The sequence below is a fragment of the Echiichthys vipera genome (genome assembly GCF_963691815.1).
Source record: "Echiichthys vipera genome assembly, chromosome: 16".
Taxonomy (NCBI): Eukaryota; Metazoa; Chordata; class Actinopteri; order Perciformes; family Trachinidae; genus Echiichthys; species Echiichthys vipera.
In genome coordinates, this window is record NC_139841.1 from 7984367 (window position 1) to 8056455 (window position 72089).

The following is a 72089-nucleotide window of genomic DNA, read 5'->3' on the forward strand; positions in this document are numbered from 1 at the left end:
TTCCTGTGCGAGGGAAATGAAAAGAAAGATGTTCTGTTCTTGATTCTGACTAATCGGAATCACATTTACTTTAATCATAATAAATGACAAGAGTATTCTGTTCTGATGTTGTGGACTTACAGACAGCTGACAGTACATATACTGTATGTCACTATTCAACATAGCAGTTGTGCATGTCAGTGTGAGTATTTCCTGTCAGGCTAAGAAGAAAAAATGGTTTAGCTTGAACATAATTCTATCTATTCATTTATTTCGGGGATTTTTATAGCATTTCAGTTGTCATATGACACACAGCATAACTAATGTGTTTCTATGTAACTCCCTCTTGTGAGCCTTACAGTGTACATAATCACATTTCAACAGAGGGGCCAGACTGAAAAGGAAGCCAGGAGCAACATTCCCAAAGGAGGCTCGGGATTCAGCTTTTAGTTCACAGAGACTTTGGCTATTGTTGGAATCAAACCTGAAAATTTTGGGGTATCACAGCTACACAGAGTGACAGCAGTATAAAGTCGTAGAATAAATGCGTTTTCACAACTGCATGGTTTAGTTCGGTTAAATTAAACTCTGGAGTGATTACCCCCTCCGTATGGTTGGTTTGAGCAAGTGTGAACACGGCAGTTGCACTCCAAAACACCAAAACACCCAGATTGAGAACACCTTGAGGAGGTCCGGAGCAGCTAGCAGGAGAATTGCATAGCAATGTTTCTTTCAAAGTAGTATACTGCAGCCGTCACTCCCATCTCTGGGGTCAAACCAGCTGCTGCTAAAGTTGGAGAAAGACAGGAAGAGCAGACCAAAGTCTTGTAAAGCAGATGTTGTAACGTCTCCTGCAAAGAAATGTCTGGAAACTTATTTAAATGAAATGAGATGGCTAGCTCAAACGTAGTCAGAAACGTGCCCTAGTCCAGAACACATTTACTTTCTTACTCCCGCCCCAGATGCATCTGACCAATAAGCAGAATGAATATGTGTGTGGTTTGTAATGATGCATTGTGGTTCACTTTAATTTTTCTCTATATACTTAGGGAAAAACGCTTTACAGCTTACAAACTCATCAACTGAGTCGGACCAGAGCAAAGAAGCCATAGGTAAGAAAACATCCCAAAGCTCAACTAATATATCATTAATAGTTATCTGTGATTCATCCTAACCCTCACTTATCATCAGTCTTCCAGGCTGAAAGTGACTGCTGGATTCTGTCCATCATTTCCGCAACCCCAAATCCAGAGGAGGGGGGTAGTTAATCCGCCAGGGATAACAAATTGGCTCTTATCTCTCCTCCGAGGAATCAACTTGTCAGATCTCGCAGACAGTGCTGGTGTAATGAAATGGTACAGTGCACATTGTTTAAATACATAAAGCCATTAGCGTGTCATGTTGGAACTTTGCATGTCCCTGGGTCCCATAAAAGCAGTTCCAGCCAGGCGTAGGGATCAGCAGCCTTGGAAGTATAAACCAGTACCCCGACATGGATCCTGTCAACAGCTAATGTCAGTTGTGGGTTTTTTTAATCCCACACTTAACAGGAGGGAAAACACTCAAGCCATTCAGCTCTGACAGAGTCAGAAACAGCCAGAGCTCCGGTTCAGTGTGAGGCCAGCATATCAGAGAATCCCCAGAAGCATACACATATTGTGTTACGCGGTATAACTGATAAAGGGCGCAGTCGTTATATGTTTTTAGTTTTGCCCGTACATATATCTTAATTTTGCGTAGGAGCAAAGGTGTGCGGAAACTTGGTGCACGATTCCCTCATAAACCCTCAGCTGGGTTAACACTGGGGCATTCATGCCTCTCTCAGCCAATGAAAAAGCACAACGCTGTTTCTAGGTATCCTTAAGGCCTGGTGTCACAGGGAGTATTTGGTGTCAGGTGCCACACATGCTTAGTCCTTCTCCCTTTCATAGAAAGCCCAGATTTTAAATCTTCTAATAAACGATTTATAAGCAGCTGAGCTGTGGACTGGAGCTAACGCTGTGTAGCAGACCGTAGCTTTTAGTCAGGTACTTTGTTATTGCAGGTTGCTTATTCTTTCAGGAGCGTACAGTTTGAAGAGGACATATATGGAGCTGAGAAAAGTAAGAGCACCCTTGGGGCTGATAATGTCAAAAGCAGGCTTGATCAAACCTGCACTGAGAATCTGAGAGGCTTTTTGTCATTGTTGTTTGTTCTGAAGTAGACACACAAGGTATTGAATATGCTGCTAGTTTGCCTGCCTGTTCATCTGTGTGTGAACAAGCATCCTCTTGAGTACTTTTATCTGTGTAATTTTGTCAGCAAAAGCAGCGAGGGGAGAAAGACAGATGACCTGATCGATACACAGAGAGAAAGATGATCGATTTAAACCTTCTAACACAAAATATTCAAATCTAATGTTATTTATTGATTTATACATGTCCATATGAGGGGCTCTTTTCCAAAACGCTATAAATCCATTTGAATAGTTTTCAGGAAAATTAAATTTTTTTACCTAGACCCACACATTTGGTTAATATCGAATTTATCTTGTCAACATGGTTTATGGCTCAGTCTGAACATGTTGAATGGACGGACGACACAAAAAACTCTCCCGCTTCAGAGAGCCGCCATGTTGGATCGCATAGAATGCTCACTGAATTCTGATTGGTCAAGAGGACGTATCGCATTTAGGCTAAAAATAGGTTTGGCGCTGATCGCGGTTTGGAAAGGAACTGCATCTTGAGGACCATTTTAAACAAGTAAATATAGAGATTTGGCATGAAACATTGATGAAGCAGTGAAAAGGTTCTGTATACAGCAAAGTGGCATGACAAACTAATTTTTTTTAAATTTGGCTTATATCTCGTTTTGGAAAAGAGCTTTTCATATACACCACACAGTTTGTATTGTATGAGTTGAGAAAAAAAGGGCCAGAGGGGACTTTATATGTCTGAGGGGGAAATCTGAGCATTTTAGCAGCATGAGGAACAGAACAGAGGTAGACACCATTACATTTTAAATAATATATGAAATCAAATACAAAATCAAAAGATAAAGGGTACAATGATCTAAGCCAGTACACAGCACACGATTTGACTCGTCATAGTAAGAAAAGCACAGGTGTTACTGGTAAATTTGACAGACCAGAGCTGTTGCTAATATTAAGGCCTTCCGGTTCCGGCGCTGTGTAAAGCGGCAGCCAGCAACAGTTGCTCTCTCTCCTTTCCGCACTTTTTTGCTATTTTATCTTATTTTACTGTCTTTTTATGAGTGCTTTTTCCTGTAAGTCGTCGTGCTAACCTTAGCCAACTATGTTCGTTAACTTTCTTACATGTTTTTTGTCCGTTTGTCTCATTCTTGGGACTATTTTTGTCGACCGCGTCTCCGTCTGGACGCAACAATGCCGCGGCTCCATTGTTTACTGACGTGAACAGCTGTTGTCGCTAGCACCAACGGCGCTAATGCGGGAGAGGCCTGAAATCCCCACAGAACTGAGGAGAAAGTACAGGGGATGTAAGGCTGGACGTAAACACCGGGAAAAGAAGAGGAGATACAAACCATCTCTCCCTTCCATCACCATGGGGAACGTAAGGTCGCTGGCTAATAAGATGGACAAGCTGGCGGGCCTGGTGAAGACTCAGTGGATGTATCGTGTGAGCAGTGTGCTGTGTTTCACGGAGACGTGGCTCCACGAGGACATCCCGGACTCTAACGTAACTGTGGACGGCTTTCAGACTGTTCGGGCGGACAGGTGTCACCGTGAGAGTGGCAAGAGGAAAGGTGGGGGACTTGCTATTCTTATTAACAACAAGTGGTGTCATCCTGGACACGTGACTGTAAAGGAGCGTGTGTGCAGCCCGGACATTGAGCTGCTTGCCGTGAGTCTGCGGCCATACTACCTGCCGAGGGTGTTTTCACACATGATCGTCCTGGTTGTTTACATTCCTCCGACTGCAAACGCGGCGCGTGCGATTGACGTCCACACCGTCGTCGCGGGCCTTCAGACACGGCACCCAGACGCATTCATTGCAATATCTGGGGACTTCAACCACATCACTCTGGCTGCAACACTGCCCACTTTCAAGCAGTTTGTGGACTGTCCCACCAGGGAAAACAAGACACTGGACCTGCTGTATGCTAATGTTAAGGAGGCTTACAGCTTCACTGCCCTTCCTCCTCTTGGAAGATCAGACCACAGCCTCATCCACCTGCAGCCCCTGTATAAGCCCAAAGTCCAGCGGCTTCCTGTGACCACCAGGACTGTGAGGAGATTGTCACAGGAGACTGATGAAGCTTTACAGGGCTGCTTTGAACTCACAGACTGGGATTTGCTCTGTAATTCACATGGAGAGGACCTTGATGATCTCACGGACTGCATAACAGGATACATCAATTTCTGTGTGGACAGCGTTGTTCCTACAGTGACTGTAGGCTGTTTCCCAAATAACAAGCCGTGGGTCACCAGAGACATCAAGGTCCTGCTGAATGCGAAGAAGAGGGCCTTCAGAGAAGGGGACAGAGAGCAGATGAGGCAGGTCCAGAGGGAGCTGAAGGAGACGATCCAACAGGGCAAAGACACCTACAGGAGGAAGCTGGAGCACAAACTCCAGCAGAACAATTTAAAAGATGTGTGGAGCGGCATGAGGAACATCACTGGCTACAAACCATCTGGTAGCCAGACAGTAGGAAGTGGTACTGAACGTGCCAATGAGCTCAATCTGTTCTTCAACAGATTTGACCAAAGGGCTCTGGACCACCCCCCCACGGCTCCTCCACAACCATCCACCTCCAAACCTCCAGCCCTGCTGACAACCCCCCCTCCCCCTCAATTCCTTCCTGATTTTGCCCTACCTTCTTTCCTCCTTTCTGTTCACCCTGTACACCTCAGACTTTCAGTTCCTCTCTGAGTCCTGCCACCTGCAGAAGTTTGCTGACAATTCTGCAATTGTTGGCTGTGTCAGTGAGGGAAAGGAGGAGGGATACAGGGGCGTTGTGGACTCCTTCGTCGACTGGTGTGCAGCTAATCACCTGATTCTAAACGCCACCAAGACTAAGGAGCTAGTGGTGGATTTCCACAGGAGTAAATCTGCCCCCACACCCATCTCCATCAACGGCGTGACTGTGGATGTTGTCCAGGATTACAAATACCTTGGAGTATACCCTGATAACAAACTGGACTGGTCCAAGAACACTGAGGCTGTTTACAAGAAGGGCCAGAGTTGTCTCAGATCCTGAGGAGGCTCCGGTCATTCAATGTATGTAACACCATGCTGAGGATGTTCTATCAGTCGGTGGTCGCCAGTGCCATCTTCCTTGCTGTTGTGTGCTGGGGCAGCAGACTGAGGGCAGCAGACGCCAAGAGGATCAGTAAGATCATCAGGAAGGCTAGCTCCGTCCTGGGGGTCAAACTGGACTCTTTGGTGGCGGTGTCTGAGAGGCGGATGCTGTCTAAACTGCACAGCATCCTGGACAACAACTCTCACCCTCTCCACCATCTGCTGACCTCCAGCAGAAGCACCTTCAGCCACAGACTCATTCTCCCACAGTGTCATACTGAACGCCGGAGGAAGTCTTTTCTTCCGGTGGCCATCAAACTTTATAATTCATCTTCCCCCAGTCAGGTAAGGAACAGTGGAGACACTGTATCCTGAAAAATGTCACTTTATATCATCACTGCACCACTTTATTCAGTTGTACTGTCACTTACTTCAGTAAGAAATGCTGCTACACTTTACACTGTCACTTTATATCACCACTACATCACTTTATTTTGTGGTACTGTACCTTACTGCTGCTACACTTACTGTGCTTTACTGTAACCTAGTTCTGTAGGAAATGCTGCTTCATTTCACTGTGGTTTACTGTAACATATCTCAGTAAAATGCTGCTTCACTGTACTTTACTGTAACTTACTTACTTCAGTAAGAAAGGCTGCTACACTTCACTGTACTTTACTGTCACTTAGTTCTGTTGGAAATGCTGATACATTTTTAACCCTGTTTTCACTTATCGCTCCTTATCACTTATTTAGTTTGTACTTATTTTATTTCAATCTGCTGCTAAACTGCACAGTGCGCACATTGTTGTAAATTGTATATACCTACGCTTAACCACAATGTCTGTTGCACTCTGTCACACTTAGTTAATTGTTTGATTTATTTTATGTTAGCTTACTTTTGATTTGATTATGTTAGCTTATTGTTACTCTGATCCTTTCCCACCTTTGTATTGAAACTGTTGCACAATAATTTCCCTCGGGATAAATAAAGCTTCTTGAATCTTGAATCTTCAATCTTGAAAGTGGCAGGCATTAAGATTTAGTCCTGATCCCCTTTCACAAATGAAAACATGAAATGATCTAGACATTGGAGAGACAAATTCAAAGAATAGCAAGAGACATGGTTGTTTATGACCAAATTAAGAACAGGGTCTGTTAGTTCAGTGTGTCAGAGTCATGTCCTCCCTCATGCACGTTCTACCGAGGCTTTATCGCTTGCCTATACCAAATGAGTATTTCCAGTGAGAACATGTCTGAGACGGACAATCTCCTGTTGTATGCTGCATATGTGAAAGAGAATCTCCAGACCTGATTCAATGGTTGATTTGGTGACACCAGGATGTAACAGCAAATGCAGTTTAATATTAATTATTGACGTTTTAATAAAGAAGTCGGGCAATAATTTGCCATCCTTCTGTGAGCCACCGTGATCTGATTTTCTGCTTTACACGTCGTGCACTTTCGATGAACCATAGCCCTCAGTGTCAAGCTCAATGACTACATATTGCATCTCTTGTGCCTACATGATAAAACTTGCAAGATAAATGATTTTAACGTGAAGCTGCAGTAGCAGGAAATATTTAGTTTGTATTGGCATTTTTATTTGTGAATGTTGCCAGAGAAAACCATTTTGTAAATACTGAAAATACAGTATGAATATTGCAACACTTTTATCAGTGGGCCGTGGGCTCAATCACCACATTCACATAAGAAAATCTTTGAGGTCATTATATGTTCTCACCAAAGCTCACGCAGTGACTCCTGGCAGTTGCAAGTCTTCATAGCCAAACTTCAAGTTGAGATGGAAGTTTTTGAAGTCTTTTAATGCTTTTACAATGACGTAGCATTTTATTAAAAATAAAAAAATAGCTGTAGTCCACAAGTGGCCAAAATCGTAAAAACGTATAATTGTCAGACTTTAATGAGGCTCTAAGATCTCAAATATACAGCTATGATTTTCATTTGTGACAAAAGGTCTTCAAAACCACATCTGCTCATTCATGAATTTTTCACATAAGTTCTGTGTGTTATAAATTCACATGCAAGTGTCGTCACCAAAAAAGTTAAATTTCACACTTGAGTGTATTTGAAATGTCCGAATGTGCATGCATACTGTATGTAATTTCACAAGTCATGTTAAATTATTTGCCCTGTGATAGGCTGGCGTCCTGTCTAGGGTGTACCCCGCCTCACGTCCGATGTCAGCTGGGATCGGCTCCAGTCCCCCCGCAACCCCGACAGGGACAAGCGGTTGAAGATGAATGAATGAATATTAAATTATTAAACTTATGATGAGTTCATATTTGCTTCTTTGTAAGTTATCTGCCTCTCTATGTATACTTAGTACTCAGATGAAACAAGTATCCGAAACAGATATTGTGCTTTTTACAAATATCATCCAAGAAAAATGTGTCAATGTCCATACTTGTGATGAAGCATAATCCTCATTGGGTATACAGCACGTATTCTGTACCAAAGAGAAGAAAATAAAGGACAGGGGGATAACAGATAGAGAGATAGAAGGAGAGAGCAGGAAAAGGAGAAAAAAAGCAACTGAAGGAAGACAGAAGAGTCATCCTCTTTCTGGGCATATCTGCCTAAATAATGACTAGAAGAAGAGAATCTGACTCCGATGGTTCAGCTGGACAATCAAAAGGACAAAACAGCAGCCACTTTATTCTGCTACTGCTAATATTGAATGTATTTCACCCTCCAAGTTTTTCTACCTTTGCTTCACAAAAAACACAACTTAGATAAATCTTTCAGTTAGTTGTTTGATCTTTTGTGATAGTGAAGTGAGAAACTGTTACAAGAATGTGACAGAAATACAAGACACATGCCGACAAGAGATAGACAGGTGACCTAATTGACGATGACTTTCTCTGTATTATCCCTCACTCATGTCACAGTCAAAGGAGAAAACAGGGCAGGATGAATGTGACTATTATTTTTATCCGTGATAGGATATGATCCTAATCTAATTTCCTCATAGCCAGGGGTGAAAGAACAAGCTGAGACACGTGACATAATACATCTCTTGCCTACCCCCTTCAGTTAATGCGAAGGTGTACAATGAGAGCCACAAGCACTGTCAGCCACTTGGTATTTTGATATAAATCTGTATGCATAAATTACATTTTAACATGGGGAGGGTGAGTTTATGATTTATGGGTTTAGTTGGGCAGTATCTAAGTCCTATCAGACAAAATTCCCAGTTCCATTTGCCTTTGCAAATACCGTAAAAGGCTACAAGACATATTAAGTTGTATCCCGTTTTCTTGCACATTGGGTTTTGGAAGGCCGGATTAACATCTGGTGGAGGGGTAGTGCGAGGTCCCAGGATCCTGATGTGGTAGGTGAAGTCACAGAGGAGTGCGTGGATGCAGGTGGCATGATGTGAAGTCCGCTGTAGGGGAATGGTGATGCAGTGGGAGAGCTCCGGGGAGCTGGCAGCAGGCAGGCAGGTCCACAGGCAGGCAGGGAGGGAGGAAGCAACGCTCAGGACTGCGCAGCAAAGCACAGCAATCTGAAGCAGGTAGCAAAAAGACAAGGAGATTAGCTTCACAAGTTAAGCACAGAGCACAGGGCAAAAAATGCAAAGAAGCCAGGATCGAAACCATCACGTAGACTGACGAACGATCTGGAGATGAGCAGGAGAGAAACCAGTGGCTTTATGGGAGGCTTATTGTAGAGTGAGTTCACCTACTTTACCTGTGGAGCAGAAACCACGCCCACATGCACACACACAGGGAGAGACACAGGAGGAATAATACAGAGAGGGACACAAAAACACACACTCAGAACTCAGGGCTGCCATTGTGAAATCACACACCTGACCCCTCATCCATTGTCTCAAAGAGGGTATTCTAGAAGTTAAGTGTGGGTGAGTGTGTTAAGTGTTGGTCTATAATTCAGGAGACCATGGTCTGAATTCAGCCTAGGATGTAACTTGTAATTTTGTTGACTCCTTATTTTCGCAGTTTGGTTAGCTTAAGGCAACAAGCTAAGTGGTTAGGTTAAGACAAAAAAAAATGGGTAGCAAATAGCTATAGCCGGGTACAAATAGCATACAGAGAAAATTTGGAGAAGGTTGCCTGCAGCGTTGGTTTTGAGCCAGAATCAATCCCAATCAGAATTTTCACTAGCTAATTTTTTTTTTCAGTGAAAATAAAAGAAATTATGAATGCCACAGAATTTGATTAACATTGTTGGCCTGAAAAACACATATCAAGTATACATACAACAAAATATACACAGCAAGTGCAAACATATAATTTCAAGCTTGGGATCTATCTATCTATCTATCTATCTATCTATCTATCTATCTATCTATATATATATATATATATATATATATATATATATATATATATATATATATATATATATATATATTTATCAGGGGTGGGCAACCCATGCTCCTTGAGGGCCACTGTCCTGCATGTTTTAGGTTTCTCCCTGCTCTAACACACCTGATTCTAATGATTATTAAATCCCTGAAAAGCTTCAGCTAATTGATAACGAGCAGAGCATTAGAATCAGTGTATGAAGTACCGCAACAAGGATAAATGACTCACATTTGGCGGGTGTTAATTTGGAACCCTGGTTTTGAGGCGGTTCGAAGTGTTACGCAACAAGAAGCAACTGTTCAGTGTAAACAACATGGCGGCTTCCGCAGATGAGATGAGCACAGCTATTGAGCAAGCCGCTCGCTAACGTTTTTTTCTCTTGGGTCCTTCTGTTGGAATATGGACCGGGCCCCTGAAATTGTGCCTTTTATCCATTAATTCACGTTACACAAACGGCAAATATCCTTTACTGACATGTTGTCTACTTTCTGAGCTGAGTCAAGATTACTCCTAGGTTTTTGGGCTTGTTTTTAGTGATATGGATTCCAGGTAATCGCAGACCAGCTGTCTCTGGGATTTAGCATACACAAATGAAATGAAATTAAATTAAATGAACCTTTACTTATATGCCGCTTTTCATACAGAAAAGTATCGCAAAGTGCCTTACAGAGATGTACAGAAAAAGAGAAACATCAAATAAAATCAGGAGAAGAAAGTTAAAATAACCCAACCATCCCACAGTCATGCACAGAGACATACACAAATGTATATACGTATACAGTCCAAGGTCACAGGGAGCACCGCCACAGAGACCACCCCGACCCAGGCAGACAGGAGCCTCCGCACCAAAGTGTAGAGCCCTCTAGCTGCCCGTGCCGGAACAGACCAGAGACCACTCCCAAACTGGCAGGCCCCCTGAGAAAACACTGGAGATTAAAAACTGTTGCCTAAAACAGTAAAGGGTTAAAATATGGAGGCTAAAAACAGGAGGGACTAAAACATAAAAGCATAAAACATAAAAGCATAAAAGCATAGAGGCTAAAACATGAAATAGAAAATAAAAGCATAAGAGCATACGACATGAGGCCTAAAAAATAAATAAAAGCATGAAGGCTAAAACACAGAGATTAAAACAGTAAAAAAGGATAAAACGTGCTCTGATTAGCACTGCCTAAAATAAATCAATTAACTAAAAGCCTGGTTAAAATGATGGGTCTTAAGCCCTTTTTTTAAAAACCTCAGCAGTCTCCGCGACCCTGAGGCTCTCCGGTAGGCTGTTCCACAGTCAGGGCCCATAATAACTGAAAGCCGCCTCCCCGTGCTTTTTTGAACTTTCCTGTGGTATGGTTAAAAGGCCGGTGCCGGAGGACCTCAGGGTCCGCGTCGGCCGATAAGGTAAAAGCAAATCAGATAGGTAAGAAGGCCCAAGACTGTTAAGACACTTAAAAACTAGTAGAAAAACTTTAAAATCAATCCTGAAACGCACGGGGAGCCAATGCAGCGACTTTAAAACTAGTGTTATGTGCTCCCGCCCTCTGGTCCTTGTCAGCACTCGTGCAGCTGAGTTTTGTAATAATTGTAGATTCGAAATGCTCTTTTTGGGAAGGCCAGAGAGCAGGGCATTACAGTAGTCTATACGACAAGAGATAAAAGCATGCATCAGCACCTTCGTGCTGGCCTGAGAGAGAAACGGGCGGACTCTGGCTATGTTCTTAAGATGGTAAAAACCTATTTTTGTTATATTTTTGATGTGTGGAATAAAACTGAGCTCAGAGTCAAAAATCACACCTAGAATTTTTACAGATTTTGATAGTTTAAATTTCTGTAACTTTGGTAAAAGTTTCTCTTTCTGGCCCTCAGGACCAATGAGTAAAGTCTCTGTTTTGTCCTGTTTGAGCTGTAGGAAATTTCCTGCCATCCATGTCTTGATATCTAAAATGCAGTTAAAAAGGACACCATTAGGTCCTGTGTCATCAGGAGACGGCCATATACAGTTGTGTATCGTCAGCATAACTATGAAAGCTGATGCCGTGCTTCCTGATGATGTCCCCCAGGTGAAGCATGTAAAGATTAAAAAGAGTTGGACCTAAAATTTACCCTTGGGGAACACCACACTTTATTTTGTGGGTTTCTGAGGAACATGTATCCATACTTACAAAGAAGTGTCGATCTGTGAGGTAAGAAATAAACCAGTTAAGAACAGTACCAGAGAGGCCGACCAGGTTCTTCAGTCTATCTAATAAAATGTGATGGTCTACTGTATCGAAGGCGGCGGTTAGATCCAGTAGTACCAAGACTGTGAGTTCATTGTTATCCAAGTTGCACCTGATGTCGTTTAAAATCTTTAAAAAGGGCTGTCTCTGTACTGTGGTTCGCCCTGAAACCAGACTGACACTTCTCAAAAATGTTGTTTGCAATTAATAAGTAATTTACTTGATTGAAAACAAGTTTTTCCAAAATTTTACTTAAAAACGGTAAGTTGGATTTGGGCCGATAATTATTAAAGATGTTGGGATCTAAATTGCTTTTCTTCAGAAGGGGCTTCACCACCATCGATTTAAAGGAGGTGGGGAAGACCCCCGTCTGAAGAAGAGCAATTCACCATGTATAAAAGCTGATCCTCAAAGAATCCACAAAGTGTTTTGAAAGCGGTGTGGGAATTGGATCTAATAGGCAGGTTGTGGACTTTACTTGGGAGAGGACTCGACCAAGTGTCCCTGCATCAACCATGGCAAAACTCTCCAGTGTTTCCTCGGGTAAAATCAATGATCCAAATCTCAATCTCTGTTCAGCTAAAGGAAGGTTGCTGCCATCCAGATGTGAGTAATCTGCTAAAACAAAAAGCTGAAAGCTAAATAACACTGAAGACAGTGGAGTACTAACAACCCTTTCACATTACATGGAGACATTTAATTAAATGTCTATATCAAAATATTCCACGGTGGAGGCTTAATCATCTAGTTCGATAAACGATAAAACAGAGCTATCTAAGGGCCTGTTTAGTAAAGGACCTTCAAAGGTTCAGGTTTCTCCAGTCTGTACTTTTCTCGTCACCAACTGAGAGCGCTTTTTACAGCTTTATTTTTTGTCTGACTGATTCACACCCTGGCTTTTTGCCCTGCCTTTCAGTCTTCTCGTTTCATATTCCACTTTTAGCTTCTCCACTCCCTCTCCAAAGTTCAGTCCCCCTATCACATTATCACAACCATTTTACCATTCAGAACCAGCTTGCTGCTTCCTCCCTGATACACAGAGCCTTTCATAGAAAAGCCATCTCGGCCATGAATATGTAGTATTAATAGCATCTACGTGGCATGCAGTTTTACTGCAGTCTCACAAATGGAAATGTTTTGTAGGAAGGTTTCTCACAAAAGGAGTCAAAAGGAGCCGCATGCAACTGGCACAGTTATGATTTTATTTTTAGACTATGGCTGAATTATTGATTACATTAGTCTAAAAGAGTGGCAGCTCACCAATCAATAGCAGCGCCTTAAGTTTCCATTACCTCTATTGTTCAATAATGACTGGTTCGTTTGCAGTGCATCTAACTGTCAGTAATGCCTCATCAAAAGCTAAAGTATATTCACCATTAACTCCTTTCAGTCCAACCTATATCAGCCCTTGTGTAACATAAAGTGATGACATACGACACAATGGCTTCTGACAGTCAATTTCATTTCAGCTTTATTGAATAGAAATGGTATATGTAGGTTGTTTAAAGTGGTGAAAAGGAAAGAGACAGAAGCCCTGACATATCATCAGAATATGAAATTGTTACTGTTAGCATGTTAGCAAAAAAAAAAAAAATGGATCTACACATCCAGGCAGACGCACAGTGAATCCAAATTTTATTAAGGGAGCATGGTTTAAAAATTATAAATGAACAATTTGACCTCATTATTAAGATTCTTATTAATTTACTGTAGACAACAAAACACTTACTTGCTTTCTGTGACAGTTATCCTCAAAGCAATTTCAGTCAAAAGCAACTGGACTGGTTATTTGTCTAGGAAGACGTTTCCAAGAGGCTTCATCAGTTCATGTACACATCTGACCAGGCTGGGACTGGTGAGCCTCTTGGATGAGAGGTGAAACGTCTTCCTAGACAAATAACCAGTCCAGTTGCTTTTGACTGAAATTGCTTTGAGGATAACGATGACCTGGACGAATGAGAACATTCACAGGCTTTCTGTGACAGTGGTTCAAATTAATGGGGGGGTAGGGGGGGTTTAATTCAATTCAATTCAATTCAATTTTATTTATAGTGTCAAATCATAACAAAAGTTATCTCAGGACACTTTACAGAGTAGGTAAAGACCACACTCAATGACTTGTTTATGATTTACATAGACCCAACAATTCCTCTGTAGAGTACAGTGGCAACGAAAACCTTCCCTATAACAGGCAGGAACGTCAGACAGACCCAGCTCTGTGGAGGACGGCCATCTGTCTGCACCGGTTGGGGAGGAAGAAAAGGAGAGAGAAAGAGAGAAAAGACACACAGATGGACAGAGAGAGACAGACAGACACACTTCCAGAGATGCAAGCAAAGCCTAACAGTAACTATAATATTTATAGTAATGTGAATATGACGTATATGTTAAGGCAGTTAATACAACATAATAGAAGAAACAAGCACAGCTAAGGTGACAGAATATGAAAATGATAATAATTATGGTGGCAAACATGATCAATGATGAGTAGTGGCAATAGCAGCTACGATACAGCTACAAATTTTATAGTTTATTAAACTAGTGATAGTATATATGAGTAACAGTGACAATAGCAGCAGGAAGCGTCATGTAGGACCACGGCAGCAAGCACCACCACGATCAGCAGAGACCTGCGAGACGACAAAGCACAAACAGCTCCGGGGAAGAAGCTGAATCAGTAACATGCATTGATGGGACATGAATGATTCAGACAGAGAGGAGAGAAGCTCAGAGTATCAGGAAAAGTATTATCCCCCGGCAGACTAGGCCTATAGCAGCATCATTAAGCAGAATAAAGTCTTATCGTAATTCCTAGCTGTAAGCTTTATCAAAAAGGAAAGTTTTAAGTTTACTTTTAAATAAGGGGACAGTGTCTGCCTCCCGAATAACATTTGGGAGTTTGTTCCACAGGAGAGGAGCTTGGTAGCTGAAGGCTCTGCCTCCCATTCTACTTTTGGAGACTCTAGGAACGACGAGTAGCCCTGCATTCTCAGAGCGCAGAGATCTAGTTGGGTGATACGGTACTATGAGCTCTTTAAGATACGACGGAGCCTGACCAATAAGAGCTTTGTACGTAAGGAGAAGGATTTTAAATTCTATTCTAGATTTTACAGGTAGCCAGTGCAGAGAAGCTAATACAGGAGAAATATGTTCTCTTCTATTTGTTTTAGTTAGTACACGAGCTGCAGCATTTTGGACCAACTGGAGACTCTTAACAGGCTTATTGGAGCAGCCTGATAATAAGGAATTGCAATAGTCCAGCCTAGAAGTAACAAATGCATGAACAAGTTTCTCTGCATCTTTCTGAGACACAATGTTCCTAATTTTTGCAATATTACGCAGGTGAAAATATGCAGTCCTTGTTGTTAGTTTTATGTGAGAATCGAAGGACATATCCTGATCAAAAATAACACCCAGATTCCACCATTGAACACCATTGAACACCATTGAACGTGAACGATGCTCGATACAAGTTGAGACCCGCATGTCAGGTGCAGCAATTAGAAAATAGTGGTGTTGAAAATGGTGACTCGCCTGGAGAAGGGGGGGGGGGGGGGGGCTGGGGCATTACCACTGACAACTTTATTTCTCTCAAACTGGCCAAGGAGCACAGGCCAAGAAAATGTCTTTGTTACTTAAATGCGTTAAGTAACAAAGGGCACTGTTCACCACGGAGGTGCTGAAAAGTGACAATGCAACGCTAACACTCTTATCAATTCAATGCAAGAAAAAACGACTGAATTTGCAATATTTTTTAACCAGCTTGTGCAATCACAGGTGTCTAAAAGGCTAAACCAGACAGAATCACATAGTACAACGGAATCATGTACAGATTTTTGTAACGCTCGTTGGGATCCTGCATTTGTGACAGATGGCGCTTTCTCAGGGGCATGTCTTATGGGAGATTTGCTGCTTTGGCATAGAAAGCCTGGAAAGCCCCCTCTGACCTCTTCTCTTTGACATAAGCAAGAAGAGACTCACTTCTTTTCTTGCAGTACAGAACATCCATAGATCTCTGCTGGACAATGTCAAACACGACATCAGTCTAGGAGAAGATTTGTTCATACGTGTACAAGATGAACACAAACTCAAAATCCTCTAGTTTCATCAGAAAGCCTTTGGCACAATCTAATGTGTCATCATCCATGGTCTTATCTGCAGTGATCATCTCAAAAGTCTCCTTTTGAAGACTTCAAAAACAGACTGAGCATCTCTTCCCCCAGAAACATAAAAAAAATATCCAATAAAGCGCTTCATAATTTTACCTGCACTATTCACATAGCGACCAATGACAGAGAGTTGGGCACAACAAGCTCTATCAGTTGTCTCATGCACCTGCCATGCGATAAAGGGAGCAGCCTGAATTTCATCTTTGATCTCATCAGAAACAGTGGCTGAAAGAGCAGTGATCAAGTCATTTTGGATTGAATAAGACATCCCAGAAAACACAGCTGATGGCTGTAATTGTATTTTGCTAATGTTTCTGTAAATTCCCTGTAATTTCCCTTGTTGGATGATTCACTACTCTCATCATGCCCCCTAAATGACAGCTCCTGACGGCCAACCAAGGAAGTCACATCAACAAGGCACTTTAGGAAAGCCCTGTTTTGTTTGACTGTTTCATTATGTTTTGCTAGTTGAATGCAAGCACCTTCATTTATTGCATGTTCAACCCTGACTCTGCCCAGGCAACATAACCTTGCACATGCACTCACATGTTTATTGCTTTTGTCATGCCTTTTGTATGCCACAGAGTGACAGAACAGAGTCAAAAAAAGGATTCCGCCTCAGACAGCTCATCCAATCATCATGAAGAAGCCGAGTGTCCTGGCCAGCCCACTGAAATTGTGCCTTTCATCCATGAATTTGCGTTACACAAATATCCTTTACAGACATGTTGTTTACTTTCTGAGCTTTGCCTTGCCGCTGTTAGCACTTAAACTTTGTTGATCTGATTGGGGGATTTGGTCCGTATGTTGGTGATTGACAGAGTATATAAAATCACCAACCAGTATTTCCGCCCCTTCCCATTTTTTTCCCTTTTTAACATATATGTGGATATTTGAAAGCCAACCACGACATGTTAGTCGGCCTCTCTCTTGAATTCCATTATACAACATATAACTCTTGGATTTCTTATTCACTCTGACTGTGTGTTCATGTCTGGGCTTTCATTTCTATTTTAATTTGTAGCATTATTTGGGCACACTGACCTCACATTGATTTGATTGATCTGTTTACACTTCAGCTTTACAGAAGTAAAAAAAAGAAAATTGTCCACAACAAAAAGAAATGTGCAATTGACTGTTGGTTTGGATAACTGAAAACTAGATTTGATTGCATTCTGATGTTTGATTTTGTTCTCCTGCATTAAGATGCAGGATTCATCCTTGCTCATGTGACCGGGCAAGGTTAGGTTAAAAATGGGGGCTGACAACACCACGTAGGCTTTGGCTGAGGTCTAGGACCTCTTAAACTGACCAAGATTAGAATTAAGATAAGAAATATTAAAAAGTTATTTTTGTAAGGGGAGAGCACTTAAAAACAGTCGTGTTTAAAATAGGTAATTCGACAAGTTGAAGGAGTGACAATATTTATTTTAAGAGCAGTAAAGCAATTAAGAGTTCCTCCCTTAAAAAGCACAAACAACTAAAACCAAGCTTAAATGATCAAATGTATAGACCTTTTCAACGGAATTCCATTGCTAGGCAACAGCCTTGGTCCTTGGTAACTTCCTGTCAGCTGATGTAATTCACACTCATTGTAACAGGAAATAAATCAGGACTGTTTTGGAAGGTTTATGTTTACATCTTTGAAAAGGTTTATATGCTAAAATAGTGCAGCAACAACAGAAGCGTGAGGTTAAAACGACAGTCCAAGGGTCTCTGCTGGCGTACACCGCCTGGCTCCTTTCCTCGGGCAAAGCCATTAGAGGAAACTCAGGGCCAGTCAAATGTCCTTTTTCTCTGTCATAGTTTTACACATTACACACCACAAGAAACACCCGTCTTTAAGGGAGTTACGCAGAAGGGAGACGTTTCACCTTGTCTCTGTGCTGTTGCCCTTTTATCTAAAAGCAGTCCACTACAACTTTTCTAAACCACAGGTGACAGTCCCTAATGCTGATTGCATACCAGGGTGGCGGAAGTAAAAACAACGTAAAAAAAATACACACACACACACACACACACACCATTTCAAAGTAAAAGCATGCAATAAAATAAAGTTAAACCCATGTACGAAAAGAACAACAATTCCAAAGTAAAAGAATGCTTAAGTAAAATTTCATTAAAATCAACATCCACCCTGTGACACACCCAGTCTCTCCTCATCACTTTGAAGTTAGAACCTTAAAGCCTTACAGAGGAAAGTAGATTTTTTTGTCATTTGACGACCCAAGGATATGTCATTCCAGAGTTTTGTGAGGGTTAAAAAATAAAAATCGAGCTCTATATCCAATATATATGGGTACACATTTTCTTAAATATGCAGACTTTGTGTGACGTGAGGCATCTGTTTGTTTGTTTTGGGACTTTTATATTACTTAAAACCAACTAAGTTGGATACATCAGAGCTTTAGGAATTATGACTCGGATTTTGACTTGAACAGTGTTTACAAGCAAGGCCGGATTAAAGAGGGATTGTTAAATGAAGCTGTCTAAAGAAACATTACTTTAACTGCCACATGATTATTATGCTCATTAACAGCTTAACAGCTTTCTAAATACATAAGAAACATTTTTTGAATGAAGTCAGTTGATGTTCTTTACCCCTTCGTCTGGGCCCCCTAGTGGCAAGGAGGCCCTTCTAGCTGTTCTTGTAACACAGTATTTTTTTTCTTGTTGAATCTCCTGCTGCTGTGCATTGTGGTGTTTTTTTAAGTCCAGGCTATATGTTCGTCAAACATTAACAAATCTGTTTAAGAAAGCTTTTTGTCATTGTTCCATTGTCGACTTATTGTGTTTTTTAATGCAACATTTCTGTAAACTGTTTCGTAACATCTAATGGGATGTGGTGATATTTTTCATTTATTTTAGTAATTTTTACACCAGCATTGTGTTTGTCAGTGCTTGCTGCTCAGGGGAGCTGTGTGGCTCAGCAGCAGGACCTCTTCAGCCTTTTCCTCGGACCACTGACTGTGACTATCACAGTGGCTGAATAATCTTCAGGCCTGTAATGAGCTAAAATGAACAGAGAAGGGGTAGCAGATGTGGTGTCACCATGGTCCACAGTTCCAGCTCAATCTCCAATTCAAATCTCTCAGTTACAGCCATGGCGTATTTGGCTACTAAACAGGCTATTTAGAACCACAAACCATCATTGTCAGAAGAAAACCTTAAAAACAAAGTATTAAAAGATGTATTCATTAATCTAGCATTAGCCTACCTAATAATACTTTTTTTTTTCTTGATAGTATACACTTTCTTCAGCTGAAGGGTAATGGAAGGGATTTGGGGGCTTAGGTGCCTCAGCTGCACATTGACTCAAATATAAAGCATCAATCCAACAAGGCATGAGTGCAGAAGGCATCTCATCATGTCTCTGTGTCATCTTAATTGCATGGGTGGATGACTTTTTTTCAGAAATGGGCACAGAAAATGAAACCCCATTTTTATACTATGCATGGCCATTTTTTCAGGAAGTAATCATTCAATTTTTTTGCTTTCTGTAATTACATTTTTATATAGTTGTCATTGTTACTAGCAGAATCTGCCTTTCCTGCAAATCTGTATACAAGTTCAGTTTTGCCATGTCAGACAATAAGGTCTTTCTTTACGGTGGTTGTTTGTGGTAAATCGCCCCAACCCACGGTTTGTTTGGCTGCACTGTCAACAGCAGTTGCTCTTTTCCTCTTGTATTTCTCCCAAAATACTTGCTCAAGGATTGTTGAATGAACTGGGACCTGAAATTAGAAATGTTCTCATCATTATCATCAGTAGTAACTGACTGAGACCTTTAAGTGTAATTCACGGAAAATCCTCCCATGGTCTTTTTCGGCACTTAGATACATCAAATAAGCCATTGAGGCAATTTTTTTAGTTTATCAACTACTAACGGAGGAATCCCAGAGAGTTGCTAACAGACGGACGTGGCTAACACTGATAAGCAAAAATAAGGTCACAAAGCAGGGAACATAGGACCCCGGGAACATAGGACCCAGGGAACATGCGTACGCTCCCGGTAGGAATTATAGCTCGGATGAACACTTCTTGAGATAGGTAAAATACAGACACACACACACACACAAATATAGATCCCTTGCTTTATAGTTAATTAATGTATGTATGTGTCCCTGGGTTCAGAATGAGAATGTATGATTATTTTTTTAAACCAATATGAGGCTTGTAACAATAAATAAGTAAAATAATAGGGGGAAATGGGATTAGAACTTGGAAAATAAGGATTATAATTTTAAAGAAAGTCAATCTCAAACGTATTTTTGAATGAAATTAATTGGACGAGACTAGACTTGGGTCCAATACGTATGATAAAATAGTCTAAAGTCAAGATCCATAATCTTTGTCAGAGTTTTCAACCACATCTCATAATCTTAATTTAGCAAGTAGAGCTAGGTCACCGTAAAGTACATGGCCTGAGCCAGTTCCATTGAAGACTGTGAGATTCGGGCATTGTCCCCCTATTAAGTACCTTTAACAAGTAACAGGTGTAAATACTGGCAAAAACATTCAGATCACATGCGGTGTACTAATCATGAGTGGCCCGGTCAAAAACAAAATTCCCATTTGTTCAAGGCTGATTTAATATGGTCACATGCTCCTACAGCTGGAGGGGCATGTGACCATATTAAATGTCTGGGTGTAAGAGACTTCCTAAAATGAAGAAAAACGAGCAATAAATATGTTTTTATTTCGGCAGTAAAAGTAAGATAAGCGTGTAAGGACGAGTGAAGGAAAACAGAAATAAGGGACAGGTCACAGAGGAAGTCTGCAAACTGGAGGAATAAAGGACCGAAGGGACTTAGAGTTAAGGAGAAACAAAGAGAACAAATAAACGAGTGAAGGTCATTTCTTAAGAGAGGGCAAGAAAATTCACCGTAAAAACAAAGCCTGGAAGACATAACTGTTAAAAGGTGTGTATGTGTGTGGCCAGGCAGCAGGTGCTGGTTGGTCCCTGCTCCAGTGAGCTGTGTCTGGGTGTCTGGGTGGCTCCACTCCCAGCTGGGGCACAACAAGTTCTGGAGTGTGTGTGTGTGTGTGTGTATGTGTGTGTGTATGTGTGTGTGTGTGTGTGTGTGTGTGTGTGTGTGTGTGTGTGTGTGTGTGTGTGTGTGTGTGTGTGTGTGTGTGTGTGTGTGTGTGTGTGTGTGTGTGTGTGTGTGTGTGTGTGTGTGTGTGTGAGGTGAAAGGAGAAGAGCCGCCATGTGGACGAGGTGATTAGATTAGCAGCATCTGAGGTCTGGGCGCTCAGCCTGGTGTCTGTCCAAGGGTCAGGGCTTTTCTCTCACCGTACATTCAGCTGCTCTGTGATTAGCGGCTGATGGGTGAAGTCACCCAAAACTTACAGCAGAGCCAACTTTTCTTCTCAGTAAACAAGTAAACAAGGTGACCGTGTTCCACATTTGCCAACATGTCTCCGCCCATCGAAAATGAATGAGCTCACAGCTGTGAGTATATTGGCTGGTGGTGATATACCAGTTATGTGAACATACAGAAGGACTGGAGTGTCAGCTGGCAATTTACTGTGATTAGTCCACTTATTGCTCAGGGGTTATATTATGTACTGATTCTGAGTAATTTTGTCACTCAAGACTTTAATCAAGAACTAAAAGTCCATTTGTTTTTGTCTTTTCACTGCATCTGACCACTTGTGAAAAGGCACATTAGGCAAAATGGATCATTAACTGTTTATCTATCTGTATATGGCTCTGTTTGAAAGAAAGGTTGCAGAAACTTCACAAGCTACTTCACATTAAAAGTTTTCCATCTGAGCATCATAGGGAAGCTTTTTTTGGATCAGCTATGGGAAATGCAGTGTAATTGTCACTTAGCAAAATGCTGTTAGTGGTGCTATTCTTTCATAGAAATTGGTCCACACAAGAACTGGGCACATTTGGCTATTTTGGTGTAATTGCAGGGAGGAATAGTGAAAGAAGAAATAGGCACTTTGAGCTGTTAGAATAAGGTCTGCAGGTGACCGGCTCTTACTGTGTTATGTTCTAACCAACAGCACCAATGTAGAAGGGGGACTCATAAAACTGACCCAGATTAGTGGCAATTGGAGGTAAATTTGGTGCATAACTTATTTGTAGTTGTAGGAAAGAGTCACATGTGTGTATCACTAAATTTGTTGTTGTAGAGAAAAATGCTTCAGCTTACTCACAGGTGCATAAATCCTTTTCTATGAACCCCAATTATGAAAGTCATATGTTGACATTTTTTTTGCAGTGAATATGGTGCAAAACCCATTTACACACATGTATCAAATCTTTTAAAGTCATGGACAACTGTTTGAATTTGCCGCTATGGGTCACAAATGCTGTTTTTTTATCACAAAGACACAAATTACTTTTGCACCATATATCTTGCTAAGAGTGGAGCAGAAATATTTGTGTCATAATTGTGTTGTGTGTGCGGGTGTGTGTGTGTGTGTGTGTGTGTGTGTGTGTGTGTGTGTGTGTTGTGTGTGTGACAGCTGGACTAGTTGCCAGCCAAGCAGCTAGCTAGTTTCCACACAATTCCACCATAATGTTTGGATATAGACATAATAATTTATGATTCCACCATACTTTCATGATGCTCAGGTTAGTGTATGATTTCAAGTGAAATTTAGTCAGATTTGACAATGGTCAAATGGTCAGTTAGTGCATGGATTCGCAGCCTCCAATTCGTCAGTGAAGGGGAAAGTTAAGGGAAACTAAACTTAGGTAAGTAGCTGAGTGACCGCTCCTCTCTTTGGGAACAGGTCCAGAACCCCCTCAGTCATCAGAGAGAGATTGGGCTTTCACATTCTGTGATTTCAAGAAATTTTACAAGACAGAGAGTCACTCAAAAAGGCCGGTTGTCCATGTAAAACAAGTGCACGAGAGGACAGGATTATGTGACGACTCTCAATGGAGAATCGGTTCAACACTGCAGTTGGAGCTGCTCACCAGTTCGGTGCTGAACAGGGCAAGGATCTGTATCGGCACACAGCGTTTCGAATAAATAGGCCATCACTTCTCAAAATAACTTCATGACTTTAATGCTTTGTCTAGACCCATATTTCATAAATAGATTTTTGTTGTGTACTGTTAAATGTTAGAATAACAAATTTAATCAAAAATCTGTTATGTGAGGTGGAATTGCTACCTCTACTATTTACATCCTGGGTAGGATCAGTGCACATGAGCGACTCATTTGCAGCCTCGATGCGGAGTGGTGTGGGTCTCCTCAGCAACACCGAAAACACTGGTTTAGGATTAGAAAAAAGGCTGCGGAATAGATTGGTACTGACAGGAATTGAACCCCGCTCCACTGGTTTAAAGCCCTCAGTTTTAGGCCTGTGTTGGTGATATTCCTCCATTCATTTACTGTAGACAAGTGGAAGAAACCATTTACTCTTCACACTTTGGTCAGGCAAAACGTCACACACACACGCTTTGCAAGATGGACTAAACTGTGGCAAAACATCGGAACTATTATTCACAAGCTACATATCACTTGAAAATTCTGACACTAAAATGACATTTTTAAAACGGACAAATCAGGAGACTAAGTCAACTAATGTTCACAAAGACCCTGAAAAACTAATTCCCATAAATTAAGAAAGAAATTAAGAAAATAGAAGTAAATTATGTACATATAACTTTTCATCCATCCAATGTTCACTACACTTCCAATGAGGCCACGCCCACTTATGAGACAGGAAACATACAGTTGAAGTAATTGGTGCAGCTTGTAACGTGTTATATTTGGTTATAGAGTTGTTACGTTATATATTTACTGTTGGGTGAAGGTGTGATGTTTGAATAGGTGTTGGAAAGGGGACATTTATTGGTTATAAAAATAACAGAACACAAGCTTGTTCATGTTGTTGGTGTAGATCATCTGTACAATCAGGGAAAGTGGAAACAGGTGTGCATCATTAGGTTCTCTGGCAGTAAATAACATAACATACAGTAATATAACACTCAAGTTTTTGCACCCATAGGTCATCAGTGACTGAGGAATACTACATTACATCTTTTTTGTTGTTGTTGTTATTAGCTCACCCATGGTTACCTGAGCAAGTGGGAAGCAGTGAGGTGAGACTGAGAGGGTAAAGTTCCTCTCTATGATCTGTAGTGCTTTGTAGTTCTCTGGACAACTGAAATGTCTCAACATCTGCAGATATTCAGTGGATGAATGCAAGGGACTGTGGTGATCCCTTGACTTCCCCACTAGCACTAGCACCAGTAGGTGAACATCTGTGGTTTTTACATCTGTGTACAGTTAAATACATTTTAATGAGATTTGGTAATTACAGTCATGCTCCCCTCCCTGCAAAACAAATGACCCATCAGCCTTGGCTGTACTTTGTGTTAATGCTAATTAGCAAATGTTAGCATACTAACAAACTAAACTAACACGATGGACAAGGCTATCAGGTGATTTTTTTTTTTTTCCAGTACGTGATGGCCACTTGGATACAAATTGTCAGCAAGGCTCTGCACTGTGTCCAGCTTTCTTAAAGGGGATATAAAATGAAAAAGTCACTTTTTCAATGCTTGTGCACATCCATTTGGGCATCCAGATTGCCTACAAACCCACAAACTGTGAAATAAAACAGCCCAGTCAGTTTTCTGTGGGCTGCTGATTAGGATTCAACAAGCCATTCAACCATGGCACCATTCATATGTGACAAGCAGGCACATTAGAAGGAGGCACATCTGAGGATCTCCACCCATAGCTTGTGAACTACCTTTCCAAACTGCACCAATCAGAGGAGACTGTGCCTTTTCAAAGGGGGGCTAAAATAGAGAATTTCAGACAGAGGGTGAATACCATAAAAAAAATGGATGTAGCATACCGGTCAGGGTCTGTTCTCTCAACTTGATCCAATGGTACTTGCCTAAGGGAGTCTCCATCTTATCAGACCGAGAAGAAGTGAGGGCCAGCAGCTGTCACTCAAGAGGCCGCACCCCTAATTATCCATAAACTTTACCTCCAACAAAATAAAAACTAGCTAGCCTGGTACAAAAAAAATTCAGCAATACATACCTGCAAAGTGTTATGTGTGACTCGTAGGTAAAGTCCTTATTCAGGTTCAGGTACATTTTGGAAGGCAGGAACTACAACTAACAACCTACAAGTGGAATTAGGTAGAAAAAAATGGGGTAAAGGATCTTGGAAATATTACTGCTAACAAAAAGTGCCTTCAGAAAGAGTTCTTCCCTGACCTGAGACCTGAGAATGTGGTGCCTTTGTGCAACTATGTGACAGGTGAAAAATAGTCAACTGTGTTCATAATGAGACACACATTACTGGTCACTTTTCGGCTGAAAGCTTTGGTATAAAGCTTTCTGCGTGTACCAATCACTAAGGCTTACAGAGAGCGTTCATTTAATCCTACAATATGCAACAAAAATCTCTGCGGCTCCTGAATAAATTCTTTCCTCAAACAAACTTTTCACTTGTGTCCTTTTTATGTCTTTGGTTTGTTGCTGCACACTCCTTATTACACAGGTTTCACCTAACAAGCTACTTAAGTCGGACTGTCAGTCACACATCCATATTCAGAGTCCTCCTTTCATTGTGAATAATCTCTTTAAAATCCCAGCCTTTCTGTATGAGTGATGCTTGTCTCTCCGTCTCTCTTGTCAGGATTGGCTGGTGTGGCTGGCAGCCAGGGTACCCAGGTGCAGTGCTCGAGGTACCCAGCTGTGAGGCCACCAGCCCAGGCATGACTCATAACAGCGTCCCCCTGTCATCCTGTCAGTCACGGCTGACAGAGGCCTCAGCAGGACACACAGCACAAAGGGTGACAGGGTGTCTGATGGCAAGTTTAAAATGTGAGAGGGCACAAGAGGTGTGTGTGTGTGTGTGTGTGTGTGTGTGTGTGTGTGTGTGTGTGTGTGTGTGTGTGTGTGTGTGTGTGTGTGTGTGTGTGTGTGTGTGTGTGTGTGTGTGTGTGTGTGTGTGTGTGTGTGTGTGTGTGTGTGTGTGTGAGTGCATTATGGTTGTGAAGTACACTATTGATGCGTAACATGGGATGGAGAGAAATTGCCCGGTCACTCTCAGCATGAACAATTCTCTCTACTGATCTCGTCATCCTCGTCTCTCTGCATTACAGAGAGCAGACCTTCAGGTGGAAAGGTTTTTTTCTGCAATGTCAGGCAACAATTTTAGTGTACTTTAATGAATTTCATTAAATATTATTAACCTCCAGTACATCATGATTAACTTGCGTTAGTTATCATCAAGTGGGTTAAGCTTGAACCATAGACTATATATAAATGAACCTTGCACACCTGTCGGGGTCCGTTCTCTCAACTCGATCTAATCATCCTCACCTACTGGAGTCGCCATCTTGTCAGACTTTGACTCTTATTTCGTCTTGCCCAAAAAAGGGCTTTGATGTGATGTCGGGGGGAGGGAGATACGTCCATCTGGCTGACGTATACTTTCAAGGAGAAGTGAGGGCCAGCGGCTAGCTGTCACTCAAGAGGCCGGGGCCCTAATTATTCATAAACTTTAACCTCCAATAAATTAAAAACTATCCTGGTACAAAACAATCACCCCCCCCTTAGTGTTGTCATTGAGATATGACCTAAACATATAGACAAGAATTTTTTTGTACCAGGCCTTAAACAGGTTAAATTATGCTGCAGCCTGTTTAACATGGGGGTCAATTAGAAATTGCTCTATTATGCAAACTGCTCAAACTACTCCTAGTGGCCACTTGGAGAACTGCAGTTTTTGGCACTTTCGTGTTGGATCAACCACGAAGTCGCTGTGGTGGGGGCTTGGCTTGAACTCTAACCTAATACAACATGCCCTATACAGATTTGTCATTTTGTAGTGTGTTTATGGATTGACTGTTTATCCCCACTCTCTCCACAACTTTAATGTTTCTACTTTCATTTTTCGTTTTTTGATCCATCCAATCTATTTTGAAAAGTACTCTTTAGACTTGCTAGTGCCGGCTGTTCTCATGAATTTTTCGTACATAACAACTAAAAGTAATGTGCAGTGATTTGTTAGTCTTGCACACATTTATGTCGAGGGTATTCAACGTATTAAAAGCAGCAAACGTAGTATAAGATGGCAATTCTACACTTAAGAGGGCTGGTTGGGCTGGTGGATGGGTCCCAAAACACACGACTTTCATCAACTGACTTTTGTAGCACTAGCTAGAACTGTGTTCTCTGCACTTACCCTATAGGGCCTGACCCGCCAGGCCACGCTGTTCTCAAAATTCACTCTGGCTTGAATGAGGTTGGGTTCATTTAAAGGTATTGTTTTTTTTTGTTTGTTTCGTTTTGATTTTAAAATGCAGATCTTAAAGTGTTTGATGGCATTAACAATTTATGGTCTGTGATCCACTGGGCGTGACTGATATCGATATCTAAAACACTTATGGATAAAAAAAAGCAGCTTTTTAATCAGGCTCGACTCCAAAACTGCTGCCTGGCTCGGGTTGGACTTGGACAGCAACTTTGCGGGTTCATGTAGGGTCGGCTGATCATAGCTATATCACCAGCAGTTTTCACTTATCCAGTAAAATATCTAAACATCTAATGAATAGATTATCATAAAGTTTTATACAGACATTCTTGATTCCCTGAATGATAAGATATACCTTTTTCATTCTTGTCACTTACAAAAATTCTACATTTTGCCGTGTATTGAGAATTTTGATACATACAGCATATTTATACAACACTTACTACCTGCTTTATTATCAAAAATGACATTGAAATCTTAATTATTAAAATATGGAACCTTTCGATTTTTTTTTTTAAGAAAAAACACCGGGCCCTGTATATGAATAAGGTTTAACATCCATTCAATCTTACTTCCTTGACCCTTATCTCTCTTCCCCCACCGTACTCCTTCCACTGTCCCCACACCTATATCACACCCTGTCTCTGTCCCATTCATTGTGTCCAGCCATGTGGAAGTGATGATCTGTGAGCCCACCTCTCAATGCTTGTACTATGGGAATGACCCATTATTCCACACTTGGGTAAGCAGCACAAGACCGTATGAATAAAAGCCTTCCCCTGCTGACACCAGAGGTTCACACCTCCTCTTCTCTTTTTCCCATTTTCATTCCCAGTTCACCCACCTCCTCACACTCAACCATTCTCCCAGAACAACAGCAAGAACAAGTAATTTACAATTCATGTCACTTGTGGTCATGACTCTTCACATAAATGCAGTTCCAACTAGCAAACTAAATCAGCAAATTCACTTTGTTCTGAGTGAGATTTACTTGAAATTAAATGCATTACTTCACTCAATGGTAAAAACAAAACAAACTGGTAACTCTGATTGCAGTTGAATAGCATGTAAAATCCAGATGTAAGTTTTACAACATGTCGTAAAGATGTGATCATCCGGTCCAAAGCTACAAGGTTGTCAGCAGTTCATTTGGTTTCATTAACAGGAGTGAGCTTACCCAACAGGGAAACAAAAGCATGCGGCTCAGCAACATAATAGATTTTCAGGACTTTCAGGACTAGGACTCTATTACCCATCATTACTAATATGTTCATCATATTAAGTAAAAGGGCCTCTTGTTTGCTGCTCTTCTCATGTTGACACTGTTAATACCAACTCAAAACATCCTCCTCTTCATCAGTTCAGGTGCACATTGCCACAGCACTCATTTTCATCGATACTGAAAACATACGTATCATTGTGCTGCTCTGTTCCACACCTCTCTAACATAGAAATACAAACAGAATAGAAATACTCTTGACTGCAGTTTTTACATTGCTGTTAAGTTACTGTCACTGATAGTTAAAGCTTCCTTCACGGATGTTCCACATTAAATGCCCTCCAACAGCTTCAAAGACCATGATCTCTCCTGTTCCTGGTAGGAGTGTTTCATTGGCTGTAATATCGCTGTGGCTCAGAAATCTACTCTTACATACCTGGACACTTATCTTCTTTTCTTTGTGCAATAACTCTTTGTGCAATAACTTAATCCACCACTTAATAATTTAATCTTACTGCTAATTTCTGTCATATACAGTCATACATATTTTATCTTATGCACTTTCTCTACATTTAACTTATCTGAATTAATTTACCGTCGATTTTATTTGACCTGTATTCTTACATCTACTTTATATATATTTAAAAAGTTCATTGTTTTACTTTCTGTATTTATTTAGCTTAGAGTTTATTGTTTATCATATACTGTATTCTTTTAGACCTCTCTTGTGTTTTTGTAAGCTGCTGGAAACTCAATTTCCTTGCGAGAGTCATCCCAAAGGGATCAATAAAGAGAAGTCTAAGTCTAAATTGTAAACACAAAACTGCTTGCAACACTTCTCTGTCGTCATCGGGTTCAACCAGCCAATAGCGCGCCAGGTGAAAAAAAACGGCTTGGTAATTGGATCCAGAAAAAAGGTTTAGGAAATATTAGGATAAGACCTGGGGTACGTTTCACAAACTCTGAGTCTAACCCTGAACTCTGAGTTGATGGTTCCAAAACAGCTGATTTGAGTTAGTTGGATTAACTCGGAGTAGTTTCACCTACCAGCATGTTATGCGTGCACCACAAGTATAACAAGACAGCATCAATGAAGCCCCGATTCAACGAGTCACTATGGCAATGGGGAAGAGGAGTGCTATGTTTTTCACACCTCTGGAATTGGAAATATTAATGCACTCATACGGTGAGTTTGAGCACGTTTTTCAATGAAAGTGTAACCTCGGGAGAACATTGCTGCTCGGGTCAGTGCGTAAGACATAAACGTGCATAAACGTTTAAATCAAGTCCTGTTGCGATCACAAAAATATCAAAGGGGGAAAATGTTTGGGTGGTAGCCTATTCATTTATTTCATTTAGGTGCATTCCCGTGGGGGAGAAGCACACTAGGCAGCAGCTTAAGATGAAACATAAAAACATTGTTTAAACCGGTAAGACCTCTGCACAAGCTCATGGGGGTACCTCATTTTGAGCATGTTTTACATTGTAAAGTAAATATTAAGTGGCTGTTTGACTGTACAGTTGTTTTATCCCCAACATAATGCTGTTTTCACACACATAAATGTCTTCTCATCTATATCATGTTCTGTTAATACACTAAGCATATTTAAACTAACACAGACTTCTACTCAGCCAACAGAAAGAAAGCAGACTCCTGTAAAACGGGTGGTGGCCCAGCACCGCCACCTCTAACAAAGGCAGAGGAGCTGGCCCTAAGCCAGAATTTAGGAAGGCCAGTGACTGAGGGAATCCCTGGAGGGAGCTCATCCTCTGAGCTCACCCCCCAAGACACAAGTGCTTTTATAAAATGTACTATATATAAATATATATATATATTTAGGCCTATTCACAAAAATATTTATTTCCCTTTCATGACTTTTTTACTTTTGTCCCAGCAGATTCTGATGGTGCTATCTGCCTTGTGGAGCCCCTTCACGCCACAACAGACCTTGTAACTGTGAGTAGGCAATACTCCAAAGATTGTCAAATGCTAGTTTAAATATACTGAAACGTCTCACTTATGTAGGATGAAGAGGAAACTGTATCTGCTGCCTTTACAAAGGAGGATCCAGAAAGGCCTACAGTGTAAACATCTTGATATGTTACTGATTGTCTTTCCATTTACATTTCTTAACATTCTGGTGGAATATAGAGTGACATTTAGCCTACACTGAAGTATTAACACATTCTCATCCTTTAGAATGGATGTTCAGTAAAAACCAGAGATTCATTCTGTGGAATTTATGTGCAACTGTATAATGTCCTCCTTGTATGTATTCCCAGTTACCAGTCAAAGACATTTATAAAAGTCACTTGCTGAAAAAAAAATAAAAACAGACAAAGAAATGTATACTTGGACCAACAGATTAGGAGGGCAGACCATAGAGGTAGGTGCACGGTCACAAGGGAATGATGTTAATTATGTTAACGATTGGAACATTAACTAAACTAGCTCTTGTATTTGCAGGAAATAAAGAAGACCAAATGAAATGCGTATTATGTCTTTATTTAACTGCTGTGGTGGTAGTGGTGGTGGTGATGATGGTGGTGGTGACTCACTCACTAAAGTGCTGATGGCATATGATGTCTCTGACCGCTCTGCCGTCCAGCATAGCTGACAGTTGGATGGGGTCATCATCAGGGTCTTCAATTTGGAGCGCACGGTGTTGCTCTCCTCTAATAGTGGCAATATTATGAAGGACAACACATGCCACAATAATATCACAGGCCCTCTCATGGCTCACCCTGAGGTGACGTAAGCACTGGAAACTTTCAGCAGGCCTATGGTCATCTCAACCCGGGGGCCTGGTTCAGGGTCAGGGTAAGGGGTCGGCAGCCTTGGTTGGCATGGGTAACCCCGTCACCCAGCAGATGGCCATCAAACTCTCCTGTAATGTATGATGGATATATTAAAGTATATTAAAAGGAGGGAGACAGGTAAATTATGCAGTATTGTGCAAAACTTAAGGCTGCTTACCACGTTGCAGTCTGTTGCTCATATCATTAACGGTACAGGAAATAACACAAAGTAGACAAGGACCCAAATGCAGACAAGGACACGGAGTAGGGTACTAAGCAAATATTTAATAACAAAAACAAAGGGATTCAATTACAGGGGGAAAAGTATACTACGAAGGATGACGAGACGGTCGAGGGTAACAGGAACGGGTGAAAGACGAACAGTCGGGGATGTGGACAAGGGAACGGGATCTCAGGAAACTACAAAGGAAAAGAACAAGGAAACAATCATTAATAACCAAACCAACAAGGAACGAAAATACGATCAAACGAGAAACGGAAGCCAACTGACGAGAAGTTACCACATTAATGAGAACAGCGGTCTGGCACCGAATGTGTCCCACATCCGGCTCTTTATGCTGCCACCACTGATTGGGAATCAGCCACAGCTGGGCGGAACCAGGCCTACCAGACAAACAGAGGGTAAAGACACATGCAGGGAAAAACAGACAGAGGGAGACAAACCAACACAAAAGAAAGAGGGAACGGCCTGACAGGACATGGATCCTGACAGCTCAAGTTAGACTCCCGATAAATCCTCGAGTCATGAACAGATATTCACCTGCAATCCTGTATTGATAAAGATGGGTAGTAGCCGTAGCACTTCTGTGCCTCTTTCTGACCACTCTGCATACAGTTGCCTCACTCAAGTGCTCTGCATCTCCGACGTTGTATAAAAAAACTCCCATTTGTAAAAAAACGCAGGGCAACACACAATATCTGCTGGGATGTGAGAGCATGACTTTGGTTGGTAATGTTGGAATTGTAAGGACAGATTAGATTGTGTATTTAAATGACGGACTGTGAAGTGAAACAGTACCGCTCAAAAAGATAATTGTCTGGAAATGCAAGAACGTCTATGCGCGGCCTGATAATCATCTCCCGACGAATATTTAATTCTCTGCGCAGTATTGCTGCACCTACATCCACGGGATCATTATCAAAAGGACATGCCATGGTAGTGGAAATAGTCGCCACCTAATATAACTTCTAAAGTAGGCTTACTCACTTATTTTAGCAGTGATTTTCTCAGAAAACAGACGGAATTATAGCAGAACTATACTACGTCAAAACTCGCCTGCTGACTGAATGAATGAGGAAATCAAACACCCTGTGTGGCTGAAAGAGGGCGGAGACAGAGAGAAACTCAAGGTTTGTTTAGAAAAATCTGGTCCCGACCAGGTTAGGTTCATAGAGGATGTTACCATGGTAACTGACCGAGAGGTTAGGTTAACTCTCTCTGTGAAACAGGCTAGAGTTACCCCTCTGTCTCTGGTTTGAGTTACCTCCCTTTGTGAAATTGAAAGCTCAGAGTTGCCCTCATTTCAGGGTTAACAGACTCAGAGTTTTCACTAAACCTGCTTTGTGAAACGAACCCCTGCTCTTTTCCAGACCCTTGTGCAGAGCGAATTCAAATCTTAGGCAGAAGGGGCGGGGATACCCAGTCAAACCTCTCATCAGCCTTTGTCTCAATCTGGTCATCTTTGAATAAAAACTTAACTGAGCCAAAACATAAACAGCATTGGAGATGTCTTTGGTGAAATGGATTCATAATGTCAAAAGAACTCAAACTCCATCGACTGATGAAAGATCTTCTATCTTTATGCAAATATAGATCTTGCGTAGGATGTACATTTCATAGTCGTCACACAAGGACATCTTAGATAAAAGGCACAGCTACTTTTTATTCTTTAAGGACTGGGGAAGTTCTTGACACAACTTGTTTTTTTTTAAGTGTTTTTATTGAAGCATGGTTTGACTAAATGTGGAGAGGACAGTTTGTAACAGGTGGAGGGAAGGGATGGGAGGCGTGAGATGGAGAAAAATTGGCTAATAAACGTTGAAGAGGGAGCATCAAGCAAAGACGGAGATGCTAGAAAATAGCCCCATAATTCATTAGAGGAAAGGAGGTGATGATTTCCTCCTGGCTTCATACATGCTCTGTCGATGTCTGATACAAGCCTCTTCTTTTCATGCCCAGCCTCTTGGACCAGCGACCCAAATTTACTAGAGCCAAACATAAAAAACGATTGTCAAAGACATTGGTATATCATTTTCTCAGGGCATATAAGTATAACACCATGTAGGCCTGCAACAAACTCGTGAATGACCTCACCCTGAATACAGCAAATCACTGCAACAAGTGATTACAGAGGTTTGGGTTATTAGCATGAAATATCAGTCTAATTACAGTTGGGTACGACCCATTATCTGCCAGGTAATCCATGAACAAGCCTGTCCCCTCTGGGAGATGCAGCAGAAGCCACAATGCACAGGAAAATAAGGTTTCAAGAGGGTTCTTTGTTGAGAGCAGTGCTTATTGCATCAGGAGAGGCTATTTGGGAAAATAAATTGTAATCCTGGGGTGGTTCTTGACAATATGAATTTGCACAAGATACTTGTCCTCTCTTTTTTTTTTTTCTTTCTTCAAGCCTCATTGACAGGAAAATTAATTACGAGTGAAAGGTTGTTCCTGCTCATTGTACTTTGATTTTATTGTCCTGTAGAGCCTCATTACAGATAGACAGATGGAGTCTTTTATTTGCAGATGGAAAAGAAGGTTTCCACATTTTGAGACAAATTAAATTTAAAAAAAAAAAGCAAAACCACACATCTGATTCCTTTTTCTGTTTCCACATTTTAGTCAGTGGGAGCTTTTATGTCTCATTTCCCTTTTTTATAAGTATAGCTGATCACATCTGGTGTATAAAGTCCTTATGAAGTCCTTACCTGCACTTACTGACTGACCAACTGACTGTAGACCAATGTTTAAACGTAAAGACAGTGTGAGTAATCTGTCAGCTCAACCCCCAAAGGAGGCTCAATATTGTTAGCACACACTATCGTCCCAAAATAGTACAGACCCACCAGAAACCCCCCGAAAATCCTAACTTCCACTCCATCATGTTTTTCTTATTTACTTTCTTTTATAAGTCAATTAAATATTTAGACATACAGAATATAGCTCAGAGCACTAAGAATGTTCTGGCTACACTTGCATTAGTCACTATCCTAAGACCTTTTGTACTTTTCAGAAGGAACAGCTGGGAATTCTGAGACATGCTCTGAGGTCCTTTGTTGGAGTAAATTGTCTATTGCCATTCAATGATGGATACGTGAATAACGTTCCCACTGTAGCTCAGAAAAGGTCACTGTGCCACACCTGCTGACATTCCTGTTCTGCACGTCAATTGTCATCTTCTTTAGCCCACGCAATTACACACGGATCTATGGAAGTGATGGGGGAGGAAGGGGTATAGATTATGTAAAGATGGTTGTTTACCATGGTCCTGAGAAGACTAAACACTGCTGCTTCCTAACACTGATTAGACCCCAACCAGGAATTCAATTCGATGCACTTAAGATGCATCTGAACCAAACCATTCAATACCATTGAGTCCACATCTGTGTCAATGCATAAGCATGTGCGTGGGCTGGTACTGCATGCAAATCCCCAGATGTCGAAAGGTTCCCCTCTTATGTTTTATCACCATTATAATGTTATTTTTAGACTAATTTGCTCATTCACATTTGTTTACAATACGAATGAAAGCCAGTCAACATAAAACAGTCCTTTCAAACATGTAACTGATTATTAATAATGCCTTGGAGCTATGTTTATACATGCAACAGCTTGAGTCATATGTTTCAGTGATATCTGGTGGAGTAGAGGATTACTGGGCATTAACTAACACATGTTCAACAACAGTTTTAACAGTATGGCTTTCATAAAACATTCCAAACAGGTCAACACTTGTAGTTCCAGTTGATATTCTTAACAAAAACTAAAGGATTGGGTAACAGGCCACACAGAAGTTAATAAGCTGTTATGAAATGATGAAGGTGCATGCGACCTACACATGTCATCAGTACATGACTGTCAGGATGAGAAAACTACTCATGGTAAATATTTGTTATTACTGTTTAAATAAAGCATTTCTGATTCAGAGAAACCTGCATCGATACTTCACTCGAGATGACTCGTAGCTTTAGCCACGTTCAAGTGGTTTGAATCAATACAGCTTCATGTTGGACATTAAGCCTGGTGCATCGATTCAAATCACTGAGCATTACAGTCCTAGATCATAGCATAACACAACAATAGATCGATTGTATTCCTAATGTCTTCTTTATCCATTTTGAATGTTGAGTTTCTTCTAGTCAGACAAATTAGTTGTATGGTAAGGATGTCCTCTTACCTTTTCTTAGGTGACAGTTTTGGCCCTACTCCAGCCTTCCTCAGATCTGCTGGTTTCTTCCGGCTAAGAAAAGGTAAGAGGACATCCTTACCATATAACTAATTAGCCTGACTAGAAGAAACTCTAAATTTAAAAATAACACAATGTCAGGATTAAAGCTTCATTTCCTTTTGGGTCCACCCATGCTAAGCTTGATTGTGTCATGGTACTGTAGCAACAGACACCTACTGAACCGATGTACAGCCAAAATGCTTCACAGCAAATGTCAACCAGCAGCAAAGAAAAGTGTGATGGTTCCTCTTGATACCAGTTTTCTCCTTTCTGTTCTTTCTATTGTACTCAACAAGCCACACCATCCCCCCATAGCTCACTCATCCACCTCCCCACAGCTTCCCCAGCCTTTGCTCTTTGTTAATCATCGGCCAAATTCAGGCTACTCCCTTCCACTCTGTGACTCGGTGTGGAGTCATGAAGCACCCTGCATTAGACAGCCATATCCGCAATGCCAACACTCTTCCGTCCTTCATGACAGCCCTCAAAACATACTTTCTTTTAACCTTGAAACTTCTTTTTCTTTTCTTGTTTTGTTCTGTTTAGTTTGATTTAGTTGCTATAGTGAAAGTGTCGGCCTTTCTTTTACAATATATTCTTGTTTTTTCAATTCTGATGTTTAAAAAAAACACTAACCTCTTTGTATTCATTTGAAGTTACTGTTGTCTAAAATGCTGAAAGCAAATGGCACATGAAATTTTTTTTTATTATTATTATTTATATTTTTGAGATCAAAATTTCTTTTAGTTTGAACTTCAGCACCTACAAAGAACATTGAGGACAACATCTCTGTACAATATTCTTGCCATCCACCGTATGGACAGGCCTCAGCAGAACACCACGATGAAGGGAGGGGGCAGGGGTCTGTGGGAAATTCATTTTTTTACTGCTGTATTTCTCTTCAGAGGCAGGCTGTCTTCAAAGACATACTTTCGATGAGAAGAGCTTCTAAGTCTGTGCTTTTGTATCTCCATCAAAGAGTCGGAGGGGCCCCTGGGAAGGTGACAAAAGATGGACCACAGGAGAGCCGGGTCACATGACTAATAAAAGATTTAGCTCATGTGAAACTACAAAATAAATTCTAAATGTTGTTGTCAAAATGAAAGTCAAAGTGTTGTTCAAGCTTGAAATTTGTGATTTTCTTTTAAATATCCTCTGGAATATAGCGTATGTCTTATTTAATACATCAAATAAAGAAAAACAACAAAAAAACAGGTGAACCAAGTGTCAAGTTAGACAAAGTTGTGTGTATATATACATATACATATACATATACATATTTATAATTAAAGGATGGAAACAAACAATTTTGGAGGTCAGGATTGATTGAGACTTGAGAGTGTTAGTTTTGTAATGTCAAGTACTCACCACACGACTTAAGTCCTGATTTTCCACTCGCTGACAGATATTGGAGCTCCCTGACAAAAGCCCCAGATCGGAGGCAAATCGGGGTTTGCTCAGTGCTTTCGCCTCGGGCAGATCTCATTACTATGGAAAGCTACTCAGTAGCGCAATCTATCTAAAGGCCATTTTTGGTTCTCGTTAACGTGGGAGGACTTACTGGATGTAGAAATCTTCGCGTTCCCAAGTCCATCCCCAAGGGTCAAGCACCAAAACAACACGAGGAACAATAGGAAAAAAATGCTGGAGGTGTTTCACAACAGCTCTTTTTGGTAAGGTCTAAAATTATGCCTACATACATTTTTTTAGTAGAGGGTCTGAGGATAATTATGAGCCTTTCGATTGGTATCCAAAAAAAAATTTGAAGGTGATCTCCTCTTCCCCGCATGTATGGGAGTGAATGGGTGAATGTGCTTCCGGGCACAGGAACACCACTTAAACAGGCAAGTGCTGCAGCACCGCACTTGATCGCTAAGCCCACGCTGGCATACGATGAGAGTGCCTGGGTCATGGGGACCTGGGTAGTCTGCTCTGCCTGTGACAGTCTGTTTCTGTGGCCAGGCTGTGTCCACTCATGCACAGCCAGTCAGAAGCATAGTAGGGCAGGTCCTGCCGTCACCTAGGAAAAAAATCAAGCCCCAACCACAGCAATTTCCTGGTTGATCCAATGCAAAAGTGCCAAAAATGTCAGTTCTCCGAGTGTCCAGTAGGGGCAGGTTTCATAATAGAACAATGTCTCATTGACCCCAATGTTAAACAGGCCATTTTTGACCATTTTTGAAAGGCCTGGTACAAAAATCATTCTAGTCTTTGTGTTCTAGTCTTAGGTCATATCTCTGTGACAACACTCTGAGGGGGGTGATTTTTTTTTTTTTGTACCAGGCTAGTTTTTATTTTATTGGAGGTTAAAGTTATGAATAATTAGGGGCAAAATTGGAGATAGGTTTGCAAGCTATCTCATATAGCCCACTGAATACTTGTTAGCTGGTCCAACAACCGAAGTGACAACCAGACATGTGCCCATACCTGTGAATAAGAATGACATACTGGCTTAAATGCTAATGTGCAGCTCAGTATGTGGCTCTTGTATGTTGTAGCACAGACTGGTATGTAAAAGAGAGGACACGCTGACCTGAAGGAGAAGATGTATCGTTTTGACTGTTCAAAAGACAACACAGGATGTAATTAACAGAGCTGAGACATTCATTGGACTCTCTCTCTCTCTTTTCATTCTCTGGTCTAGACAAGGACATTCGGGCTAGAGAGGACATGAAATCATTGAGCATGTTGATTGTGCATTCTTGAGTAATGAATCATTTTGAGATGAGGGCATTTTGTCAGTTCTTGGGTTGTTAATTCTCTGTGACAGAGCACAGCCTGTGCTCTCTCCAATCCAGGCTGGACATGTTGTATCTGACGGGGACAGAAAAAATCTGGTGGTGATCATAGTGTGTGTTTGGATTTTGGCAGATTTAGTTTGCTAATGAAAGTCATCTGTACAACTGAGATAACCCCACCAAATGTCTGTTGCTACTTCTACATGAGAGAATGAGAGAGACGTGGTGGGAGCGAGTTTATGACAAAGAAAAAGACTTAATTGAGTTAAAATGCATGGCTCACGCTGAAAATCAAGTGTGATGGAGCTTTGAGATTTGGGTCTCGACAGTGCTGCCAATCTTTGAATGTTTCCAATGTGAGTTTACTTTTGCCCCCCACATCGTTTTTCACATTGAGCAAATTACATTATCCTACTCAACACAAAGTAAAAGTCCAAAACACTTCACCGCTGCAGTGCAGAAGCACATGTTATGACTATCCAGTCATTAGTATCTATCTATCTGCCTATCTATCTATCTATTTGCCTTTCTATCCATCTATCTTGTACAGATACAAAAAAAACTGGAGTGGTGGTACAATGTCACGTCAGTTTTTGGAAAAAGTATGTTCCTTATATATACACCGTTTAAACGTGTGAGCTTCTTGCCCAACAACATGTAAGAAGTGATGCCATAGGTGTGTGAGGTGATGCCAAATGATTTGTTAGCTTCAGGAGGGCCTTCACCCTTACAGTGTGGTATTTTTATGTGGCAATTATATGTAGACATTTTATACTACCCTATTATAATGCCTTCAAATTATTGGAGAGAAAAGCAGTGCCACAGGGTCTTATTGAATACTACGATTGGGGGACACCAAAGACACCGTAGAGAACGTTTCTCCTATAACAATTTGGTTAAAAGGACAACAACAAAAAAAGCCATCTAGTGAGACAGCTATACAATCACGGAAAAGATATCTTCAGATATGTCAAGTTAAAGAGATACTTTACCCATTTTAATCCATGTCTGTGTCATGGCAATGTGGGCATTATGTCCAGATGAAAGGTGTTTGGCCTGTCTCTGTAGCGGCCCCAGAGGAATGGAGCATCAGAGATGTGCCAAAATCCGTCGAATGATGCAAAATGCGTAGTTTTGTGTCATCACTCTATGCCGATTTCTCCAAAATGACACATTTCAGACCATTCAGCTAATTTCTATGCTCCGTTCCTGCTACTGAGACAGGCCAAACACGGTTCATCTAAACACAATACACAATCACATGGCCATGACAAAGACCTGGATTAAAATGGATAAATAACCCTTTAATTTTTACACCAACACTCCGTGATTTATGCTACAGCTTCAATAAGTACCGAGTTTAGTATGAAACTAGTTACAGCATAAGAGGTATGACTTCACCCTCAAGATTTATTAAATTATGGGAGCAAGTCCTGCTGCCGGTTGGGACGCTCGTTAAATTCCTGTTTGTAAAACATCTTTGCTGGTATATTCATTTATCCACCCATGGCATGAACAAACATTGGAAATACATACAAGCTCTGGGCGACATCAGAAGGAATTACTGAAAGGGAAGAGGCAGAGAGAAGGAGACTATCACCTTATTATAACCTGACCCTAGGGCACCGGATTTCTACCAGCAAGAGCTCAGGAGTTGGTCACTTGTGTGATGTAGTACACAAAAACACACACACATGAATATCTGATCATGAGCGCTTTTAATGAATAGTTGAGCTGCCTTTAAAAGCAAACTGAACTCCAAGCTGCTCATTTGGAGCTGCTCAGAGGCACTGACAGAAGGATTCAAACTGCCGTGAATGTACAGGTATATATGAATGTGAAGCACCACAGGCCCAAACACTTCCCTGGTTAAAGCTGTGTTAATCCATTAAAATAAATAATAAGCAACTGTAAAGTGTCCCTTTGCCTCTTGGTTATTGTTTTATGGCACATTTACATTTACTCGACAACCCTGATTCCAGCAGTAAAGTAGCAAGAAGCAGTTTTCAGCAAAAACTAAATCACGGACAGAAACAGAGCTTCAAGTCAGAATACCCAGCAAACAAAAATGGACGGTAATGTGTCCCTTGCCAAAAAGGGTCCCATCAAGTAACACAAACCACGGCATGGTTATGAGGTGAACGGTCGGATGGTGACCATTCAATAATGGTCCATGCTCTCCATTACATGTAGTGAAGTAACTTTTTTTTTTAAATGTACTTTCTGGCATTTTTACACTTTTATTTTGTTATCTTAAAATTCTCCTAATAAGTGTATGGCACTAAAATGTAAAAGAAATCCACCAACTAGTCAATATTCAATTCTCATATATTTCTGATAAAAGTCTGACCAATCATTTTATTGCGGCCAAATAAATACATGGAGCGACAGCTGATCAGATTATTATTGCAAGAGGGTTTTTAAACTGTTTCGCGCCATCACACCATGAGGGGAAATTGTTTTTACGGACGATCGATCGCTTCAACAACTTATACTCTTTGGCTCTGTCACCGTGGCAACCTTTACACCTTTCACTAAAATGCATTTTGGGTGATCGGCTTGCAATCAGATAGCACTTAAAGCCTTGACCACATGTAAATGCAACCAAAATCCACATACAACTACTACCAGCACCATCCTCTAACAGGTCAGCATGCTCAACTTTTAGGCCAAACAGTCCTATTAGAGAATTAAGAAAATTAAAAGGAATCACAGTGCAGCCCGGTGCAGTGTAAGTGCTGGGAGCTGAGGCAAGAATGTGCATTGCTGGTGCATTGTGCGCCTCCAAGTCCAAACCGATTCAAAAACGAATTTATTCCTTTGTCCATTAAGCATTTAAATAGCAGCAGATAAAAGTCATTACAGGCCCAGGTTCATGAGTAGTTTGCATTCTTGCACTGCTATTGATACACTTGATGTTGATGATGATAGTTTATTTTATTTTTTTAGAGTTGTTATCACTGCACTAATATTTATGCATTTATTCATTTGAGTGTGGCACCATGTTGCGAACTACACACAATTAGGGTCATTTATAATATTTGCTGTATTGTGTTTGTATCAAGTTGTATCTGTTGTTTTTTATGGCTGTAGAAAGGGTGAAGTGCTCAAGACTAATGTCCTTTGTGGGACAATAAAGTTAATCTTGAATCTTGAATATTGATAATGTCCCCAAACTGCACTTCAAATGGAGGACTTTGTAACATATCTATTCATCCTGCAGCATGGCATGATAAAAAAAAGGCAATGCAGAGCCTGTTTCACCTTAGACATCTGAGGAAAAAATACTCCAGCATCATCAAGAGCATTCTGACAGGGGAACATCACTCCATTGTGTGGAAACAGCATCAAAAGGATGGTTTGTTCAGCTGAACACACAACAGGTGTTGCTCTACCCTGCCTTAAATATATTTACACCAGGTGCTGCAAGGAAAAAGCTAAGAGAATCATTAAAGATCCAAACCACCCAGGTAACAGCATCTTCCCCATGTTGAGGTCAGGGAGAAGGTAGCAGACACACCAGACCAGCTCTGAAATGAAACACATAACCAACGGTACAGTAGGTTAACAGCAGGACACATCCTGAGTGTGTCCCAGGGCTCGCTCTTCACAATGCAAACCCACCTCTCTTTGCAGCTGCACTGCCCGCATGCTGTCTGCCCATGTAACCATTTCTTTCTTTAGTTGAGGGTGTGAAAAGTGGGACCAGGTGTGACCAAGCATTTTCACTGTATGGAGCCAATTTCTTCTTTCTTTTTCTGGCATTTGACGCAGGTGCTTTTCCAGCTCCCAAAGAAACACAATGGTTTCCTCCTTGCTTGTTTCTATGTTCTAGTGAACTTAAGAGGAAGAATCAATTTGGCCACTGCTGTTAACCCCACCCCCTTCCCCCTACAGTCCCTATGAAGCCCTGCTTTTACTGTAGAGCAGTGGTTAAAGGTGCTGTACACAAAAATCAACATTCAGAGTCTGAGACATCAGGTGCGTTTCCATTAGGGTCGAATACCCCGAATGAGGCGGGTCTGCCTTGCCGAATTGCCCCTAATTTTTAATGTGATGTGTGGTTGTATAGACGCCACAACAACACGGCAAAGTAGAGTAGAAACTTCAACTATCAAGTCAACTATCTAAAAATCACTTTTACAGCACCCAGAATTTTCAAGGTGGAGTGTTTTCTTTCATGTGAATCATACGGGCCACCTTAAATCAAACTACAACTATTCTGTATTTCTCACTTGGAGAAAGAAGGATGCGCCTCTGTAACACTGATCAGCTGAACACCGGTGATCGAAATCCATTCAGAATGGAACATCACCTCCAGAGTCTCCTAAATGCCTCTCAGGCCTTTTTTTGTTGTTTTTTTCTATGCTAGGCACCTGTGAGGGCACCTGTTCCCTTAATTATGCATCACTTTAAGCCTATTAGCCTATATTATTTAAAGTGGTAAATTATATAAAAAGCCACCCCTCCCCATACAGTTGTTATGAAAAAAAATTCTACTATGCTGTTATTGTGTATTTCTGCTGTAAAGGTGGGTGTTTTAACACGGGGAGACATATTTTAACTCTCAACGAACTGCAGTTCCACCTTGGCTTCATTTTTTTTTCTTCAGCCCTGTAGGTTGTCACTTGGTCAGGGATAGCTGAAATGAAATAGCAGCAGCTAGCACTGCTAGCGGGATCAGTGTTCAACGGCAGTCACATTAACCATTCCGACTGTTCCGCGTTATTAGTGGTAACCTCCGTATGAGCAGAGCTCTTTGGCAGCAACCCGGCCCGTGTAATGTAATAAATACATAATATACAAATGGGATAGAGAAACGGGACGGCCGAGAGTTTCAAAGGGAGAGACTTGCACGCACAAGTGGCCAGAACAGAGAGGCTCCAATTACAACACACACTGGGAGAGCTTCATTCTCTGCTCATGGCATTACTCCACTATAGCTCTACGTAGCAAATATTTCTTTGCTGCAGTATGAATGTTCTGGATGTCGAGTATAGGACCTACAGTACAGTGTGAGCATAGTCAAAAAGAAAGTGGAGGTGCTATTTTTAAAAGGACCATGAAAAGTGTTCATGCCAGAAAAAAAAAATCTGCTTCACTGATTTGCATTTTGTGTTCCCTTGCATGTCACTATCTTTTGTTTCACTGCCTTAAGGTAATCTTTAAATATGAGAATGAACTATGAAATCACGGTGAGCTATTTCACATGCAGTATTCAGAGATTTTCAAGTTAGAGGAAAAGCCTTTGGCAAACATCTGGCTTTCTGCACGTATCTTTAAACTTTAAAAGCATGGGGGAGTTATTCAAATAAGACTTGCATTCTGCCTTTCTGGCAGCGGAGAACGGAGGAGCAGCCTCTGTCTTTGTGCTGCGCCCGAATGCCAGTCGCATTGTCATTAGAAAGCACTCTCCTGCACTCTCCTCCTCGTCAGAGCCCCCCTCCTGCAGCTGAGGGTTACACATGGGTCTGTCGTTGACATTACCATGGATGCTCCGTGGCCCCGGTTCTTGAGGCAAGATGGAGGAATAGTGGCAGTAAGGGGAAGCGCTGGGCGACATCAGAAGGAATTACTGAAAGGGAAGGGGCAGAGAGAAGGAGACTATCACCTTATTATAACCTGACCCTAGGGCATCGGGTTTCTACCAGCAAGAGCTCAGGAGTTGGTCACTTGTGTGATGTAATACACACAAACACACACACATGAATATCTGATCATGAGCGGTTTTAGTGAATAGTCGAGTTGCCCTTAAAAGCAAGGCACTGAACTCCTAAGCTGCTCATTTGGAGCTGCTCAGAGGCACTGACAGAAGGATTCACACTGCTGTGAATGTACAGGTATATATGAATGTGAAGCACCACAGGCCCAAACACTTCCCTGGTTAAAGCTGTGTTAATCCATTAAAAGTTACTGTAAAATTAAATGCTTCACTTTTTTGCCTCCTGGTTATTGTTTTATTGCACATTTACTGTATGGTCCAGGCTCAGGACCCTCAACAACCCTGATTCCAGCAGTAAAGTAGCAGGAAGCAGTTTTCAGCAAAAACTAAATCACGGACAGAAACAGAGCTATAAGTCAGAATACCCAGCAAACAAAAATGGACGGTAATGTGTCCTTCGCCAAAAAGGGTCCCAATGAATAACAAAAACCACAACATGGTTATGGACGTTCAGATGGTGATGTTGTTTACACATACAATAATGGTCTATGTTCTCCATTACATGTACTTTAGTAACTTTTTTTAAATAAATTGTACTTTTAATGCAATTCTTACCTTTCTGGCATTTTTACACTCTTCTTTTGTTATCTTAATATTCTCCTAATAAGCGTATGGCACAAATCCACCAGGTATTGAAACTGGTCAATATTCAATCATCATATATTTCTGATAAAAGCCTGACGAATCATTTTATTTAGCCCGAATAAATTGCTGAGCTTCCTGCCTGTCATCTGTCACAGCGACCCTTTCATATGCGTACTGCTGTCACTGCTTGCAAGTAGCGTGCCTCTCTGCAGAGTAGTAGAGTGGCCTGTGAGAGATTACAAGGAACAGCAAAGAACTGACAATGACTGACAAAGGCAAGCCGCCACTTCCACCCCCAGCTGGTCCCACAGAGAAAACATTAACAAAAAGACTATTTCCCAAAAAGCTGCACTAAAAGAAAAACCTGATGCGTCAAGAGGCATGACGTGAGTCAACATCGGCTCTGCTTTCCAGCAATGGCGGAGGCTAATGTAGCTTACATTATATTTGATGTTGTCATGACAGATATAACGTTTCAACCAATCTTCTTCAAGTCAAAGCGATTTGACTGTATTTAACAGGCACTTCAGAAAGATATGAGACTGATTTAGCCACTTCTCTGATCTTCGTGTGATTGGAGAGACCTGGATGTAGGGGGTTCATGCCTGATCTGTGTCTGCAGTGATAGGAACTGAGACTTAAGACAGCTATACGGGAATTATCTAAGTTTAAGGACACTGTAACATGTTGAAACTCTGTTGTATATACTGTAGCCTACATTTCGACAAAATAGGCATGGTCCATGCATGTTTGATTTGCTAATTTAAAAAAATGGATTTACTTATTTTTGTACAGACATTGACCTGGTGTACATGCAACAGTTTATCTCATCAGTAGATGATAATGGGACATTTCATTACAAACCGAACATAAATAAAAGATGAACGTTCACTCTAAGACCATCTGTGGATGAAATGATAATTCAGTCATATCAACATAAAATAAACGTGGGTACTGTTTCAAGATACAAGCTATTCAAGTACTTTTTCAGCAGACACTAATTCACTGAGTCAGTTTAAGGACTACTCTTACTAGCGTCAACCTCTTGAGACCATCCTGATCTCTCAAGCTCTATTGTATTTTATTTTATTTTCGCAGATCAGTCTGGTAATGTGCGGCAGAGAAAATTTGGAGAAGTTTGCCAAGCGGCCGAACCAATTTGCGTTGGTTTTGAGGCAGATTTAAGTGAGATGAAACGAGAAGAGACTGTTCATTGTAAACAACATGGCGGCTTCCACAGATTAGATGAGTGCAGCTATCGAGAAAGCTGCTCGCTAACACTTTTTTCTCTTGGATCCTTCGGTTGGAATATGGACGAGCACCTGAAATTGTGCCTTTTATCCGTAAATTTGCGTTACACAAACGGCAAATATCCTTTTATCCTTTACTTTCTGAGCTTTGTCTCGACGCTGTTAGTATGCCATATGCTTCGTTGATCTAGTTGGTTTCTTTGGCCCGTGTGTTGGTGATAGACAGATGGTTTATCCAATCAGCAACCAGTATTTTTGCCCCTTACCAAAAGATCTCCAGATATGGTGCGCAAATTGAGGTTATACTTGCGTAGCCTACTTATTCCTCTTATCTTTTACAAAAACGAATAATTCCGTTTTTGCAACTGGATTACAGGTCTGCATTTTAATGTAGCTACTGATTGAAACCCAAGAACTGTATCAACCTTTTCTATGGAAAGCATGGACAAAAGTGTCCTGGATAAGGACATCAGCTAAAAATAATAAATGAAAAAGCAGCGGTCCAAGTAATAAGAGCTGCACAAGGACTTTTGAAAGGTGAAATTATCCTTGATTATATGGAGTGTGGAGCAGGATTTAAGAATAGAATGACATTCATCGGCCTCTAGAGCAACCGTGAATAAAGAATGAGAGAACCGCAAGGCACAAATCCCTGAAAATACTTGAAAACCCTCCATTTTCTCTCCTCCCTAATCTCGGGTGCTTCTCCTTAAACAACAATAATTCAGGGCGACTGAATCACACAAATACGCAGAAAAACACACATAGACATACACACTTGAAAATGCCTGAACACAACACTCATGTATGCACAGTACCCTGTCACTTAGCTGTGTTTCTTGCTGTTAATCTTAACCTGCATGCCTCATCTTTCTCTCCAGCCGCCGTGCTTGAATGACAACAAGCTTGCATGCTGTAGTAAGAGGGGAGCTTTGAGCCCAGAGGCCTCTGAGCTTTATCTCCGGTCTGAGAGACTCAGGCAGCAGAGCTGATAAACCCAGACCTTAAAAGCATGCACATGCGCACAGCTAAGACATGCATGCCCATGGCAGCATAATGGAATAAATTCACCACGGGCCTTCCTGGGTGGAATTATAAAGTAACATCCGTGGCCGAGTGCATGGCTACAACGGAGAGACAATATCCCTTTTCTCTTTCTCTGATGGTGATTTACGATCAAGTTGGGGACTATCTCTGGGCCCGCTGAGGGCCACAGCATGTTTGTGTGACAACACTGTTTTATTTTCATTAGACTGTCAAAACCGGAGAAGACTCCGGACATGCGTTCACACTTGCAGAATACCAACTACAGGCAAACATTCATTACCATAAAGAAAACTGTGTGTGCGCTGTTTGACAAGATGATGAATTGCATATGAAATAGCCAGTACTGCTGTTTCCAGTTGGATGAGGTAAACCCTGAATGGGAAATTCGCATTGTGTCCACTCATGCACTAACACCAGAGTCCATATGAATTGTTGCACTGAAATGAGAAAATGAAAGTCACATTTAGAGGAAAATAGCAGTTGCTCTCATTTCTTCCGCAAGCGTCATGTGTCATCAACCTGTTGGAATAGATTTCTTCACCCAAAGCAAACAGTCAGGAGGAATTACAGCACCATGGCTGACTTTTCTACTTCAACATATCCTAAGGTGCATGTAGGTAATTGCACCTCTAGTTCCTGCTTTTAACTGAGTAATAAGAACCTTAAGTCATTTCCGACCCTCTCACTCCCTGACTCTCAACACGTGGTCGTGAGGGATACAGCAGCTCCTCGTCATTAGTCATGTAATCTGCCAGAGATGGCTGACGGAAATGGAGCAGACTCTGTGGGTTCAGAGCGGACCCAGTGGACAGCGAGACTAGCCAACACCAGCAGGATGTGGAAACCGGTTCATGAGGTGTTGCTGGACAGGGACAACAGGATTCTGCTCATGAGGTCACCCACAGCGCCCGCCTCCTTTCCATCAATGCCGTGTCCTCAGCTGGGGAATATTGGCGAAAGGTTTGTGGTTACAAGTGGTCCTGGTTTTGGAAATGGGTGAAAACATGACTTTTCCACCTTTCTGGTATTTCATGATTAAGCTGAAATGCTCCCCTGAGGTGCATATGGTACTTTTCCCCCCATAATGGCAGACTAAGCTATTTTTCTGGAAAGTTGTGCAACCATCAGTATGCAACCTTTTGCAACTTCCACCCCAAAAGTTGGTTTGAATTTGATTTCAAGTAATACTAACTCATTATCAATATTTTTCTAAAATAAAAGCAACTGATATACTATCATGTAGGAGAGGAACATGTGTCAGGATTTATGAGCTGAATGTTCACTAGCAGGCTGCTTCTGACAGTCAAAAGGAACTAGTAACATCAGTAAAGTACAGTCATTTTGTACAAATTTCAGATACTTTTACTTTACTTGAGTATTTTGAGAGGAAATAGTGTACTACTTACTCCACCCAATTTATCCGTCAGCTTAAATCAGTTACTCACAATACAAAATATAATCAATAAATAAATTATGACATTATTTCAAAACACTCTTTTTAAACTCCAGGTTCACTAACTACGTTGTTGGTGCTTCATTTTATGTGTAGGGATACTTATCATGCTGCTGCACTGGTTTAGTGTTATTTTGAGCAGTATTAGTGGCGGGAAAAAAAGCCATTTTAATGGCTTTACTGTACTTCCCTGAGCTAGTCAGTGTTAGCCACATCCGGCTGTTAGCGAATCTCCAGGATATCTCCGTTTAATAGTTGATAAATGAAAAAACTGTGTCGATTGCTTATTTGATGTATATACATGACGAAAAAGACCATTGGATTATTCTTGTGCCCTAATTAAAATAACAAAGCATTTTAAAAATCAAATGAACACTTTCTTTGCCTTACAAAGGATTAATGGCCCTTTGGAAACCCTGTTCCAATAGTTTTTCTGTCCACTGTACTACTGTAGATTCTATGCAGGCAAAAGCAAAGTCTTCTGCCAGGTGTCGCATATGCCACAACACTGTTCTTTTGACATAATAATAATACTACTAATAACAATAATAATACACTTGTCTCATTTCGAATAAATTCTCTGACATTCTGCCCCTGCTCTACAATGACATTTTAGCACAAAGAAAGTGTCACTCCACTCTGAGCGCTGACTCAAATGACTGACTGTATTGATGTTTCTATTTGAGCTGTGGCATTTATTAACTATGAAAAAGCTGCAAACAAAATACGCTTTTGTCTTTGAGGTGAAAACATACAGTAGCATAAAACAAAAGGAGACTTCCAATCTGCACAACAGTCAATACAAGAGGAGCTGAGATGCAGAATAAAACGTATGAATGAGAAAAAACGTCCGCTCATGACAGCAGTCACTGAAAAGTAAATCAAAGGTACTTATTATTGTTATTATTTTTGTAATATGTTTTGGCAGATGCCATTGTCATGAAATGTCAAAAAAAAAATAACGGCCACAGAAGAGCAGCAATCAAATCCCTCTGCACGTGCCACAGAAACCTATTTCTCTCATTAGTTATCAGCCTATCAAACAGCAGAGATTGAAAAGCACGCAACATGAAGAGTCAGGGCCTGTTTTATGATAATAGCTACTGTGAGAGAAGGCTCTACGAGACAAAGAAGAATAACACATTTGCAGCATATTCAAATGTCCCCAGAAGTGTCCAATTAGACAAAGCTAAAGCTGAACATGTTTAGAGGTAACAACCTGTGACACCTTCTATCTTGTACAAATGATTGAAAAAGTGTGAAACAAACAGCCAATTAATTTAATTGGAGCTTTTACACGTCATGTGCTAGTGGCCTAGTTTATCCATGTTTTTTAGTTACAAGTCCAAGCACTCTATTGCAACTGTTAGTGTCTTTGATCAGCATCGATACACATCTGAAAATAAATATAGCCATGTTTGTCATTATGCAGAAAACTGTTATTTTTACTCTTGTTACATATATACTGTATAACTGACAGACCACCACAGACTGCTGAACATGTCCCAGAGCAGCTGGCATGGAGTGTACAGGGCAGAGGGAGATGGCAAGCCAGTATGGCTGTATTAACTTTATTTTTAGGCAGCTTGTCTATTTGGCTATGCCGCTCTCTAACAGGTAAAACAAAAAACTACATACATTTAGATATGTGTAAAAAAACAGAACAATCTGTTTAAAAATGGTAAAGATGCATAACTCACTGTACCAGAGGGTCCCGCCTCCAAACCCTACATAACCAACGGCATTATCACTTGGTAAAACCAAATGTGCACACAGGGAAGCTGGCAGGGGCCACACACTACTGTAGTGCAGGTAAAAAAATAATTATTATGTGCAGCTGCTCAGGCCCCCAGGAAGTGTGTCGTGCTTTGAAGCCAATTGGACATAGTGACCAAGCGGTGGAATTGCCACTACCAGTCTGTCACGTGATGCCATGGGGCCCAAAAAGACTTTTCCCATTGACTTGCATGGTGAAAGAGAGGTTAACTTTTTTGGCTTTTTGCACCACCAAGGCCACACAGGTGATTTCTCTGCCTTTTGGGTCATAGAAATGTATTTTTTTTTAAAGTATTTCTGTTGACCACATCTGATAGTAGACTAGTTCAATCCCACCTCAGGCGTGAAATCACAATAATTATTAAGCATTTATTTCTCCCCACCATGGACAATTTGGACCAAGTAATCCAAGCTAATTTTTGTAGAACCTTATTAATGTGAAGCCCCTTGTTTAAGACCACTCATTCTAAATATGATTTTTTTCTTAAGAATACTCACCATTTGACTGTCAAAGCAAAACATCTGAACTCATCATATTTTTTCACAACAAAGGAAGACAGTGAATAGTTTATTGAAAGCCATATTGACATGTTTAAATGTATAAATATGTAGATTATCTCACAGACATGAACAACATGTAGATATTTGTACTTTCTGTTTCATTCCTACGGACAGAATTTCAACCTTCTCTTTCTGAAACAAATATTAATTACAACTGTAATAAATTTCCATGAAACATTCTATTATTTATGGGCATTATCATATACAAACTCTACTTAGAAAGGCAGGCAGCCATGCAGCAGTAGCAACTACTGCATGTGTGGACACAGACCTGTGAGCCGCAGCAGTTTCAGTGACTCAGTCGCCATGCACTGCTCATGCAGGTATTCTGGCCCAGCCATGAGCCAGACAGCAGCCTGTTACACAACACAAGAGACACAGGCTTTAAACCACTTTAGCTTTCCTGCTGTTGTCTCCTTCTTATCTAATTAACAAACATGAACACATCTTGTCTAATGCCAGTTTGCCGGCTAAATATCTGAGTAGCTGCTCAGCTGCAGCACATTAAACAGCAACATACCTGCAAGTGTCACCACAGCTGTGGTCATTAATAAAATACCCACAATCAACACACTATCTGCCTGTGAAGTGTAGCTACAGCCCAGAGTTTGTTCACATTCCCTGATTTTACTCACATTATGATCCGATCAGCCAGACCACTTGCCAAGGTGGCCTGGCTGATCGGATCCTAATGTGAGTAAAATCACAATCTGGGGGCACAATCTGGACTTTTTTTCTCCCAAGAACCAGCAAATAGGGTTTCTGAAATTAGCCATTCTGCATAATGACTATCTACCCTGCATCCCTGTTTAAATTTTCTCTGCTTTAGTTTACTGTTTCATGTTTGCTTTCAGGTATGTAGGAGTCGTGTTAAGTTGATGATAACCCAATATAATGGGGGACTTTATTGTGAAAAATTTGCACAAATTTGAATGTGTTAATCACTAAATGAGCAGAGTTTTGCTAGTGAAGCTGGAGCACCACTGAGACTCGCTGTCTCCGCTGCTCTCTCTTTACAAAGCGCTTCTCATTCGCTGCCACCATTATAAAAGAAACACAATATAAAAAATAGAAGAAGGCTCTCTCTGCCATTTTAGAGGCACCTTTTTCACAGGAATAATGTTATATTCACAAAGAAATATATCCGATCCGCAGGTCACATTAAAGTCAAATGTGGGCAAACATATGCAGACACAGCTGTGTTCCAATCTCGCTCATCTGATCCCAAAAGTCACATTGAAAGGCAAGTATAACCATGGCCTTTGTCTCTCGTTCCCTATGATATAATATCGCAACTCTGGCAGCCTTCCAGCTGCTGTCAATCAAACACAGACACGCCCCTTTGAATGCAAAAAGGATGACCTTACACCAAACAACTTTATAAGCGATTTCATTGTTGCAGGCAGATCTTCAGTGTCGGAATCTCCATCGTTTGGTGTAAGATGGACTTAAATGTGATTTCAGGACTTCAACGTTAAAATAGCATTTGAAACCAGACTGCCATTTATAACCACGATTAATAATACAGTATAGTCATTAGACTGAGATCAGCAAACAGGGTAAGAAAACAAAACGTGGCGTGACGTGGCGTGACGTGGCGTGACGTGGCGTGACGTGGCGTGACGTGACGTGGCGTTACGTGCCGTGACGTGGCGTTACGTGCCGTGACGTGGCGTTACGTGGCGTGACGTGCAATATGTTGCGCAACGTGTGATGTACAACATATGCGTCGGAAGAAGTCACCGTCCCCGTGATCTGACAATTTATGATTGATGAGATGATAGTCAGCATCACATGGATTTAGCAGGCTTTACATTTGTTCATCTCTACGATTGATATTTTGCTGTCGCGGTTGAAGTGATGACCAGGTGATAACTTCCTGTCTCACATTACTCTGATCCGCTGTTTTCGTGTTTTCTTGGCTGTGGGACACGACAGTTTACGTTATTGACACCTCTGCCCAATGTGCCGGCAAGCTCCAAAACTGCATTTACATGGAAATGAAGCCCCAATATGTAGGGTTTAGGCCGGCAGGTTGGGCGGCTTAATCAGGCCTGCAATTTGCCACGATCTGTCTGAATATGTGCACCAGGTCAGCAAAAAAGCAGCCAAATTGTCGGCTTGCAATAACACCTTGTGGCCGGCTTTATGTTGAAATGGCATAAAGATTAACAAGGACATTTAAATATGGCACTTCATTTCAACAAGGTTGCTGATCCCTGCTATGGACTATAGTGTTTACTATGCAGGTTACACATTTCCATAAGACATTCAAGTTTTGCAATTCTCTCTTGTTCGTTCCATTTATAAGATATAATGTAGTGAGAGGCAGTCTAGCTCAAGTGCCCCCTCAAGTAAATACTGAACTTGGGTAAACAGTTCTGAGATCTGGATAACCATACCAACTGGTGGTTTTGACAATAAACCATTCTAAACCAAGGTTGTGTAGGTACAGTCTAAATGGGTTCACAAGTGGTTGTGAGTGGCAACAGTAAAGATTAAAGCAAAGATGTGGTGTGATCACTATTGCATATTCAGAGGTCAGTATTAGTATGTTAGTATGCAGAAATTCAGATGTGTGGATCTTAAGTTTAAAAAATTAGGCCCAATGAAAAAGAAACTGGCAGAAATAAAACAAGATTATGTCGTGCTCTCCTCAAGGAAAGGCCCTTCTTATTGTACTTCTTATAGTTACAAAAGTTTATTATAAAAACAGAAAAGAATGTTCCTCTTGGCCAAGGGGTCTCACTGGGGTCAGAGATTGCAGTGATCCTGGCTTTCAGCCAAGCTGTTGGTGATACCCCTGAGCCTGGAAGAGCACAGAGAGAGCCCCTCAACAAAGAATTTATACAGCAATAAAGTCATCAAGTGTGATTGGTCCAGAATGTTACTAAGGCAGTTCCTGGTTCCTGGTTCCATCACTCCAACACTGACTCTTATCCGTTCACAAGTTGAATCCTTCGCCCCCTGGTCACACGGTACCTCCAATGATCCACCAGCTCCTGTGGAAAGAACACTCCTTCTGCAGCTTGACTTTCTGGTGGGCTGACCCTCTCTCATCTAACTGCACTGGAGCTTATCTGCAACATCCTTTAATTATGCCATCTATGTTAAGTTGATAATATGTGAGAGCAACAAAACTTAAATTATATTGTGACAAAATTCAACACTTGATGCTTAAATATCCCCACGATACCCACTGATTAATGGGAGTTTGAAGTCTCTGCATGTTGACTGTCACACATACGAGAATAATAAGGACATAATAAAATATGTGGTGTTCTAATCGAGATGAACCTGGGAGATTTAATTTCTGTGTTTAAGGTATGACAGCCATCAATTTCCAGTGAGGTCGGTGCACCGCACAGTAATAATCTGTTTAAGGGCGGACATGACTTTTTTGTTTGGATCAGATGCTTGGATCAGAGTTATTTTATTAACCATTATTGGTCAGCTCCATAAATCGATATAAAACAAAGAAACACTATTAAATCAAACAGTGGGACGCAGCTGTCAAGTCCCATCATTTCCTGTGGGTCTGAAAGCACAGGGGAAATCACTGCTGGTAAAACTACCGCAGTATCCACAGTCTTTACACACACACCATGTGAGTAAAAACCATGTAAAAAGAACAAACAAAAGGGGGGGGGGGGGCGACAAGCGTGTTTCATGACCTTTAGATGTCAAAACAACCTTTGACATCTGAATAATGATTTTTGAAAATACAACACTCAATGGGGAATAAAGGGGATGTTGGGTTTTTTTTATTGCTGAAAAATAATAGAATTGACAGGAGAATTTTACAGCAGCAGTATGAAGACAATAAGGTAGCCTCAGCATCCTCTGTACGATCCCCGAATATACACAGAACAACACAAATCAAAGGTTTTAATGAGTTTATTTAAGGCGTAATTTGTTGGAGATCAAAATGGTTCCCTAACAGAACTCTCTTGACCTATCCAAGTTCACTGACATTATGTGATTGCTTTAATAGGATTTTAGATCACTTTGCCCCAGACTCAATACACCGCACAGTTAATGTTGAGATTGCAAACTGCAATGTGAATATCAGCACCACCAACCGATTACGTTATGGCACATTCAATTATAAAATAATTTGCCCACATTCTTAAACATAGACCTTACAATGTGACCGTTGTATTTTTGTGCGTTTAACAATTTACCATGTAACTGGTTAACTGATTAACAGATGAACAGATGAACAGATTAACTGATTCAAGTACAGAGATACAGAATGTATTTCCAGGATGTGTTTAGCCTAGATTTGTAAAAAGACTCAGATCCACTCTGCCAGCATCCAATGAAAGCTACAGCCTTAAAACAACAACAAAGCTCTATTATTTGTTCATGTATAATGTTGTGCATTGTTCATTTAACAAAACAGAAGTAAGCTTTGGAGTCCTGACAGAGTGCTGCAGGAATGATGTATTTTTTTTGGCAAACCCAGAAGTTAGCATTCTCACAAAAAAAGCCAATGGTATGGATTTAGTTACTATCTACCAAAGAGGGAGTTACAACAATGGTGATTGATCATATGACCCATAAATGAAAGCACTTTCATTTATGTATATTATTTCAGGCATCCCAAACTGAATCCCCCTTCAGCAATCATAATCAGATAATAAAAAGAAGTGCTGTTCACACATCATGTTCAAAGGTGTATAGGGGGAGGCCATGTACTAATTAACACCACAATCTTATTCTTAACTTATTCTAGTTAATTAAAAATTCAAATCACCTTAATGCAAGTGGTGTCACTCTTCTCTAGTATCCCCCAACCCCTATAAAAGCTGTTTCTTGCAAAAGGCTCCAGCACAAAGCAAAGTCCGCCATCTTTTATTTCTTGCTTTCTCTGTCTAGCTGCTGTCAAATTAAGTCTTCAAGTGCAGTTGGAAATGTCGAGATCATATAAATGATCTCTTGGAAAACACTAATTCTGAAATATAAATATTGCAGCAAATCGCCAGAGTAATGGGAATGCAGCCTAAATGCAGATAAAATAGAATAGCTGGTAGGTGTGCGGGCGACACATGTTCTCCATCTCATCAGCCACACTTAAAATCTGGTCTCTCCAGTAACTCCTCTCCCATGTGGTATACTGCCCTGTCCTCGTTGTTTTTTTTAGATAGATAGTTTTTCTCCCCTAGTGTACTGTACTAATACATACCTTGTTTTTTTCCTGCGTCCAGGAGTGTCCACACTCTCCTGCACCCTGCTGGTGCCAGCCGGCTTTGCTCCTGTCGTACCTCCTGGCCTCTCCGCCCCAGCCTTGCCACTCTGCCTTACCATCCAGCCTCATATCGTCTCCCTGCTCACCTCACTGCCCCCGCAAAGCTAACCACCTGGGTCTTCTGGCCTCAGCCTTTACCAGGCTTCACCGCTCCAGCCGAAGCCTTTAAATATTTCACAAATAAAGCACCTTGAACTGATCCATCTTCTCCTGAGTTCCTGCGTTTGGGTCCCTCCCTCAGTTGTTGTTTGAAGCCACAGCAGATATTCTATCAAATTCTGAACAGTAAAAAATAACAGTATTTCAGAATAAATCAAGTGTTTATAATTTGTTCTCTCATTTTGATCTTCAGTGTACATGGTCCCACATGAACATTTGTGTTCGACAAGTTTTTGGCACATCCATGCCCTCTGGATGAATTATAATAACTTTCTTTATAATGTGTCCAATACTTTAGTTTATGATCAGATACCTGAGAAATCAATGAAATTCCCAATATTTGCTAATAAGCAATGTAAGGTAAAAGCATTTATCTCAAAGTACAGCCTCACAGGGCCTGGATGTTAGTATGGCTGTAGACTTTAGTCTTGTTTCCACCAGAGTAATTAAGAATTGCTTATCTTCTTAAACACTTGGGAATGATTAGCAGTTTTGCAGTGTGTGTTTCAACCGCTCTTCTTCATCAATGTTAAAAGCCCTAATCAAAACTCACCTTCAGAACTGCTTTTAATGTGTGATTTTAACATGTGATTATTGCTGTGTGATTTTTATTTCTAATGTGTCCTTTTATATGTTTATATATATAAAGAGTCTTAAAGTATTTTGAACAGTGCTATATAAATAAAATGTATTATAATTATTGTTTATATCTACAATTATGCAAAGGAAATGACCGGAATACTAACCTCAGCCTCCTGGGGGAAAGTTTGGTACTCTTAATCCTGGAGCCCTTGCTCTGAGCATCTAATATCACCACGGACAGGTTTACCGCTTAAAGTCTGGTGCGTGTGGCACAACGCACAAGGGTGGAAATTCCAAGAGCCAGCGATATTTGATCTGGAAATGGAAATGTGAATGGGCTGGATATCCACCAGATTGTTCACCTATGTCAGCATACTTGGTGGTGCTCCTCTCTCCCTGCACACAATGTCAGCTTTTGCAAAGACACAGAAAAAAGCCAAGGCAAATTCTGTGTGATGCCCGAACAGATCAATTTAACAGTCGACATGTGTTCCCGATTGAGTGCGTGATAGACACACATGGTTCAATGGAGATTGAGAAGGGGGCAATTTGGTTTGATATAAGATTGATAATGTGCCAGAGGGGAGATGGGATCCTATCAATCAGAGCCTTTGCCCTTGAATTGCCTGTCATACCTCGATCAGAAGGCATATACAGCTGCTGAAGTTTTGGTTTCAAATCCCAGATCAGTTGTCGCACAGTTCCAGGCTGCCCAGCATGACGCATGGACATCTTAAACTTCTGGCTACAGATCGATGATTTTTTTCCCTGTTGTTTCTGCTGCTGGATAAATGAGATCAAGTGGGATCACTATGCAACGTCAGTCCAGGGATCTGAGAGATAAGACGTTCCGGCACAAAGCCTTCACCTTTTTCTTAACTTTGCATGACATTACCCCTTGAAATCACAACTTATTACATGTGATGAAACATTAATGTTACTCAGGGGGAAACAGAGAGAGTAAGAACGTGACACATAATTTCCTGCCTCTGTGGCCAGGGCAAAACTGAGGAGATGAGATGGTGGCTGTAAAACATGAATTCAGTTGAACAATATTACAACAACAGTATTTAAAATATTTTACTGTATACCTATTATTATACTAAGCTATAAGCATTTGATTGACACCTTTTGAATCAATGTCAATCAATGTCAATCCTGCTCGTAAGACATGGCATAAACGCCTCCCCCTTCAGCAGATGAATTAGAAAACAGACTTTTCTCTAGTGTCGGACTCTGCACATACATTATTCTGCACAGTGAAGCTCAAATATCCATGTAAAGTAACACGCTTAACACATTTTTTAGTGGAGTCAGACTTTAAATGCAGTTTTCAACCAACAGCAGTGTGCAGTGGACTTGTGTGATGACTCTGCCAGTCTATTCTTGCTTTTTAAAGTACTATAGCTTTTAAGGTCACTTAAAAGGTCAATAATCTATGATATACTGTATATATGTTTATTGTTCAAAAGAGGGGTAAAAAGTTTTTGGTTGAAACCACAGCAACCCCAACTCAGTGACCCTGCTATATTCCGTGAATAACCACATTTACCTGCTCAGCTCACTTTGGGATCATGGCACGTCTGGGCCGGTTCAGTGTCTTTTGTTTGATGAGGATATCCTTTATAAATAACAGGCCGCCTGGGTGCCCCAAAACACAGCAGAAGGATATGAGCACAACTTATCACCACCATGAATTCTGTTGTTGAGACGTCTATAATATGGAGAATTCCCAGGCATCACCTCAAAGATGAGCTTCACAGTCTCCTCTAGCGGGTAACATCGTCAACAGCAGACTTTCACCTCCCTGACTTCACTTCTGCTTGTTTACGGAAACTCAACCGAACAACAAGGCGAGAGGGCAAGTGGGACGTATTAAGGGGATTGTTAGAGATGCAGCTGGCGTCCGATGGGAAGTAACAACACTTAAACAACACTTCACTTTGACCCATTACAGCCTACACAACCCTCAAGGCCTGGACAATGTAATGAGAGCAACATGGAACTCAAGACTTCACGCCGAATTTATGGGTAGATCTGTCAAACCAATGAGCAACAGAGCCATTAGCTTTGATAGCGAAAGGCAGTGCTGCTTCACTGGCCTAATGGTAAAAGCCAATGTAATGTTACATTAGTGTTCGATTTAATAAAGAAGCCGTTGAAAGCATTACCATGTGCCAATTACTTCAAGGCCTGCTGGTCAGCTCACTGTAATTTAAGGTCATTTTGAAGCCAGTGGGGACAATTAGGAAACTCAAAGTACCATTGGACCTCTCTAGATAACAGTCGCCATCTACACAATTTGAGAAAAAAACATGTCACGTAATTCACTTACTTTGACTTCCCCGGTTTGGACCATTTCCATGTGTTTTTCCCACCCTGGACTAAAACAAAATTGGACACTAGCTGCACACGTGTTAGCCCTATGAGAGCTCACTGTGACATAAAAGAGGGGAATTAAGCTCCACAGTGGTCTGTGGTCCTTTTCTTCTTCACAAATTATGCTCTCTGCTTGACTCTTCCTCCTCTGGCCTCCATCCGTCCATCTCTTTAATTCCCCCCTTAATGTATTTTCTTCACCCCTTTTGTTTCCCTCAGCCCATGCCTGTATTCGTCTCTCCATCCTCTCTATTTTACCTCCTATACAGCGACAGCCTCTCAGCAACCCTCCGACCATCCTCTTTTCTGTCCAGCTGTTTGCTCTTTCAAATAGTCAATATGTTTCTCCTCTTTACTTTCTTCATGCTTTTAATCTTCTCATTTCTTCTTACCCTTTTTCCCCCCTTCCGTAACCAAGATATGGCATATCACCTCCTGTTGAAAGACCCTAATTACAGTGTGTGACTCTTGATCTTTACCACTCCAGGGTGTGGCATGTGATCATCAAACCACACTGATGGTAGTACTGGTAAATCAGGGTGCTTTGCCCACCTGTAGTTTACCAAGACAAAAAAGAAATGTTACAGTGCTGTTTAAGTCTGGTCAAGTTCATGTTCACACTACGTTTGCACTGCAGCATTTAAATGCCTATGTTTATATTATTATATTATATTTTTCTTATATATTTAATGAAAACAAATGATTATCAGTATTATTGGACTGCAACTTGACCTGGCATTATGAACAATGGCAAACAGCTGGGTAGGGGCCAAAAGGAGGCATCTTGTACAGCATAATTAACGGGGTATTATTGTGGGATCACTATGTCACACACTTTTTGATAGAGGCTTTCACCTGGATCCAAGTACACCTGACCCCAAAGTCAACTAACTGAATCTTATTTTCGAGTTAGTGATGGCATTGGAGACCCTGAGGATTCAGTTACTTCCTTGTCTGTGATTTTCAGTTGGTATATCTCTGTTTATAATTTTATATATATATATATATAGTTCGTTGTTACCACTAGTGTCCCAGGCAGCAATTTTTCTGCATAGTGGGTCATTCTTTATGTTACTTCCGGTGTTCCCTAGACAGTAAACTAAGGTCGTAACATATGGGCTTGGGATGCTGACTACAATGTACTCGTATAGAGAACAATTTTACTAATGTGAAAGTTGAGCTGATGGCTGGCACAGTGGTTTTCCTGTCTCAAGCCTAATGAGACCCAATGGGCTTACCTAATATAAAAAAGATTGATTTATACCGTAAGTCCTATTTGGATGGGAATTAGTTTAATGTGGGGACATGGGGTAAAATAGTCTTACCTCAAGGCCGTCTGTAATATAAATGAGCAGTTCGCCATGGATTAAGAAATCCCTGTTTTCTACCAGGAGTGGGAGGGTTTATTCGATTTACGAACTGCCATCACCTCCCTGTCGCCATGTCCTGATATCACAAAATTAAGTAAACACCAAACTAAAGAAAAACAACGTGGTAACAGTGTTTCTTCAAGTGCCTTACTGTTTCAAAAAATGTGTTTCCAGAATGTTTTACAGAAGGTGAAAATCGCCGTACTTTTAACTGACGTTCTCTGGAATAATTATTAACATTGTGCATTCAGACAGGACTAAAACCCCTGGTACTTGCCCTACGTCCCCACATTAAACGTATCCTGTCCGAATAAGGCTTAATGCTGGTAAATTGTTGGGAGACTGTGAATCCAGTTGAGCTGTTGCTGCCCAAAGTCAGTGTGTCCAAGTGTCTAGGGGTCTTGTTTATAAGTAGTAATGTGGCCGTTGTGCCATCGTGGTGATGAGTGAAGTAAGCACAAAGGCCTCGATTTACTAGTATATATACATTCTGTCACCTTTGGTCATGACCCCGCTCCAATGAACAGTAGAATAAGATTGCGGATACAAACAACTGTAATGAGTTCCCTTCACTACCGTCTGGGCACACCATTGGGGACAGAGGAGTCAGGAGTTGAACTGCTGCTTGCTCCCTGTTGTGGAAAGTAGTCTGTTGAGGTCGTTTGGATATCTAATTAGGTTTCATCCCTGTGGTGTTCTTCCAGGCCAAGTAGGAAAAGTCGGAGTTAAGGCTGGTTGATTGGTTGGTTGTTTTGTTAGAGGGATGGAAGGATGGATAAAGCCACGGCAACCACCATGGCTGAGTGTTTTAAGCTTGCAACCTGTCAATCAATAAAAAGCCCTAAAACATAACACTCCTTTTATAGATTATTTTTCTGACAGTTTTGTCTTTATTACTCAGGCAGTAAAGAGTGAGAGGGAGAATAGAGTTGACATCCAACAAATGTCCCCAGCCAGAATTAAACTTGCAGGGAAAAAAACATTTTTTTGTCAACGCATAGTTCAATCTCTTCTCTAACAATTGTAATTTATTAATAGCAACATTATTTTTAACGGCTTGTCGATTGGAGCCTCATCATTTGATTCCACGTCCACCAGAGACTGCGGTGAGCCTACTTTCCATCCCTGTCATATTATCTAAAGATACTTGTTTCAAAGTCAAAGGTGATGAGAAAATGCAGCCAACGCCAGAACTACACAAACCTGTTTACATTACTGTTAGCTCTCTGAACTGGCTCCAACTCTTGCTCCCAAAACAACCAGGAAGAACAAACATTGCCCTAACTCTTTGCCAGTCACAGACACACAATCTAACACAAATCAAAATCACTGTCAATGGGAAGTTGGAGTGAATGATGGGCTTCACAGTTTCTAAGCTTACAAAATGACACGATGGAATAACGTGTTACCTTAGCTGAACTACCATCTCTGAACACAGTGAAACTCGTAACATAACTCTAACATGTCACCCAGTCTGGTACAATATCGTAACATTTAATGAAACTATGTTGGGGAAGCTGAAAGGGACTGTACAAATATTATTGGGTTGGTGTGGAGCACTGAACTTCATGTTTCACTTTGTAATAAAGCAAGGCCCACCGCAGGATTACTGCTGTTTTCTTTGAATCTTCCCTACAGTATGTCAAAATAATACAATGTAGACCACCGTTGTTCACATTACTAAAATCCTGATACAGAAACAAAACTCTTGCATCTTTAGGAGCCAAATACAAGGGGAAGTTGTGCCAAGGCCGTTAAGATTAGGAAGAAAGCATACTATCCTACCCTGTTCTTCCCCGAAAAAATATCCTATACCCTATGTTATATATGTATTTTTTGTACAGTCACTAAGGTTTTTCGACAATATGGTGGGGGGGAGAAGAAATCATCTTTTACATGGCATGTGTCTGAGTACATATCATACATCTCCAGGTGTAGAAATAAACACAGGGTTAAACCAAGGCCAGTAAAGATACATATAACCAAGTATGACTGTTAGCACAGCAGGTGAAGATCTGCACAGGATATGAAGCTTCCCCTGGCTACCTCATTCAGACGGGAGATGTGGCTGTGGCTTTCGATTTCTGAGAAACAGCTAGACCAGCAATATTCAAAACAGCCGGAGATGTTCAAAAGTCAAATGCAAATTAGTGCTCCAACCCTATTCGATCAATCATTTTGTCTATAAAACTATCAGCTAACCCACAGCTTAAAGGGATGTACTCAAATTATTTGGTTCTATTCCACCAACAGAGACCAAGAATATTCAGTTCACCATCATTTATGACAAAGTAACTAATGTTCACATGTGAGAGGCTTGAGCCGGTGAATGTTTGTGGCATATTTGAACCAAAACCATTATCAAAAAAGTTGCTGATTCACTTTCTGTCGATTGACTATTCAATTAACTAACCACAGCTCTAGTGCAACAACAAGTCAAACTTGACTCTCTTGAAATTGGATCCATATGAACTACTGTTCCATTTCACTCTTCATATTTAGAGATGAAAGGTAGGCTCACGTTAGTTTTAGCCTTAAAGCTATTGTGCAGTCCAACATACTTTAAACTGCACCCCTCCAGCATAGACCTCAGTGTCAAACAGCGCTATTTGCACTGTAAGGCCAACCTGACGCTGTGACTTTTTTTGGAACTCCATTGCAGGAGGCAGTGTTAGATGGAAAATGTAGATTGCAGCGAACAACACCAGTGTCTGGGCCCCAAGAACTTAACGATTTCTATTCCTCATAGACCTGTGGGAGGGCTGTTATGTATGGGGGGTGTATTTAGGCTTTTATTGTTGTACTTGAATGGATTCACAGAGAGATTGGAAGCCTTGAAAGATTCTCCTCTTAGAAATAAATGCTTTCAGCACCTCACATGTTTTAGTGTTCTGAGGGAAATGGCTGCATCGATTTAACCAGGCATGATTGAATTCCAGGGACGGTCCCAGTGGTCCATCCTTCTGCCGCTGCTTTCATCTGCATTTCCCCTCTCCGGCTGCATCTGCATGCTTTCTGAGTGAAATTAGCCCAATGTGACGACTGATGTGCCACTGGGACCCTGCTGATAGCTGCCACACACCTCACCTAGAAGCAAACTGCCGAGACGGAAAGCAGCAGGCTTCCTTCCCAGCAGATAACAACACAAACATGAATTGTTATTATTATTATCCTATCTCCAGTCTCTCAAATCGGCTCCAACTATTCAGCCACCTTCCCTCGTGGGTTGTTAACAGAGGAGCCAAAAGCCTGCAAATCTGTCTTTTTATATACATCACATCAAGAGCAAATTTTAATGCTCAATATCCTAGCACTGGGCCATCTTATAATGCATTTATCCTCTGCAAATAGCAATGTCACGCTAACTATAGGGATAGGCGTCAGCTGAAATGTTATGAATAACATGATCAAATTACACAGTCAGAGCAAGAGGGGAATAATAAGGCTGGTGCTGTGGTGCTTGGCAGCCCAAAGGACCCAGCCAGGTTAAGGCACCCAGCCAGACACCATGCCTGGAACTAAATGAAGCTGTTAGGAAATGCAACAGGTCGTTCAGAGGCTCACACTGTGCTCCCTCGGAGCCCGCCTCCTGCTGACACATTAAATACCAAGACAAAAAAAAGAAGTACTTAAATACTTTCTAAGGGAAGTTGAACTTCTTGTTTCATTCACCTGATCCCTGGGAATAAAACGTTAACAAGGGGGTAAAAGTATTTATGTCTTTCACAAGCAGTCTCAGATCCGTCAAAAACTGTTCAAATGGCTTGTTAGCTCCTTGGACTTTTTTGTGCAGTTCATAAGGAGCAAATGTTATGTTTGATTTTGGCATGACGTATGTTTCATAGCGCTCATAGTACATAGTCAGTACCTTTCATTTGCCTTCTGTAAGTGTCCATGTGTTGTATATGTCCCAGCCTCTTTAGCCGACCCAAATGAGAAGGTAGCTGCACTTTTCGACCTCTCCTTTCTTCTTAAATGGATCAGAAAACATCAACTCCACGTTGAGCTTAAATTTCCGCCATGCTTCGGGCAGGTTGCAAGCATCCAAATCCATACGAGGTGAAGGAACTCCGGCGACGTCCATCTTGCTGCAAAGTTTTTCTTTCCTTTTACTCCACAATGTCTTGTTCTGTGCTGTGTAATATAAGTTAGTCTACATCTCTGGCAGCGGTAAAGACTGGGCAGCAAACGTAAATCACATGTACCAATCACATTCATGTACACTTCAAAGACCGGTCGGAAATGCATTACCTAAGAATATTACAGAAACAAACAATATTTGTATATTTAGAGTGAGGGGGAGTAGACATAATAAACAAGTTTTTTTTCCAAGAAGATTAAAAAAAAGAAGAAGAAAAAACTATATATGTAACATGCAGCCCTCCCCTTATTCACCTCTGCTCAATGTCCGTTCCCTCCTCATCAAACAATCGCCCAAAACGTTGGTCTATGTGTCTTAGTTCCAATGCAGTGAAATCTTAATGCTGCAGCTTACAATAATATTTTAATACTGTGCTTCAAACTTTGAGGCAACAGTTTGTCAGGGCTCTTTCCTGTTTCGACATGACAAATCCCTGCAGCCAGGTTCCAACATCTTGGAAAACCATCCCTGAAGAGCTGAAGCCGTTATGGCAGAAGATTAATACCTTTAAAATGTGTAACAGTAACATGAAGTGGTAATCTTCAGATGTCCACAAGGGATGGTTCCTGATTTCCAATAGTCCTTTAGTTAGATGTATAAAAAATATATATATATAAAAAATATATATATTAAAAAACTGTCACTGGGGAGGGGGGGGTTCCTGTGTTCATCACTAACTCTCCTGTCTATGCAGATCTTGCCCACCTGTGCTTCCCCGCCTACTTCCACACCTGGCCTTCATCAACCTTTATCAGTTTCCCATTCCTTTACAACCCATTCTCATTCGTCCTCTGTCAGATCGACGTGCTCTGCTCGCATTCTGTCGATTTTGCTCTGCCTGAGACTTTACCAACACTTCTGCTAGAGATCTTTTGGCCTCTCTCCCTCAGTTTAGTTGTGCTTCCTTTGTTTGCGGGGTTGTTTATTTTTTGGCTATTTTTAAAAACATTTTGATTTTGTGGGACTCGTGCTTTTGGGTTCAGTGTTTTCTGAGACCTTACAAAATCAAATAGTTCATGGGGGAGAATTTCCGCACTCAAATGAGATCTCCCCCCACTTTACCCAAGATCATTCACTCCACTCCAAATATAGAAAAAAGCTGCAAAATGTATATTTCAAGTATTTTGTGTACTCCGCTGTCAAGCTCACTACAACAGCTGAATGTTCAAATAGTTCCAAGTGCCCCTGCGCGAATAAAGATATCAATAAATTAAGAAATATGTATGTATGTATATATAAACATATATATATATATATATATATATATATATATATATATATATATATATATATATATATAAACATATATATATATTCTAAAAGCCCAGTTGCAATGCCTATGGCCTAAAAAGTCAAGAAGGACCAAAAAATAATAATATAATCTGACCTTTTATTTTGATAACGCCATATTTCAGTTATGTGAAACCACAAAGATATCCAGAGGCGAGTAGCTTAATAAAGCAGTAGTGATTTTTTTTCCCAAATGAAAAGGAAGGGGAGGGTGCACTAAGTCATTATGTTTCAGCAATAGTTCCCTAAAACTTTTTTTCTCCTCACAATAATTCAATTATAAATCCAATATCTTTTCTCCCTATGCCAAATGTCAAGCTGTGCCTGAGTTATTCCTGACTACGTGCAGAATCAGTTGGTTTTGGCCAGAAAGATGTGAACTGAGGCATGCTGGGATACGGCTGGCCCAGCTGTGTTTCTGCAGGCAGATTGATAAAAGAGATTATCCACCCCCTATGTCTGACCCAAAACAAGGTCATCCGGGGCAGATACTGTACATAAATATCTATCATTATCATCTGCATGTCTTCTGGCACACTGAGCAGTCCCTCACTGATCATCAGGACAAAACATACGCCCTCTTCCACAAAACAAGCTAAGAGTTTAGAATGATACCCCTCGAGTTAACAGTGACAAAGATAGTATTTAGTGTAGAAAATCAAAAGAATGCTTTAAACAAGTGACTTAGAGCATGCTGGCTGTGTATGAAAGGAATGCTTTGTGTTGGAGCAAATCCAAACGTCTCTTAAAAGGGCTTTAAAGAGGAGTGGTCAGTGAGCTCAGCTGTCAAAGACCACTTTCATTTCCTTTGAGTCATCATTAATCATCAAAGTTATTTGCAGAGAATTTTGGTCATTTTCGGGGTAATGCCTCAGTGATCTCTGCCAATTTTATCACATAAAGCAAACGATGTGATGTTTGGAATATGTGTGATGGGTCTTTGGACCTTTTTATCAACGTAGTATTTAAAAAATACAATAGATTAAAAGGTTATATATACATGGTATTGAATATGAATTTAAATTAATATGTCAGTTCTCAGTCAGTTGGTCCACCTCCTTGGTCCAGACTGAAATATCTCAATAACTATTTGATGGATTGCAGTGAAATGTTGTGCAGATGTCCATGGTCCCCAGTCCTACAGACTTTGTACCGGTTACCTGTGATAAGAAGCTGTTTCTGAACAAAAGATGAAGGGCTTTCTAGCGCTTATTTAGTGAATGGAATGTACACTCAGTAGTGCATATTTCACCACTTTTTTTGTGACATTTTAGGGGAAGCTGAGCTTCCCTTGCAGTCTCAAAGCAATTGCCACTGATCTGCTTCCACATGAAACCAGTGAAACTGACCAAAAACGCTGTAGTACACGTGCCAGGCCTGGATGTGGCGCTGTACCTGTCAAAGAAATACACCAACAATGAGAAGAGGAGATGGGGTGAAGCAGTGTATAATATAAACACTGGCCAGTTTCTTGCCAAACCTGGGGACTTCATCTTCATCCATCCTATAGATAAATCTATGCAACTGTTTCTGGTGTTATTAGAGACTAATGTGGTGTTTTGGACACCACAAAATGGTGATTCTTGTTGATGCACAAATCAGGGGAATCTAGGGATAGATTTAGCGAGAGACCTTCTTAGCAACTTTATTTTTAAAAAAAGCGCCTTGCGACCAATTTAGCAACTTATTCAGATCATCAGTGAAAATGTAGACTGTGAGTGGCTCGTGACCAAAGGATGGAAGAGAGGTTGCTATTCACTATAATTCTCCCTGTATTTAACACAAGGCAGCCACATTGTAAATTAAGCTTGCACACAAAAAACAAAGACAAAAGAAGAGCCGTCGCTCTGAAAGCAAGTCTTGCCACGCTGCCTTTCTCTGCTCTGGCCCTGTTCCTGGACCCAGCCTACTGCCAAGAGAGCAAGAACCAGGTTACAAAGATGCTTATACAGTATAGATGACTGATTGGCTGATTACCTGATTCTTTCCAGCTGTCTGATCACCGGCTGAGCCACTCCTCCCTCTCCTCCAGCGCCCTAACCATACCCCACTGCCACAGAGAGATATATGGTCGGCCTAATTCATTCCCATGCATGTGGCTCAGCGTACAGTTCAGAATACAGTCTACGGGTATGTCTCTCTCCTTCCCAGGCAGCAGCGCTAGTGTTGTTATGAGGTAGGGCAAAGACAGCATCATTTATATGTGGTTTCGCCTTCCAGACGATAACGCCATGGGGGGCGTTTTCAAATCTTTCCACTCCATTGGTCGGCCTAAACCAGACTAAAGTTGTGCGGTTACAGGAAAAGGGGCCCTTAGTTATTTATGTACATAACTAACATTGAATAGTGTTGTGGATAACCCAGTCATTCTTTGGTAAGGGAAAGATGTTAACATTTAAAAATGTACTTACATATTCTTCCTTGGTCCAGTTTTCTCAAATATAACAGTGTTGGAGGATGATATTTCCTTTAACATATTTTGACACAAATCATTTTCAGGGTCTCTTTACCCCAGACCATTTTAACAGTGCTTGCCATTATGACAAATTAAAAATGTTATTCTCTTACTTTACTCATTTAAGAGTAAGAGGATATTGCATTGACAAAATGAATTCCCTGGAGACATACCTGAACCTTGACCACAACCGCTACATGCCTAACCCCAATCTTAACTCTCAAACTTAATGGTTCACCTTGTTGGGACCTGATTTATGACCCCATGTCGTCATTAAAACAAGTACATTACACAGGGTCAATTCCAGAAGAAAGTAATACTTCAACTTTATTTCAGTATTTATTGAATTTGAAATGGGGGACAGGGAAAGTGAAGGAGACTACTTAATTTTAAAGTGATCAGTTTCAGTTTCCTATCTTCTTTACAATTTATGTTTCCAGTTGTTGTTTTTTTCTTTTTGAAAATCACATTAAATCAAGAATAAATTAATCCCACAAGGTCATGTACGACACTGATCCTGACCTCTTGACCTTTGCGCACAGCCAATAGTGTGCTGACTCTGTTAATTATCTGTGTACATGTGTGAGTAGGGGAACAGACAAATGAGGGAGTCACATAAAGACTTCCTTCCCTTCCCCATTGTTTAAGACTCTGTCATCCTGATTGTGTCCTGCTCCTCATTGTTATTCATGAGCTGTCTCGACGTGTGTGTGTGAGGATGCTTTATTGCTACTCTGCCATTCTGGCTGCAATGACTCTGTGATGAGGCTCTAAAGCCTGTAGTCAAGTTCAAAGAGTAATTTACCAGAGTGTTATTTCAATGGAGCGAAATGGCCTCTCATCAATAATGCCAGGCTGGCAAGCTACCGGGCACATGCATATACCTCAGAGAATCATGATGAGGGGTCTGTTTAACACACATGATATACATGATTACACACACACACAGAGTCCATACAGGCTGGCATGAGCACAGATGAAGCCAGAGTGCCTTGTTGATTTGTGATATATTTGTGTTGGCAGGCTACAACAGATGAACACGGCAGTAACACTTGAAACTCCATTCATACAAATTTTAGTGATTGTTGTGGAGGCTCTGACTTCTCCTGTTCACCACCTCAACTTGTTGTGCAAACATGTATCAGACGGAGTAAAGGTCAGGTCACATCTGACGTAGCAGTTGAAATTCATCTGTATTTAGTTCCAGAACCTTGGTGATGAAGCAACATGCTAGTGCTGGTTTCTTTCTATTTTCTCTGAGCTGTGCCGTTTGCTCCACTGGGAATTGTGTTCTCAGGATTGTATACAATTATGTAAAATTTCATTCAATAAAGACTTTTATTGGAGAGGGAAGAAAAGCCGTTCCCTTTGGTAACTGGATAATAAGTTCAGTTTATTCAAAAGGCGTATTTGAGACTCTTGTCTCAGCGGTTTATACAGCGACTCCGAAGGTTAAATAAAATTCACAGTCAAGAGGACTTGCTATTGGGTCAACACAATTTGTGTGGATTTACTTTGCCCCTGCTAACAAATCCACTAATTGCTGCAATTCCATTGGAACGTATTGATTTTATTTCTCATAAAAATGTGCACCATGGACAGCTTCAGATAGAAAATATTATAAAGAGAAAAACAAAAATATATATATATTAGCTCTTAGTGAGAAATCTGAGCCAGTTTCTTCACAATTTATCTGTCATAATGTGGAATTGGGGGTTGCAAACCATCCACCAATTACTGCAACCAAAATTATTATCATCCCCCGCTGCCACTCTTAAAGTAACAGTCTATCCAAAATACAGTGTACTCCTGATCAAAAAACTCAAACCACCCCTTCAGCATAACTTAATACCTTATTGTTTTGGTCGTCTGTGCTTGAGCTGTTCATATTTGCCTCTCTGTGAATCGCATCTAACAAATGATGAATGATCACCTTGCAAGTAAAAACATAGAGAAGAATAATATCATTATTATATGCAATATTACTTTTGAATATCAGGTGTATTATTTCCTTTCAATATAATATGCAAAATTACTTTTTCAATATAACTTGTAATATTACTTTCCACTATAATGCAATTGCTTTTTTTTTTTTTTTTAATTTACTTATTTTACAAGATGTATCTTTTATTGTTATTCTATTAGGCCCCGGTATTTCTTTCTGGATTAATAAAGTTCTGTTTTATCATGTATTCTTTGGAACATGCTCAGATGGAGAGTGGCTATAGTAAAACACAATTGTTACCTTGAACCGTTTGAACTGTTCATTCCTCTATTTTTTCTAATTGCATGTGTGAAAGGTCTGCTGAGAACAGTTTTACTCTCAACTGCAGGTCGACACACACAAACAGGCAGACCTTTCACCTTTGTTATGCTGCAGAAGCACCAGGACCATGACCAGCAGAGGTGTAACAGTGTCCTCCCCTGACAATGTAATCTGTCTGTGTATAAATAATGCTGAAATCAGAAAGAGAGATGGCAGGAAAAAAAGAAAAAGCAGCGAGGCAGAGAGTCGAAATACAGAGAGAAAGAAAAAGAAAAGCATGTCTATGAAATCGTATAATTGCGCTGCAGGGAATTTGAATCAATTAGAACCGCAGAGCTAATTAAAGGCGGCATAGTGTTTACTGACTCAGAGCTGTGAGCTCAGAGGGGGAACAAACACACTACACACACACATACACACTTCCTGTCAACTCATATGTCCCAGGCATATACTTAAACATGTATGTCATGTGTTCAATTCTGACTCACCATTATGCATTTCTGCCCCCTTCTTTCCGTTGGAGATTACATCCAAAAGCCAAAATAATAGTTTAAAGCACACACACACCTGCATGGCTACGGGCTCCCGGATCCATTCAGGCGCACAACGTCCAGTCACGCCTTATCTGTCAGTGTTGAGCTAAGAGAGTTGACCCCCTCGAGCAGCCGGCGCTGAATGTCTAATGGTGTTTGACAGTGTCCAAATGGACTCCCGTACAGTTCAGAGAAGGTCATTTACATCATTTAGTGCTACTGATGAGATGAATAATAAATGAATTACTGCCCTGATGGGAGCGGGAAAAAAAGAGTTGATTGAGACAGGAAGCTCTGCTGTCGGCTGTGAATTAAAGCAACGCCAACAGGTGCTGTGTTTACTGCGCTCGCTCACTGAGGGGCCTCTCTCCAACTGTAACATTTTCCTGACATCCTCCAGAGTGAAGGTAATTTCATTACCCAGCATCCAAACTCTACATGCTTGACTAGTCGAAGAGAGAAAGGAAATCAATAGACACCATTACCATGGTTCTCAGTTGAGCTGTAATGGATATGCACACGGCCCAGTTTGTGTGCGCGTGTGTTTTTCTCGGTGTGTGTGTGAGCTGCAGTGTAAAACAAACCTCATTTACTGTTGACTAATGAAGATTTAAGAACCTACTATTTGTCTTTTTCTGAGCAGCTGTCAGGGGTTGATTACATCTTCACATCATAGAGGAGTCCTCGCTGGAGTATAACAGCGGCGTCTTACGTTTCACGCCTGTCTCCCTTGACCGCGACCCTGTGATCCCGCAGGCTGACAGGAGATAGGAAGGAGGAGGAGGTGTTGACGGAGAGAGTGGAGGAGTCAGAAAAGG